Source organism: Glycine soja, chromosome 8 (assembly GCF_004193775.1).
Source record: "Glycine soja cultivar W05 chromosome 8, ASM419377v2, whole genome shotgun sequence".
In the NCBI taxonomy this organism is placed as follows: domain Eukaryota; kingdom Viridiplantae; phylum Streptophyta; class Magnoliopsida; order Fabales; family Fabaceae; genus Glycine; species Glycine soja.
This window is the reverse complement of record NC_041009.1, coordinates 12,335,529-12,407,617: the sequence shown is the minus strand read 5'-3', so window position 1 is coordinate 12,407,617 and position 72,089 is coordinate 12,335,529. Positions and strand designations below refer to the sequence as shown.

Genomic DNA, 72,089 nt, shown 5'->3' with positions numbered 1-72,089 from the left:
AACTGCACCCCCTCATTCAAGATCAGATTTTTTATGAACTTCCGCTTCATCCATTTCCCCAACCCCCTAACATTGTAAGATAGAATCTTCATTTGATAACCATTATGCCCCCCTCTCAAATCTCTTGTCTTCCTTGTCTCTTTCCTCCATAGTTTTCATCCTATCCACCATATGAATTTCGTTCTTCTTATCTGACACTCCAATGTTGATCCTGATGGCACACAAATTTCTAGCTTAGGCCTTTATATCGCGGAACTGAATTACACTACTGTAGGGTATGGAATTGCCTTGGATAGAAATTAGATTTACAACTGGAGATGCTTCACCACCCCTGTTAGAAGGGATCCTATTGATTTCATGTTGTGTTTCCGGAACTATATATCTCCACCATAATCTGCCCATCAACCAAATTACAGCCGATTACCATATTGGGCTCACATTTTCTTTCCCTTCATAACTACACCATACTCATGTACACGATAGGCCTTACTAGGTAGCACTTCAAATACTTCTCGTTGTTGCGCTTCCACAGTTCCTCCATACCCCTCTGATCATCGTGAAAGATCTCCATGCCATCCCCATCTGCTGATACTATCTAGCTGCTTCTCTAAATTCACAGCATTAGCCACTCCTTTGAAGCCAACAAAGCCAAAGCGGTGAGCTCCTCTATCCCTCCTGTTCAAAATGACCAAGGCGCAAACTTTTCCCCCCCTATAGACTAGACATGTTGTGGCTCTCTGGAAATCTTGAGAAAAAATAAGTTACTTCATCTTCCCCGTCGTTCCTTCATGTTTGATATTTTGTCTTACCTGTATCCACCCCTCTCATCTCTAGTTGATGCTTTGTGCTCTACTTTTGTGCATGTCAAGGTCAGGGACGATACGAACATTAGTTTGGTATTTTTTTTTTTTGTAGTGTAATATTTACTTAATGGAATTTGATGCATTAATATAGTCGTTATAAGTTTATTTAAATGATATGATATTTTGAAAGTACATATTAACTTTTCCTTTTATACATATATATAAACATCACTATTTTTTATTTAATTTCTTTAAAAATAATTTGTAGCTGTTTTTAAACTGCTAGAATATAAATAAAAAAATGGCCACCAAACTATACGAGTTAAATGTTTTGACAGTTTAAAATCGTCAAAAATTATTTTTTTAAAATTAAATTAAAAAATAAAAAAAATGACTGTAAAAAACAATCATAATTTTGAAATCATAAATACAATAAATAAAGAGAGACTAAAACTTTTCAAAAAATTGAGAAACTAATAAAAATAATTTTTTAAGGAGTTTAAAAAATAATTATTCAAATTTAAAAGAGTAAAAATATTCTTAAACCATTTTTTTCTTATCAACAGATATGTTCATTGGCTTGGGAAGTTAATATGTATATAATTAGTATATTATATTATGAATATAAGTTTATAATATTTATAGTTAAGCATAAAAAATATATGATTTTCTATTAAAAAATACTTATCATACTTTATATTTTTAGTAGAATAAATATTTTTGATAAAAAAATACTACTTTTAAATGCTAAAAGTTAGTTTAAGCTTAAATACTAGGAAACTTAAAATTAAATTAGTTTTTAACTGTTGATGTTAGTTTATTAATACTTATGTTAGTATATTAATGTTTTTGAAATGAAACTATGTTAACAAAAGTATAATAATTAACACATTTTTATTATATGATTTTTTTATTACTGCAAGTGTATTATGAAATATGTAAAATACATTATTAAAAACATTGATTCTTTGATTAAATTCACAAGGGTATGGTTTCCACCGGGCAAAGCAGCAACCCAAAGAGAATTAATGAGGCTATGGTACTTTAAGCTTACCATGGAGGTCTTTTCCATCATTAGAGGGTAATTTTTTTTTTAATTTATGAAATGAGGATAGTTTTTTTTTTAATTAATTCCAAAATAGTAGTGAGTCATACGAATGTTCAGGACTTTGTAGACAAAAGTCGTGAAACTTTATACAATTTTTTAATTTTTGTATCTTACTTTTTTTAATTTTTTTTCGTGAATTTTAATTAAAGTCGTGAATATTCATCCAAATTATCATTAGATTTCTACATGACTTAGAAGTAGAAGTTTTCTTTTTGACTCAGAAGTTGTAAAGCTTATTACCACTTCTTTAATTTTTTTAAAATATTGTGTTGATTTTTCATATTTTTATTGAAAATCTTATTTTTAAAAATTGATTAATATTTTAAATATTTATGAAGTAAGTAAAATAATAATTTTGTATGAACTAGTAATATTAATTAATTTTATTTAATAAAATTATTTTAATATTAATGACAGAAAACTTGATAGTTTAATACCACAACATGTATTATATGAAGGAGTGCATAAATTTGAAGTCATATAGTTAATCACGATTTTGGATGTGGCTAAATTAGGATTTTGGCTAAAATCGTATGATACTTCACGACTTCTAAGTTGGGTGGATTATTATGACTTTGAAGTTGTGTGAAAATTTATAACTTAGGGTTGTCAAGTAAAAGAAAATGCAAAAATCATATCACTTCTTACGACTTTAGTAAGAATAAGTTAAAAAAAATTCAAAGTCGAATAAAGTTTCACAACTTCTGCAAAATCGTGGAAATCCATGACTTGTCCTCATTTCTAAATTAATTTAAAAACTACCTCCATTTTGGTAAATAAAAAAAAAAAAAAAAAGCCTCCCGTTGGTCAAAAGGCTTACGATGGAAGCTGAAGCAATTTCCTTGTTCGGGAAATGTTAGCCCCCTTGTACTTGTGGAATTACATGCTACAAATTAAATGGTTTTTAAGATCCAAGATTACAAACACGGGCTTTCCAAGAAATAAAAGATTACAAATATTGAGTTAAAAAATATTACAAATATTGATCACTTCACACCAAAAAAAGAACTTTCACGAATTATATATTATAAAAAAATTAATAAAATCTTGTAAATATAATTATTTATAGTCTTGAAACAATGAGTGATAAAATAAAAATACTATTAAAAATGATATTCAAATATTTTGTCTAAAAAATAAAAATATAATTATTTCTATAATATAACTATAAAAGGAAAATAAAATATTTATCTAAAAATGTAAAATAATATCATTATCTTGACAGTAATAACTATGAAAAGAGAATAAGTATTTTATCAGTGAATAAAAGTTAAGTAACTAAAATAACAGTATATAATTTTAAAATACAAATAATCAATTGTAATATTAATATATTATATACTATTTTATATATATATATATATATATATATATATATATATATATATACACACATATATATATATATATTAAAAAATTTAACTTGTAAAAAATGGGGTCCCTACTTGTCACTCTATTGGATCCAACAATAGACACATAATAGAGAGCACAAGCAGCACCTCAAGACAGTTAATTGCCTAATTGTTTGTTTGGAGAAGAAAAAATATGGATATTAATATTTTTTTCAATTTAGTTAAAGAGAAAATAGAAGAAAAAATGCTGACTATTTAAGGAAATCTGTTTTCTGAATTTAAATTAAATAATTCATTTTTTCCTTTCGTCATTTCAAACACAACATAAAATTATGATGGAAGAAAATGGAAAGGAGATTTTTTTTTTTTTAATTTAAAAATATGGGTTAAATGTGATTTTGATTCCTAAACATCTTTTGAATTTTACTTTCAATCTCTAAACAAAAAATTAATTGATCTTAGTCTTTATATTATTCTTTCATTAGTTTTTTTGTCATTATCATTAAATATTATTATTAAATAATGATGTGACAGTTAGACGAGTTGCCACATTATCAATTAGTTTAATGTGATATCCTATGTTAACTTTAGGTACATCATTTTGGTGAGACATGTTAATACGATTTGAGTATATGATAGATTTGCATATAGTTGTTGTTTGTATCAATTTGAGTGGTGTAAAGTTTGGACCATTAATTAGCGTTGTCTCCCTTGTGTGTTCTTACACCATATGGTACCTAAAGTTAACCTTGTCTAAGTCCTTAACCATCTTTAAGCTTAAGAGAAGTTCTCCCTTATAAAATATCTTGTATTAGCATTGAAACTAGTATTGATGAAGTAGCCTAAACTAGTGATCATTTTACACCAAAAGTGAATAAGTGGTTTAAGGTAACAAGACAATTTTAGTATTCTAAGTTGTTTGAGTGAATGCATGACATGAGAGGCATGAGAAGTGAACCCTAAGTGTTTCACATGCTCTATCTTACCTTTTAAGAGCCTAACTTCAGTGTACAAGTGCATGTAAAGTGTAGTGCTCGTGATGGTGTATGTGTGCAATGCTGAAAGGTTATGAATGTAAGTATTTTGTGTTGATTGTGTGAGCTAGAATGCACTCAATGAGAATGAGTTAATTTCCCCTAGTGACCTTAAGGCTTGTTTGTCTAGTACATATGTCTTTATTTTCGTCGTAATTAAAGTCTTGTCTTCTAATCCAATTTAGGTGTCACACCTTACTAAGTACTTTAGTTTTAGTTGTAAACTAAGTCATTCTTCTCCGATTCACCATATTTTAACTGCAATCTTTGTTCTATCATGCAAGGCTTCTTTGTAAACAATATCAAAATTACACTTTCCCATTATGTTTTGTTCACTGAAATTGTTTGTATATACCCTCAAAACTTGAATTAGAATTGACATGTTACAATTGCGACTTAATAAACTAGCAATTCTTACTCACCATCTATTGTTAGATATTGGGACACTCAATGCATGCTTACACTCTTGAGAAAGCAGGGATAGTTACGTATTTTGTAGTGTACCAATGCTCTATTATTGTTGCTTCAAATGCTCCATACACTAATATAGTTTATTCACATTTGAGAATGCAGGGATAATTATGTATTATGTAGGGTAGTTAATGGTGTTGTAATATTTGTTATAATTTTAGATACCACATCTCATATTCGTACAATTTTACATAAGTAAATGTTGTATAAAAAAAATATTCATGTAAAAACAATGTCATTTAGTACAAATTAGAAATGCACGAAAGCACATGAAAGAAAATCAGTTATTAGAGGATGATGTGGTCATTCAAAGAGAATAATTAAATAAAATTACAATAAAATATAAATAGCACACGCCATATTTGTTCAATTTTTTACATTATTTAGTATAAATTAAAGAGATAACAATAAAATCTTAGTATTGGTGAATCAAGGTACAAAGTGATTTGGTTCCTATATATATATATATATATATATCTTGATACTCAAAGCCAAAACAGATATATATGGAAAGTTTGCAGCGTTTAATTTAAGTTTATTATCAGTGTAAAATTTATAATTCTTGTACACTAATTTAATGTGTTGTTAGTTTAGGTTTGGTGATTGTTTACTGTTGTCTGTGAGAACGTGGGGTGGGGATGAAGGGGCCCATATACGCTTGCTAACTACTAAGCATGGGTTGGAGTTTGTATGGGACTTGTTTCTGCAGACCCAATTACATGTGGGTGTTGGACCTTTGAATCGATTGATTCAGAATTTTGATTGAAAATTTGGGAGTGAGGATTATATATATATATATATATATATATATATAGAAAAATCAAAAGAATACATGTTTGATGAAGTAAACACAGTTTTTCAATTGAATTCTATGTAATTTAAAAATGTTTCAATAGAAGTTATTTACAGATCGTTAAGCAACTATTTTGTACACTAGAATTCGTATTTGAACAAATTTTGAATTGATTTCCAATTTTAAACAACAAAGTGCCTTTTATGAGTTACAGAACAAAAAAAAAAGCTTCTTACATATGGTGATTTGATATCTCTACTTTAGTGCCGGGTCTATCAGGGTGGATTTTGATGAAAATATGGGCGTAGAATAGAAAGACTTTCACCATTTTTTTAAAAAAATATTGAGATATGTTGCCTTTAATTTCTTTATTTTTATATCTCTTTTCTGACCCGTTATACTTATATTTTTTTAATATTTATATCACAATGCTGCATTTGGAAATGCATCTTTCTCATTTTTCTTAAGACTATGTCACAATAAAAAAAAATCGTTTTAAGTTAGAAAACCACAAATTATTCTAGATAAAACTTGTGAACTGTTTTTTTAAATGAAAATTTTTGTTTTATCCCTCTCATAATAACATGACACTAACATGTAATTCAGTACTTTGGAGAGAGGAGATTATCATGAATTTCAAATTAGGAAGTACAACCCTATCACACCTTCTTCTAGTACCCTTTTCAGTGACTTAGAAAGGAGGAAAGAAGCATAACTCTTACCTTCATACACAAATAGATTATGTGTCATCTGTTTTTGGCAACTATAGACAGTTAGCTCAAAGGTAACGAACTTAACTATACCTAGCAAAACGCTGACTTTCTACTGAACTACTACAACAAACAAAACACCCAAAGACTTAACCACATGCACACATTAAGCAATGTTCATTTAATGCATTATATATGCAAGACTAGACCTTATTCTAATTCCGGTTTTTACCTGTCCCATCTACTACCTTACCATATGGCCAGGGAAATAGAAAATCATGGGGTGAGGAGCTATGATGGATGTGGATTGAAGGGTCATTAGCTCCCACTTCACCTGAAAGCTGCAAAGCTACCTACTCAGTGTAGATAAAGAGAGGGAAAATAAAGGGGAAAAAAGTTAAAGTACACCAAAATTGGGAAGCATGAGCCGAAGGAAGAAAGAAATGGAGAAATAAAATAAAATAAAGGAAGGGAAATAGATGTGATAAATGATATGATAAAAAAATTAATAAATGTAATATAGTGAAATGAAAGATAAATACTCTCAAAAACCTTTTAAGAAAAATGCTAGTAAGACATTTTTTAATGTATTTCTTCTAACACGTTTTAGAAATTATAATTTATTAAAAATTATAAAATTAGAAGAGTCACATTAAATAAATAGTGAGACCACCAAAAATTATGTTTTTCGATAAATTTTAATCAATAAGACGATGTAAAGTGTAATATGTATTAGCCTTTTTAAACCTTTAGAAGTTATAAGATTGGTTTGACATTGGTGATGGAGAAGGAGAGTTTAAGGCAAAAGGAGGAGAGAAGCTGTGAGTTTAAATCTCTCCAACACTAATATTCTAATAAAAACTAACCACTAATATTGGTGAATAAAAAAAAAATTCTAAACCTCCAAATAAATCAACCGTACGTAAAGAAGTTCCAGACATAGGCCCAAGGAGCATGTATTGGCCCATTATAGTGAATTTTCTAAAGTTTGGTGACACTTCCCCCACTTCATTTTCTTCAGCTTCATTGGCATGTTAATCTTTCAACTTTCACACATGGACAACAAAACAGACATTTCACCTTTTTGAAAGGCCTCTAATTAAACTAACCAAACCAACCCCCTTTGGTTGCTCTTTAAGAAAGTGAACATTTCTCTTCTTGCAAGAGTGATCTTGCTGTCTAAGAGGTGCAGCTATAGCCATGATGGCTTCTTCCCTTTGAGAGATTTCACCACACAAAAATTAGTGAAGAGAGACTTGTTAGAGATTATCATCATAGTAAATTTCCCAGATAGCAAAATTAATGGAGGTTCAATCTCCTGCAGCAAAACGTCACTATGACATCACCATGTCAAGAAGAACAAGGAAACAACAACAACAACAACAACAACAATTTCCAGTGCAAGGCAATGAGAAAACCAAATCAGAAATGGATGATGAAGCAACAACACCAAAGGATGTTCATGTTCATGTCACAGTGGAAACAAAATCTTCTCAAACTAATGTTTCTATTGCTGATGAGGTGAAAGAGGGTGGTGGTGAGAGTGACCACAAAAGCTTGAAGCAACTCATCATAGGAGATGATGATCACAAAGAAGCAAAGAAAAAGGGTAACAATAATAACAATAATAATGATAATAATAGTGATGATCATGAGAGAGGTGGCAAAGGAGGATCAAGGAACTCACTTGGTGAACATTTCACTGAGGAAGAGAAGCAGCATAATCTTCAGCTGGTTAGGATGCAACAGAATAAAGACAACCTCCAAGGCTTGAAGTTCAAGAAGTTGGTGCGTCGCTACGCCAAAGTTTTGGGGCATTTGATGAAGGCTAAGCGTGATCCTCATCTAGGAGGTGATGCTGGGAAAAAACCTGTTTTCAAGTTATCAACTTAGCCAGGGAAAATTTTTGGAGTTTTACTAGCTGGTTATTAATTTGGTTGGTTGATCTATAATTTCTATGTACTATTATTATGTGCTTATGTTTTGGCCAACAAAATACCTTAGCTTTTATTTCTCGATCGATCTCATGTTATTCTTATCATTTGTGTATCCCTTATTCATGCATATGGCTTATTATATTTTATATATGATCAATTGTATCATTCAAATATATGTTTTTAATATGATAGTTTTTCTAATACTAGTATTTTCATTGTCAACAATTTCATGCCCCTTTCTCCATTTTGTGGTATAACAATGGTAATTTGTTAGTTTTGAATTCTTCTGTGGAGTTTCCTTCACACTATATATGCAAGTAGTTTATGCTTTATGTTTTCTGTAATATGTGTTTCTCACCTCAGAATGCAAAACTGTCAGGTTTTACATTAAAAAAGTTTCAACTGTTAGAATGTTAAGGATGATTTTTTTCGGATGTGTTTTTCTGCTGCAAAGCTCAACATTTGAGGTGAGAAAAGAACAATTTAGCAAGACAGAAAAATGGTGAATAGAGATAGACGAAAAATCTCAAGTTTCAAATAAGGATAGACAAGGACCATGATAGCAAAAGCAATCGCCAATTTTTTGGGTATGGAAGGTTTATATATATCAAAATGAAATATAAGTCTCTTTTCATCTTTTATAGCCAATCAAATCCTTGTTATGGATCTATTAAAAGAAAGGCCCTCATTTTTTTTTTCTTTTTAATACTTTTCTTATGGATAGAGGTTCCTAAAATGACCCAGTAGTGCTTCCTTTCCTTGCAAGTTCTTAAGGTGCCAATTGCCACTATAGGTACCTTTACTGTACAAGTATTGTTTTTCAAAGTTTATCAAATTGGACAGCATTTTGTTTACATTTCGTGATTTGTAAGTTTATAGGAATAGTGTGATGATAGGAACACAAGACTAGAGCCACAAGGGTTACAAATATGTACAAAAAATAATTGAGTGGAAAAAAGGAAGTTTAGAAACTAAGACATTTTGATTAATGTTTCCAACCGACACTTCAAAATGGCCATTTGAGCTACCATCAATTTATAGCCTGGGGAAAGCTAATGCACGTATAAGTCATGCAACGAAACTGAGTTTGACAGCTTCGTTGGATTTTACATATTAATAATTAATGTGTTGTGTGATCTTTTTATTTTTCATTTAGATTTAATTATGTGACAACGACGAAAATTAAGCCCTTTATTTGATGATTCCATGATTCATTGCCTTAATCTACTTGACTACATCCGCCTCTCGAATATTAGGTAAAAATTATAGTTCAATTTCTATCATTTTTTCTTCTTTTGTGATAGGATAAAATAATAAAAGCTGGGAGGGAGAGGAAGAAGTATTTTTTTGTTGTTGTTTTCTTCACCTTGCGGCACAGTGATTTAATGGTTGGATGATCTAACTTGGATTTGTAATGGAGTCATTTAATAATGTCTTTTTTTTTAGAGAAATAATAATGTCTTCCTAATTATGTATATCATCAGACTTAACATAAATTTGCACAATTTTTTTGTATGTTATTTAGTAATAGGCATTGATTTACATTTTTAAAAAATAATTCAGATAAAATATAATGATGAAGTATCGATTATTTTTTTTATTTGCATAGAACTTTATAAACTTAATCCATAATTATGAAAACTTTCAATTCTACAATTGATACTTAAGTGTAAAAGCTATTACGTAGTGTAAGTATAAAAGTTTGATACTTAAGTGCCAGTTTAATATCTTAATATATCATTTTTCAAAAAAATTAGTCCATAAAAATATCATTAATATGTTTTTATCAAAAAATATTATTATCACTTATAAAGAAATCTCACTACTTCAAAGTTTACTTTAAGTTTAAGAGTATGTTAGATCGGCCTAGACCTTCTCTAGTAAGAATGAAATACCTTAATAGTTAGACTAAATAGTTTTTTTGTTTACTCGGTTAGACTAAATAGTTAACCAACCATAAAAGATAAATACGTATATATTTAATTAATGTTAACGGGATTAAACTTTTATAAGCCTTTCATAAGCATTGCGGGTTGACTAAGAAGGAAGTTGTTGGTAAAATACGTGAGTTGTTATAAATTTTCTATACTTATTTTTTATTTTTATGGATAAAAAAAATATTACAAGTTGATAACATACTTGTTGCATGCTCGTTTAAAATTGGATTATCATAAACTATATAAGATAATCATAAACTAAATTATGGACCATAATATTCACATTCTTTTTTTCACTCTTCACACTTTCAATTTTTTTTTAATATTTCCAAAATATGTATCCTTCCTCACTTACATACCCTCATTTTTCAGCATATCTAATTTTTGTAATATAATTATATTTTAACACATTGCAAAAAATTATTTTTATAATATTTTAATCTAAAAAAGAGGTATCATCAATTGAAAATAATCATGTTCGATTCAAGTATTATGCATATATCCATTTAAATATTTAACATAACTTCATACCTAAGGCTTGAATTCAAGATCAATAGTTAAACTAGAACAACCAAACATCATTTTATCTATGTACTTGTTGGCACAATTTTTATAATTAATTTGATTTAATAAGTTGTCAAAACTAATTTTCATAATATAATTTTTTATACATTATCAAAACTATTTTTTCATAATGTAACAAATTATCTTACAAAATCCTAACTTTCATAATATATAAAAAAAATTACATTGCGAAAATTTTCCATAAATAGTATTTTATAAAAAATTAAAAGAAATTAAGCAAACGTGAAAAAAAAAAGCAGGTATAAGTAGCATGGGCCTGAACTTAAATCTATATTATTGGTTGAGTCAGCTATAGAACCTTCACTCTTGGGAGCTACTATTCACACCATCAAAATGTTATTCTCACTATCCACGTGGGTAGTTTTTTCACTTATTTTCAAAAATACCCTTTTCACGTAAGCATGATATATAATTTTATAACAGCAGAATCTAGTTTCATTGTATTATCTTATGGGTGAGAAAAAAAATTAAACAACAAAAACATCATTTCTTTGTATATTGTGCAGCCTAAATGTGTTTCTATTGTTCACTAAAGGGGTGACAAAAATTAAATGAAAACATATTTCTGATGTAAAGTAAAATTATATGTCCAATGTATAACAAAATTATGTTTCCTTTGTGTTTTTTTTTCCTGGCATACTAAAATGAAAGTATGCTTTGGTTGATCACAACCACCAACAAATCAGCACACCACCAAAAACCAAACCATCCTGACACCACAAACCCAATGAATGCAAACTCAAACAAAGGACGACCACGATTTCTTCATTGGGGTGACGCGACACAGATCTCAATGGGGTCGAGGTGGCCCGATGGCGAAGGAAGGTGGACGATAGATCTTGTGAGTTTAGGTGGACAACGCAGTAGCGTAGTCATGGGTGACAGTGGAGAACAACACATGGTCAGGGGAGTGGGAAGTCATGGGGTCAGGTTTTGATGGTGTGGGTGGCGTTGGAGATGAGGGACAATGATCATTCAAGGTTGGTGCAATTTGGATGTGGGAAGAAGAATGAGTGAAAGGAGAGGGGGTGAGAACAATTTGGAGAGTGGGCAGAAGAGAAAGTTGGTAGTCTTAACAAATTGGGTAGTGAGAATAGTTATTTCTCCTCACCCTTGTCTTCAACTTGTCATGAGAATAGTTTAAAGTAATTTTACCCCCATAATAATACATTTGGGGCACTTGTTTATTTTTCTAATTTAAATTGAGATTTGAAAATGATAGAATTTTCCAACTTAAATAATGCCGAAAGATGATATTGGTCATATTAATAAAATTATCTATTTGCCTTTAAAAAAATGTTGAAAGAAATCTATCTCCCTACTTATCTGACTGGTCATGCAGAACTTTAGTTGGAAATAAACTTGCAACACATAATTCATAGTAACTATTTTCCATTTCTCAGATCGTCAACGAGAAGTTCACGAAACTGTGAATGTTACATTTTAATAAAATGTGGACACGTTATATACATTTGACATATAATATTTGTAACAATTAATAATTCAATAAATATACAAGATTATACATATATATAAACTATAAAGTGAATATTCTCAGTACTACTTGCTGCTTGAATTTTCCAATGGGTCCGAGCAGCTGAAATTTCTCCAAGTATGATATAACCATTTACCTTTGTATGTTAGAGAAAGGAGAATAATTATGATCAATGACACAGCTAGGCTAATAGTGGTGCCGTCAAAGACTTTGAAGGATTGTGGAAATCCATGGTGCAAGTCACTACCACCCCAACTAGTGCACAAAATGCAGGAACAAGACCCAAACCAATCCTTGTAACAGAAAAGGGGAATTGGGTTGTTGCCTGGAGCTGCGGAGAGAGATCTACATTGATGATTTGAACAATATATGATGATTAGAAAAATGATATGATTAGTAACAATGCTGTTTACGAAACAATAGACATATAATGTTCAATATGAAAGAAATTTAAGAAACTTACTTTGGTTTGACTGAAGAACATATAAAGCAAGCCCACATGAAATTTTGTCCAAAAAACTCAATGATCCAACAACAAATGCACAACCATTAAGGTTCTCTCCAATGAGAAAATTCTGCATGCTTACTCCAGTTACCTATTATAAAAACCAATGGATATGTACGTACATTAAAAACACTAAATCATAATAGCTTGAACTGTGACTGCTGGAGTTTATGAAGGATATATTTATAATACTTTGTTAGATAGGAGGGTTAAAAAACTTAAACCAAGAAACCATCTCACATGTCTCTTATACTAATAACCAATTTAAAATTATTTAGAAATCAACATCAACCTGAAAAGTGCCAACTTCACAGTGCAATTGGTTCAAGGGAAAGGGGAGGAGGGGGGGAAGACAAATTTGAGCACTTGTTTACTCTTATTGACTCATGTTGTTATGTCTAATGAACAAGTAAAATAGTTTTACAACTGTACACTAGTACAACTATGTCCAATATGTCATCAAAGAGAAATGAGCTTCAAAATGTGGAAAACAAGAGAAGTATATTTCTTTTACTTTTGTCAATTTAATGAAGTAAAGATTACATCATACCATCATGAGAGCATTTGCTATGCCAATGAATACCGATACTATGTACATGACATAACTCATATTTGTGGTTAAAAGAAGGATCACTGCACCACAAAAAATCCAAAGAATGCATCCAGCAGAGTAGTAGGCCTTAAGCATTCGGCCAGTCCATGCAATCTCCTACAAAGGTTAGATTAAGTTAACAGTGAAGAATCGGAGATTGGCAAAGGAAATGTAATATACAAAGATATCCATTAAGGATACTTATTTAATGAGGAAACCTGTAATGCTATAGACACAACAAAGCTGCAGATGTATATGAGAGCAGGAACCTATGTAAAACATCATCAGGCAGTGTAATCAGCCATGCCATCATTCAAACTTCAAATTATTTGAAGCTAAATGAACTACAATGAACTTAAAATGGACAAAATTTGTAGATTACCAAAGCTTTGGCTGATTGGGCCATTTGTAGGTCATTGATGACAAAGAAAGCAAGGTATGCCTGAAAAAGAAGTCATTTTGGTATCAAAATGTTCATATACCATAATATTATTGTTATGCTTCATTGGAAATTCAAATGCAGGCATGAAGTTTCAGTTTCTTTTTAATTATGCTCCTGAATGAGTGTCTTCCTCATGCACTATATCTAACATATAGCATAGCCTAAACATATCAAGCCAGTCCTCTTACAAGATAATGAAAATAAATAAGCAAGAAAGAAACTGTGTGCTAACCTGTGAAACGTTGAGAACCAATCTTGTAAGAACATAAACAAGAGCAACCTGATAATATAGAATTCTCTTGAACCAGTAATCCCATGAAATCCTTGCATGAACCATTCCATGTACACCCACCTTCAATCTATGAAGAAAACAGAAGAAAATCACTAAATACTAAAATAGTAGCTAAACTGCTCAAGCAAGCTATTTTACAATAGTTTTGAGAGGGATGTAATTGACTAGCATCAATGATGATAGTGTGCTTTGTTTAGTTGAAGTTATACAATTATAAGCTTGCTCTCATACCAAGTCTACATTTTCTTTCAGAATTTCTTTACAAGGTAAACATCAATATTTTTAATATTTTCATTTAATCTGGCTTCAAAGGGGTTATTCAAGCATTGCTTTTCTTCATATTTACAACTGCCTCATATAGCATCTTGATATTATAAATAGTATGTACAAGAACATCTTTCCAGACATACAGTATGTCTACTATTGTCTGTGAATAGCAATAGGCTTTAATCCATGAATAATAACAGCAGTAAGCCAAGAAGCACACCTGGGCTCTTTGGTTGCAAGATGAAATACGCCCACAAAGCAACATCCAATAAAAATTGACAGATATGCAATCCAGCGGTACTGCTCATTTGGAGGAGTAAAAAGTGATTATGCTTGACAGCAGCTGATTAAAGATGGATCCAAATAATTACAATCTAACATACCTGATTTTCAACATCATCATGTGTTTTTCCATTGATGACACTGAATACTATCAATGCAACTGCATACAGGCTCAGGTTGGCAACCTTCAAAGATAGTTAGTTGTATACATTAGTAATTCATATTAACATATTATTGATTTCTATGGAAATTTCACTAGAACTTACCATGGTAAAAGCATTGCGACAGCTAGCCAGTGCCACTCTGCTTGTAGAGTTCAGCGTGATGCAACTCACCATGGACCTTCAAAAGAGCAATCAAAGAAGACACTGATGAACATAAAGTTAAATTGAAGGGCTAGGAACCTTTTCTTTTTCATTTGATTATTCTTTTATACATGTAAAGTGTCAGATTGCAGAGTTCACTGGTGTTACTTGGACACTTGGTTTATAAATGAATATTGCCTCATATCATTTCAAGACTTGGTTACTGAAGAAGTAATTACCACTAGCAATTAAAGATGAAATAACAAAAATCAGGCATCATTGTTGCATTAAATATTCCACCAACATCACCAAGAAAACCACATACCAGTCATCATCCTTTCATTTGAATGGCTTTTCTCAACAAAATTATGGCTTATCCCAATATAGATATCACATAACTATCAAAAGGTCAATGATGTTTAGATACTTCAAATTTAAAGTTTAAGTTACCAAGAGCACAAGTTGGAATATCATTTTATAAGTAACCAAACCAGCCAACCACTTCTAATTTGGCATTCAAACTTATGGTTTTAATTTTCAGCATCAAATGGAAAAGATGAATCAGAGGAAATTATTACATGTGTGAAACCTGAGTAGCGGCCCAGCCCACATTGAAGATTGCTGCATACATGCTGTAACTCAAAGTTTCAAAAGTACCTGAATTGGAACTAAACAGTTTGCATGGTAAACAACCACCAAAAACAGAAGAAAATGAAATTGCCACCAATAAAGATCCAGCACCATGCCATATCTTGAAGTGTCCAAACCTGTCTATCTATCAAGCAAGACAACGGAAATTAACATGTCAATCAAAAATAAGGTCTGAAAGCACAGAATAAGATCAGGGAAAAGTGTAGCACCAAAGAAAAACACAATTGATTTTGTTCAACTTTCTTGGATTCTTTACTTCATGTTACTTCTAGATAAAATCATTAAATAGGTATTACGATGACATAACTAAAGAATTTAAGTGAACTTAACGGTTTTATGTGACAGTGAAGGTTTATAAGATATATGAGCTATGAAGAAAACCATCAAGTAAACTCAGCTTAGTCTCCAAAACAGAAGATCTGGTTACTCAGTTATTACACAGGCTAAAGCTATACACTCCCCCACCCCCAGGGAGACAACAACACAAGGAGAAAAAATCAACAAAAAAAAAAGGAAGGCCAAGCAAATGTAATGTTTAGTGACAGAAGCATGGGAAATATTTCCCTAGAACGAAGGGGGAAAATAAGGCTTAAATACCAGTTCACCAACAAATATGGTGACAAATCCATCAGCCACTTGACCAGAAAGCATCACAACAGCTGCATTCCTATGAAATGGGAACAAAGAAATGTCAAAAACATGAAATATGGAAGTATCCAACAGATTTTTTTGTAAGCATCATGTGCTTGATAATTGAATGTTTCACATCTTGAAAAATTTTAATTGTATGTGAGCCCAAAAGAAATGCAGGTATTTGTTGGGCCTAAACAAGATGGACCTTCTAATATTGTAGCAGATCCAAATATGACTAAGGGATCATGGCAGTATGCAAGAAGGAAGAAAGAATGTGATCTGTATCCAGGTGCATGTTAGTGAGGATTTGTTACATATGAGTCTTAGGGAATATGGATTTTTTAGGAAGGAAACAGAGGTGTTGAAAGGTCATCAGTTATTTTTCAGGTCTTAGGAATAGTGAATTGACACTCTCCTTGGGGTCTTGTACTTGTATTTTCACTACCCTGCTATGTCAGAGGTGTTTAGTTAACAATCTAAACCAGTGACTCGTTCTTTCTCCTTTTTGTTCGTGCTTCTGTTGGCTGTTGCATAACATTGCACCATTAACCGTCCAAATTGCGTGCAACATATTTTCTATAGAAGGATATATACATATTACTAGAAGCAGACTTGAATGAAGAAAATGATGTAGTAAGGTAGAATTATAAATGTAGAGAATGAAGATAACAAAAATTGATAATGGAAAATATTATTGAATATTAAGCAAAAACAGAGAAATGTCAATTTCTCCTACCAGAGATAGTCTCAGTCACACCACTAGGTTACTTCTAACACAGATCCACCTATTCCCCTACATAATTCAGCCCAAGGTTTCCATCATAGTATGTTTCACAAGTTCACTACTAAACACAACTAAAGCATCTATGCCAACTGAGGCCAGTCTACCGCACCTTGTTATTACCAATTATCTTGTTTATGTAATAACTGCTATTACAATTTATAAAAATAACTTGCTTGTCCACCAACCATTTAAATATTGTAATATAGTTTAAATATGTCAGGTCTTTATTACACAAGAGTAAGACCGAAGAATCTCAGGCTACTTCCACCCAACCTATCAATTGGATTTGTACCTAACCAAATCTTTAGTGACATCCCAACTCTTTCAAATTTTGATCTTTCAGTTACATCAATCAACAAGCTATTATAATACAAAACTTAGCTAAACTAGTTGATGAGCGAAAAAGAATTCATAAAATGCACCTTGGTGAAAGTCCAATATCTGTCAAGAACAATAATAAATATGTGAACCAACAAGCAGCAGTTATGTCATTGAGCATGTGTCCCATGCCATAATAAAAGACTGGCCATCTTCCTAGGATCTTGGTATATGTGTTATCTGCTTCAACGATGGTACCCATTTTTGGGCCTTTGATGGGAGCTATTAGCAAATACAAACCTGAAACAAATAAATGAGAGACTTTAGCTTGCAATCCTTTTAAATTTCCGTCTCATTTCATATTTTTACATCTTATCTCATATAGAACAAGTAAAACCACAAACCTAACAGTTAAAATGAAAGGAAATTGCACATTTTGATTCCTCCTTCATTTAGTGTATAACTTTAAAAAGCATCCCTTTGATAAAACTAAGCCAAAATAACCAACTTTTCAGGCATAAATGAAAATTTTCAACCATTATACGTTACAGGAAGGATGATACTGATAAATCATACTATTTGCAAAAGGAATTTCCCCTACTCATGAAAGGGGGAAATGAATCCTATTCCTGACAAAAAATTTCTTCCGATGTCTCAAATTTAGACAGTTCAAAGAGTTTCTCTACAACAAGGTAAGTTTTCAAACATGAAGCTGCAAATCCCTAAGTCATATGCCATTATAGTCCATAAAGGATGCCTATATTATAAAATATTCTTCAATAGATCAACAATGTGCACTGATCTTGTGGCAAGCAATACAATATATTTGAGTTTTAACAATATAACAAAATTGGGCAAGGAAACAACAAAGGATGGATTGGAATCCCAATCAAGAATAAAAGAAAGCTCAAAGCAACCAATCGTGAAGGGTACTGAAATTTGAGCCACATAGAAGCAATTTTCTTTGTAACCAAGTTATTCATTGAAACTTCAATTTTAATGCCATATTGGTCAACCCTAAGAAAAAAAGTGAAATCACAGGAAAACTTCCCCCCAAATTCACTCCATCGGTTATATTATGTAACCTTATTTGCTATAGGTTGAAACAGATCATAATCGTCATATCAGAAAACTTAATACATGGAAAGCAAACCCCATAACCCAACAATCTCTACTAAGTAGAACAAAATATCCTTAAAAAGATAAAGAAACACAACACAACCAATGGAAAATACTATCAATTTCATTGACACCCCTCTGAATTCAACAAAAAAATTGACTAGTGATCAAGCAAAAACAAAAGCCACGCCCCCGCAACCATCAAACACCACCTTTTTTCGAAAACCCAGAATCACAACAAAATTCAGAAACATGCAAAGAAAAATTTACAAAATTCCACTAGATGAATTTTGATCACGTACACAGGAAGAAGAAAGTGAAGCTAGCAAAAGCACCCCATCATCATCATCATCAAAGACACATCCTTTTCACAGTCACATACACAGACACCAAAGAATCCAATTATCCAACCCAACTTGGCCACAACAGAAAGAAAGAAAACCACAAGATAGTGACTTGGAAAAAAAAAATCAATGGACACTGATAAAAAAGAAGATATGAAGCATATCCAACGATATCCACAACCTATCCTTACCATATAACTGGAAGAATAAGAATAAAGAATAGTATAAAATATTGAATATTGATAGCAATTAGGCTCAACACAACAAGACCAGTTTGTTTTGTTTTGTCCTGTTCAAGGAGCCTTCTTTGCTTGTTCAATTGCTCAAACGTTGTGTTGTGTTGTGTGCGGTTGAACGTTTCGTGTGTATCTAAACCAAAGGTTTGGACTTTGGTGGGAACTCAACTGGGACTTAAAGAATCCTAATGTATTTGAAATGACAATAATGTCCAAATCATGACGTGGCACATACTTCACCGGATCCGAATGACACGTTGTGATGGAAGGAAAGGACATGTGCCCTACTCGGTCAGATGCATACGGCCAATGTAAACTGCAGAATCAATTTTACATTAACGTGAATGAATAACTCGTGTAAGAAGTTTATATTAGTTATAATAGAAATAATGAATAATTTATTTTCATTAATTATTTAGGAATTAGATACTTATTGTGGAAAATAACTTTCATTCACGTGAGAATCTCATATACAACATTTTCAATAAAAAATAAAAAATAAATTAAGACGATACTTGTCTTTTTGATAAAAAAAAAGTAATAATATATATTTATGAATCAATAACTTCTAACAATGTTTTAATAAAATTTATACCAAGCATGTGACACTTCCAAATTTACTTTTCCAATAATCTTCTTTTATTCCTTGAAACAAACACCCTTTAACTTAATAAAAAGAATACTAGATATATTAAAATTACGTATTTATGATAATGTGTGAAAATATTAAATATATATTAAAATTTTGATGAGTTTCATTTTTTATTTATTTAATTTCACTTATAATTTTATAATTTTTATTATATTTTAATTAATAATAGTGTGTTTAAAAGCATATATTAGAGTATATATTGTTAGCATTCTTATGTTATTTACAATAATATTTTTAATCATTAAATATTTGTGTATGTTTATATGTAATAAAAATATTGATCTAATAGTGTATTGAAATGTCATATCAATCACACACAAAAAAAATCTTATGTAATTTTTTATTAAATATGGATATTAAGTTATTAACTTATGAAATACTTCATAGTACAATTTGCTTATAAAGAAAAATATTATTCCAACTTCCAAGAGTGGTAGCGGGCGAAGGCAGGGTATGGGCAAGGATATATGTCTCGGAACTATGAATCACTGATTCACACCACAGGCTGCTGAACCGTTGACATCATTAAGGGCAACTATAATACTAACTAATGGGACCTTGCCTCAGCCTATACCAACACAAAAGCCATGTTTGATGTAATGTAAGATATTTATAAAGTGTACTTTTAATGAATAAAGTGTCATAATAGCAGTTTTATTAAATACTATAATTACTTTTTAAATACAAGTAATTGAATATATTTGCCACCAAAAAAAAGTAATGAAGATGAATGGTCCTTTATGGAAATTTCATTCAATCTCCATGTTTGACACGGACTTCTTATTTTGAGTGAAAGGAAAAGATAGGGCCAGCGGGCTGTCACGTGAATTTTTTTTAATATAATGTTTACTACTAATTTAATTTGAGTTGAATGTTTGTACCAAAATATCCAGTTGAATGAACTATTTGAGAGTAACATTTTGGTATTAGTTGCCGCTCTGTTTTGAAAAACAGAAAAGAAAAGAAAAATCAATGTCGTTTAATATTGAATAAACCTTTCCCTGTCGGGCAAGGGATTCAACTTTGTCCACAGGATAAATACATAATTGGCCACTACTTTGAGCTAATGTTTGACGATTAGGTAGTATACTAAAGAACTCTAATTTAGAAAAGAATAATCTTATTTTGTTATTGATTTTTGGCTTAAATATGTTAATACTTTTTTATATATATTCGAATTTCATTTTTTATTTATGATAAAAAAAAAATTGTTTTTGCTTTCTGATATTTAAGATTTTTTGTTTTTGATTTCCGTCTTTAGGATTTCTTTGTTAGGAGCATTGATCGAGGTCGACGAGATAGATGTGATGTTTTATTATGAAGGGGTGATGCGGGAGGGAGGGTTGAGGTGATGGCTGTCGTTGGAGTCTGACTCCGATGTGGAAGCGAAGCTATCGACTTTCTCCATCACGGGGAGAGTGAAAGTGAGAGAGGAACAAGAGTGTGCGTGTATGGTTTGAGGAACTAATAGGAGTTTCAGGAAATGGAGTTGTTTGGGTGAATCAATACATTTACTTGCATAATTTTTACTTTAGTTGATTTTAACGATTTTTAATCGTCATAAATTGTAGCTTTAATTTTAAAATGACATTTTTGAAACCGTCCCAACTCATATTTTTAAAAAGTTAATGACTATGTCATTAGTTAAGATAGAAATCCTAAGAAATCAAAATCAAAACTTTTCATATGTCAAGGAGAAAAATGAAGAAAAAAATTATTAAGAATCAAAAATAAAATTTGCATGGAGCACTAACATATTTAAGCCTTGATCTTTTCACAAATACATGAATATATGCATGAGTGATATGGCTAAAAATCTCATTAGAAATATGTCCCACAAATCTATCTAATATACAAATTAATTATTTACAATTATATCAAATATCTTATATATGTATATATAGGATGACAATGAATCAAATCAACTCAAAAATAGTTTGAAACTCAATTCGATAATAAGTCACTATTGGCTCTACACAAATCAAAAGATATGTTGCTTAATTGACTCATTAACTAAATCTTAATCGTCTTATTGACGAATATGAAACATAAACACACTTAGTCTTTTCTCTCAAGGTGTTTAAGAAGTTTTGATAGTTTTTCAAACTTTACAAGAATATACATTAAACTTATTTACAAAAAGAATTTGAATGATTGCACGTAGGTTCGTAATCCATTTCTTGAAATCTCCTGATAATTATAAGACTGCATCTTCAAATGTCCGTTGTCTTTAAATAGATAGATTTTTTCTCTTGAGGTCATGTCTAAAATTTGTGGTCATTGAAGCATTTAATGTTTGCATTAAATACACATACTTCTTCATGCTGAAAAGTCACCCTTGTTTGCTTTCGTGTTGAATACTACAACAGAAAATCACTCCCATTGAGTTTGAGCAGGTTTGTCATAATAGAACATGTATTTTGATGTTGTTTGGCAACTCCTCAAAACTTGAATTTCATTTATTCTTTATGGGACTGGATAGATTCTAAGAAGATGTCTTGTAAGACAGTTCCTACAAAATGAATTTCAGATAGATTATTAATGAAGTCTTAAATGTTTTATTTAATGATGTATCATATCATGACTTAAACCTGCTTTTGTGTCTGAAAAATCTGACGAAGAATCATAAAGCATAGTTTGATATCACATAAGACGCAACTTATAGTCTTTATTTTTATTTGCATTTAATCGAAATAATTAAGTGCATTGATCTATCTCAAGACATAAATCTCTTTTGACTTAACAATTCTTTTATCTTCATATTTTTATTTTTATCTTTATCACATACGCACGCACACACAAATAATCAAAGTGTCTCAAAATATCATTAAGGTAGGATCATCTATATCTCAAAATAAATGGATTTTTCTATATCTATTATTACTCATATCCCTACAACTACATTATAGTGGCACCTATACTCTCCATCATACATAATGGGGGCCTACCAAAAAAATGAATAAATTCCTAGATAAATCAACAAATCCTAGGAAGTTAGCTACTCAACCACTTGTGTATCTGAGGAGGGAGGGGGGATGAAAGAAAGGGGTAAGTCATGAAGACTTAGTAAGAACATAAAATACAAAACGGACAAGAAGGAGAAAACAAACATATCATACATTTTTACATCCAAAAAGAATTTAAATGACATAAAATAAAAGTGAAATAAGTGCAACTCACTTTTAGAAATTATTGTTTACTCTCCTAGAAACTTTTAGAAACACATTCAAACCCATATTCAAGAATAACAAATTTTGCAAAAACTTTCATTCTACTATGTGTGCATAAATCACATTATCTCTTTATTATGACGAATGCTGGTTATAGAATTATGACATTTAACTCACAAACTACATTATATCTTCATTGTATGAAAAACAAAAAACATGTATATACTATAAATATTTGACTTATAAATTATATTATCTCTTTATCGTAGCAAATAAAAAATATATATAATGAGTATTCCAAATCCCAGTTGCAAAATCACAAGTAAACAATAGATCGTTATTGGGTTGTTTCCTTCTCCAAGTGACAAAATGAAACAAGAGAAATCATTGTCTTGAATCTGGATATGCCTTCTTCTAAGATTACCATCTGTGTCTCCAAATAAAGTGTCATTCCACCTACCATTTATCCAATTTCCCATCTCACAGATTATATATCTTTTTTGTTGTGAATTCAAGTAGACGGAATTATACTTATTCTTTTGCGTTTCCACATCTCAGCATAGCATTCCTTACCCACATGTCCAGCCAAGTTATTTTCAACCACACTCTCCTTCGGTTACCTTGATGATATATCCTTCCACCAAAATGAAGCTTTTCCCGCCACTCTACATCCACCCCATCCTATAAAATCTCCATACCTCGATTTCAGCACCTTGCAACATAAATTTTGTTGAGAATTCAACATCCTCCACTTTCACTTAGAAAGAAGGGCTACATCGAAAAGCCACAAAAATTTTATGCCAAGCCCGCCAGCCTCTTTAGTTGTACAAATCTTTTCCCATTTGACCCAAGCCAACTTATTTCCCTCCAAGCCACCTCCCCAAAGAAATTGTCTTTGTAAACTCACTATCCTTTGTAAACTTATTTCCACCAAAGATGACATTTTAAAGAAAGATAGATAAAAAAAAAGAAAAAAGGAAGAGAGTCGAAATCACATAATTTATAAGGCACACTCTACCTCCCAAGAAGAGTTGTTTTTGCTTCCAAGTGGATAACCTCTTCTTGATCTTTTGAATGATAGGTTCCCCCAATTGAGACCTTGGATTAGCTCCAACCTGAATTCCAAGGTATTCAAAGGGAAGAGTGGAGATCCTACAATTCAAAAGATTAGCAAACCTCTTCACCAAACCTTCCTCCACTTGCACCCCTATGAGACTACTCTTGTGAAAATTGAGTTTAAACCCGGACATAATTTCAAACCATCTCAAAATGCTTTTAATGCAAATGACAGTCTTCAAATTCGATTTTGCAAAGATCGAAGTATCATGCGTAAACTGAAGCATTGACACTTTTACATCCTTCTTTCCAACCCCTACACAGGAGAAGTCTCCCCTACCAACCGCCTGTCTCAATAAACCTAATAAATTCTCCACCACAACAAAAAAAAGAAAGAGAAAGAGTGTTAATGGATCACCTTTAAAGTACAAAATAGGAATTAATAATTAATATTAATATAATAAATTTCTATCGATTTATCAAATAAATATCTATTTGATCATTTCAAAAATATTATTATTGTAAATTTAAGTAAAGTAACTAATAATAATTAGGAGACTTATGTCTTATTTTTTACAACCAAACCCACCCATATATATGTATTACATTTAGCAATGTTTAATGAATCACACATTAGAATTACATATTAGTCGGAAATGAATATGCATTGCACACTAAAAAGAAAGAAAATAATGAGTAGGAACTAAATTTAATGATAAAAGTTAGTCTTTCTTCCCGAATTTTAGAAATATTACAAGAGTTCGATAAATTGTTAAGATAGTAAAATCATAAAATATAACAGCACCACTGTGAAATTTTTCTCAAAAAATTATAATGAAAGAAAATACAGCAAATAAATAAAATAAAATAAAATTTTCATAGAAATTAAATCAATGTGTTAATGCCAATTTTTATATAATAAGACTTTCATTTTCCAATAAGCGTCGACAAATTATTAGGACTAAGACTTTAATAAAATAAACTATATAAGGACCAATCTTTCATAGAAAATATGGACAATTTATTTTGTGAAAAGAAATTATGTAATAAAATAAAATATTATATTATATTATATTACATACAAATTTATATTTTTTCCCTTCATCTTTTTCTACAACATCAAGACTACATGGACAAGTCAAATCAACTACCATGATATTATTAAGTGATCTAATTAATACAATTGAAACCTGTCAATATATATAGAGGGACTAAATCACACATAATATAATACCTAAAAAATCAAAAGTCCAACTATATAAACAAAAGAATATATCTTATATGACCAAAAACCCAAATTACTACAGCCAACATCGTTGCACTAACGGACGCACAAGAGCTTGTGACAAGTCATAGCACAGCCAACATCGTTGCAAAAAGTTTGGCTAAAAGTTTTTTTATTTTATTTATTGTCTTGTGTTGGATATCACGTTGTCCCCAACTCAATGTATCATAGATTAACTCCTTTGGCAATGTGAGGTTCCCGCTAACCTAAAAATTTGTTTTGTTTACGATCAGAATTCAACATGAATTTTCTCATCAATTAAATACATTATCTCACACATATAAATATAATGAAAATTTACATCACTACATCAATCCTTTAGATTAATTATAGTTAATTATGATTTGTTTATATTTATTCTCAATTTTTTTAGTGAAAATATATAACAGGGATACTTTTATTATTTCCAACGCAAGTCTTTGAAACAAGAAAATAAGATGAAAATAAAGTAATATTTTTATGATTGAAATTAAAAAGAAATTAGTTTCTCAAAACATGCTCTTTTCGTTTTCTTAGATTGATACATATGCCTGGCTTTAGATGAGAAATTCATGCATTCTTGCAAATAATTAAATTTGATGGTCTAATTTTAAAGAGCAAATTAACAGCTTGCGCAACATGTTTTTTTAGCTTTTATCAAATTACACGTAATTTCATCATTTTATTTTTCTACATTAATCTCCCTTTAATGAAAAAGTTCGAAAACATTAATTAAACCAACAATTTCTTATACATTTGAAAGTCACTGACACTTCCTCGAACCTTACACCAGTACAACTTATAAAGGATGTGAAAGTAATGGTTAAAAAAACATAAATTGTCTGTGTAATTACACGAAGCTTCAAAAAATATTGTTATAATTTGCTCTATTTTAAAGTAGAGAAAAATGATTATATACTTACCGTATAATTATTTTTTATATAATTATTCAATCACAGTTTAATTATAATATAAGATAAATTTATTAACTTTTTAAATAATCATCCTAAAATAATTTAAATAATGTAAATAAGAAGGTCTGCATTAAATTCTTTGAAGTATTGTAACAATTAGATAATTCATATTTAATTTATGCCGTTATGTATATGTTATTTTTATGTACTATTGGATTAGAATATTACAAGGATGTGAAAACATATTCAGACAATTAATTAATGTTGTAATTTTTCCTTCTCTTTGACCAGAAGAGCATGTGATGTGTCATTTCTGCAAACTAGCTACTTGAAAAGGAAAAAAAAAATTAAGGGCAAGATTCCCTTTCAGATTCTTGATTTGATAACCTACGTCCCAGTTTGGTGAATTGATTTGATGAAGAATATTCTTTGTTGGCCTTACAATGAACTATATATGCGTAACCTTCCCTCAAACAACATGGCTTAACTTTACCCGTTATTTGAAATAATAACTTCTGAAAAAAAGAAAAAAAAAAAGCGAATCCCCTTACAGAAAGGACATTTGAAACATGCTATAAAGTGTAAATTACACAAGTCTGATATGGATTGAGCAAATGATACAACTCTAATTTCATGTTGCATGTACAACTACAAGTTGTGTGGATGCATCATAATTATCATATATAATTAATTAAACTAGACCATATTTATATAGTTAGAACTTAGAATCTATAAACTTAAATGCAATGTGAGTAACAGACGAGATAATATAAACAAAAAAAAAAAACACTTCAGAGGTCTTTTGTATACTCTTATTTTGTAAATCAGGATGACTGATTAACGTTAACACAAATATAAATTCCAGGGAAATAATCTATGGACACACTCATATACCAGTTGGCACTCAAAAGAAAAAAAGAAAGAAGAGAATGTAAATATAATAATAGATAATGTGATATTCTAAGAAGATAGAGAAAAAAAAATTAACGAGTGTTAAGTAAGTGTATGAACTAATGATGAAATGATAAAACTATTCTAAATTCTAAATATACTTGACTTTATTAAGGTACTTGTACGTATAAGTTGCAAGCGAGCATCTAAATTCCAAGAGTACGATATATTTACATTTATTGGCCTATTATAAGTAAAAGCAGTTAACAAGTTTACCAAAGTTAGTTCCTTTTAAGGAATTTAAAATATTAAATGACAGTTGACAGTTAAATTTTTGGAATTATAATTAATAATAGATTAAATCTAATTCTGATTATCTTCCACTTACTTATCATTTTTTTTTATTTCTTAACAAGTGATTGAAGGCAACTATTAACAACACCTTGTTAAATCAATAGAATTCCATCTTTTAAAGTAGGATCCTCTTCTTTAGGGGTGGGAATAGGTCAGGCTGTCCTACAGAGGCCTACGATCTGACCTACATAAAATCTGATCTGAACTGATCTATTTAATTAAAAGGTTAGACTCAAACTTTTTTAAAAGCCTATTAAATTAAATAGACCAAGCTTAGACTTATTAAAAAGCCTTATAAGTCTGATAGGTCAGCCTATATATATATATATTAATATTATTTTTTGGGTATCAATATATAATATTATTTTTTGGATATAATTAATTTTTTTTTAAAACTATCAGACTTTGATTACACCTTACTGCTACATAACTTCTATTCCTATAATCAAGGACTTTAATTACAATTTAGGTGTGAGTCATATGCCCTTTTATATTCCTCATTATTTTGATTGACTTTCCTTTTTTTTTAACTTTCCGGTTACATTCTTACTCCATAAAATATTAAATATTTATTGTGAAGAAGGTTTTTAAAAATACTATCAGGCCAGACCAGACTTTTAAAAAGGTTAGGCCGAGTCAAAATAAAAGTCTTTGATAGGCTATAGGCCAGACTCAGGCCTCAAAGATTCATCGTAGGTTAGGCTCAGACCTTTTAAAATCTAGTCTGACCTGACCTATTATTACCCCTACTCTTCTTTGATTGAACCTGACTTACTAATTATCTTTCTTGATGGGCTGAAGTATAACTAATGTTTATAAACTAATCTTAATTAAAAATTCAAGCTATGTGACTGTATAAACATCATAATTCAGAAGGAACTCGATCATATATAGTCACAGATTAGTGGTTAGTTGTACAAAAGGTCTCTATGCCAAAAAACTGAAAATCACAGTTTCATATATTGCAAGAACAGTACACCATATATATATATATATATATATATCCCTTTAATTTCAACAAAAACAAATAAATACAAAAAAAATGAAATCTGAAAAACCCTGAGAACTCACTAAATTACACTAATTACAAACAAAGTTCCATGCCATGCCATGTTACCATATAACTAAGAACCCCAATCAAGAATCTAACTCAATTGTTGTCTTTAAACTTTACGGATAAAAAAACTAAGAACCCAAAACTTTTCACCTTGTGAGCAGAGGAAACCAACGCTCCTGGAAAGAAGACTGGTAAGACACCATGAAGAGAAGAAGAACAAGAACCAAGCCAACACCCCAAGGAGTTCCACCTGCTCTGTGCAGTGACTCTCTCTCTGGAAGAGGAATCAGTGAAGACAAAACCCCTCCACTTCCATAGTTGCAAAGGAAGTGCACAACTAGCAGAAGCAGAAGGGGAGAAACCATTAGAACCAACTTCACTTGGTCCATGAAACTCTCCATTATTGGCTCGTAGCTTGAGTAAAATGAGAAACTAAGGAACATGAACAAGGTGAGCAAGAAGAAACATAGGTGCATAGGGAGAGCAGGTTGGGAATTTTGAGAAGAGTGGTAGGCCATTTCTGTTTTACCAAAAAAAACTATGAACTTGAATCTGTTGTTGTTTGAAGAAGTAGTTGTTCTGTTGTTGATTGTTTGTGGGAGAATATTGTGCAGCCAACAAGGTTTTATATAGAGTTATTGGCATGCTAAATGCTGAGTCTAAAATAAGTAAAGTCTTAAATGTTTTTTGACTTCGGGTTAGCTTTGTTTTGATTTCTTTTTTATAATTAATTAATAATACTTTTAGAAGAAAAAAAAAGTTAAAATAAATTGGTCTTCTTTTATAAACTAAAATTAATTTATATACTTAATTTTATTAAAAAATCTAATTTAATTTTTTCTAAATATAAAATATAATGTAGTATAAATTAATTTTAGTACGTAGAAAAAGTTCAATTCATTTTATGTTTCCATTTTTTTAATATATTTATAGAGGAATTTATTCCAATAAAACCTACATCAATAATGTCTAATGTATTAGACTTTAATTAACATGGACACAATTTCTTTAAGGTGCTTTATTTAATTGGTTAAGAAAATATAAGGTCCTTATTATTTTGTATATGACTTTTTTTAAGCTTGTTTTATCGCCAAAGGTTCTGCTTTCTCAAAACCCAACACCTTTGGCAGAAATATTCTGGGAGTCGGTGTGTTATTTTATGGTAGTGGTTTATTGATAACACAAGCTAGCAAATGAGAAGCTGCCACGTACAACCGACCAAGGACCAAATTGAGAGATGACCTTCCTTTCCTTTCTTTATGTGAAAATGATGACTCAGTTTTTATAATGACTAGCAGAAAGGGAAAAAGTATGACTCAGACCAGATTTTAGCCCTACCTAACAATAACTTAATTGATGTTTATATATATATATATATATGGGGATTCTACCTACGTAACCCATGTCAACCATTATTCGTGAAAAGAAAAAAGTTCATAATTTCAATAAACTTATGTACAGATTTTTAAGTACTACTTTTAAGTGTTATTCTTTCATCAGACTTAAAATTTCCCTTTCATAATATCCAGTATTATCTCCTTTTCATATTTTGAAGATCTCTTAACTAGTTTATCCCAAAACGATTAAAATTTTAAAATTTTAAAGCTTAATCAATATTTTTTTTTCAAATATACTCTAATTTTATACATCATTGCTAATGGGTAAGTATAAGAATTAAGTTATTTAATAAGGATAAATTCCTTAAATTATCAAAGTAAAGTTTTAATTTTAATTAAAAAACAGTATAAAAAATTATCTAATAACTACATCTAAATTTTGTTCATTATATGTGGAGTGTTTTCATAGGGCCGTGGATCCTCCAAAGCAAATTAGGCATCAGCCTAAGACCCCTAAATTTTTTTTATGACTAACTGATCAAAATAAAATAATTTAAAATCTCTCTCTTCCCTAAAAATTAGTCAATCCATATCATTTTTTTAAAAATTAACCAATATCACAATTAATGTCATTTAAAGTATTTTATTTATCTCAAAAAAGTAAATCTCTATTAACTTTCCTTTAACTCATCCCAATTTCTTAACTAACTTATCTCACTCTCCATACTTCATTCTTCATGTTTTTTCATCTCATCATCTTCTGTTCATAAAAAAAAAAAATTATTCTTCTCCTTCCCTTGAATGAAACATATTGTATATTGATCAAACTTTGTCTCCGCGACTCAACCTCTCTGGATTTGATATCGTCTGAATTCTGAACGCCTATAAATCGCATACATCCCAGCATCCCGCGTACGGAGCCTTTCATCTCCATCCCGATGGATTGGTGGAACGATTCGTTTCACGGGCATGACTCTGGATACGCAGCAATACAACACGTATCACGTAGCACCTTTGCGCCTGACACAACATCTAAACAACAAAATCTTTGTCTGTTTCCAATTTCAGGTTCTATCGTTCTGTTCATCGATCATCATTTTCTATATTGTATTCTCTTTGGTTTTTTATTTGATTCCAAAAAAATTAAAGCTTTAGATGAGGATGAATTGAAAAAATATTGTATTAATCTTGAAAAGTTTTTAAGGTTTAATGAATACTTTGATATTGATGGTCTTGATTTATTTTTAGAATTGAAAGTACTAAGAGAAGTGTTAAGAGAAGAAATTAGCACACCAATAGAAGTATTGAGTTATATTAAAATTTTAGATTTTTTCCAAATGTTTACATTGCATATAGAATTTTATCGACAATTCCTATAATAGTTGCTACTGTTGAAAGAAGTTTTTCAAAATTAAAATTGCTTAAATCATATCTAAAATCAACATTGTTACAAGATAGATTGAATGTGTTAATTATTTTATCTATTGAAAGTTAAGTATTAGAATTACTTAATTATAAAACTCTGATAAATGATTTTACAGCTAAAAAAATTAAAAGATTAAAATAAAAATTAATATTTTATATAATATATTAAATCTCTTTAAAATTCTTATAAAAAAAAAATCTCTTTAACATTTTTGTCTTGATTTTCAAAATATCTGTACACGACCCTCTGTTTTCAACATCTAGTTTAGATTTATCATGGGTCACTGTCAATTGAACGTTGATACTGTTCCCCTTTGATTTAATTAACTGCGATCAATCAACTAGTGAGGCAATATAAATTGTTTTTATGGATAGTTGGAAAGGGTGGTTATTAAGAGCAATGACACTTGTTTTGGCTGGTATGATTTTTGAATTCCGATATGAACCGGTGATGAAAGATTACAACCATTGCTAAAAAAGATGATAAGAACCACCACTTAATTAGTCTTTCACACTCATGAAATGGAACTTTTGCTTCTTTTAATCGCCTGGCAAAACAAAAGACAAGGGGGTTCCTCCAAGGAGAGTGGGCTCCCCACAAATTATGTACACACTTATATATATATATATATATATATATATATATATATATATATATATATATATATATATATATATATCTCTGCAGTCCACTAGTTATTATATAATATTATATCTCTTCTTAATCAATCTATCACTCATACATACACATAGTAATCACTGCAGGTGTTATTGGATGCTGGCATGCTGCTACTTTTTCTACAATTATTAAATGGTACCCTGCATGTGGCAGCATAGAGCTTCCTTGTTGGAATCATCTACCTTTTTCTAGACACGCCGAAGGGGGATTCAATAACTCAAGTAAGAGAAGATACACATATTCATGCAGTGTCTTAAGGTTTAAGTAATTCTTCTCATGCATATACCAGGAGGATTTGTAAAGCTAGCACTTCTATATTTCATCAATAAATAAATTAAAAGGAACAAGAGACCCCAATGAAATAAAAAGATCGATCTTCACATACAAATGGAAAATCTTAACGGTGCATCTGCTTCTTCTTTTTTAATTGCGAATAATTATAACTACATCTTTAGTTAAACGAGTTTTTTAATTAATAAAATAAGTTTAATTAATTGAAGAGTGAAGTCATATTTACTCTTAATATATTATGCCAAATATTTGTAAACACATAGTTATTCTCTGATAAAACTTTAAAAAACAGATAACTTAACATAGTTTTCACAAATAAATATGATCAACATATCATAAGATTTTATAAAAATTCTTTAAAAAACAAAATGAAATTTAAATCCTTTCTCAATTAAAACAAGAGAGAAAAATAGATAAGACATAGGATTTTATACTAGTCGTCTTTTTCATTGAGAGATTATGTTTACTTTTTAGTAACTAATTAAGTTCCATTAACTTTAATAAAATTAAAAGTTTTCTTTCTTGATATTTCTGATCTTACCACAAATCTTATCTCTAAGCTTAAAATATTTCAAATATTATTTGATCAACCAAGTTACTTCTGACTCTAAACAAATCAAAAGAATTGTTTAAAAGGTTTGTTCACTGAATAGTTTTAATGTGTTAAAAACGAGTATACAAATGAAATACTTAGTTTTTTTTTTCTCTCAAGATATGTAAAATGTTTTGAGAGTTTTATAAATTATAAATTTATAGAGAAAAAGCTTGAAGAAGAGGGAAAAATATATTTCAATTTTTTTTGCGTGAGTTTGTAACTTCTTCTCTTCAAAGCTTCTCATATTTATAGTCAATCTTTAGAAAGTATTTTTTGTCTCTAAATAGTCTTCTTCTCTTCTATGTGAGCTTGTGTCAGAAGATGTAGTCGTTGGTGCATTAGATACACGTCCAATCCATGTTGAAACACCACTTTTTTTCATCTTTCTTAAGTTACACTTCAGCAGAGGTCAAAGCACTTTTGCTCTGAAAAGGTACTGTCCACAAGCAGGTATAGCAGAAAGGACCTTTAAAAGGAAGAGAGATGTTGTTCTTTGAGTTTTTGATTATTCTCTTACTTTATTGGCTTTCAACAGATATTAGGAAGAATGTTTCAAGATATTCTTTGCAAAATAAATCTCAGATATAGAACACTAATGAAGTCTTAAATGCTTATTAGACCTTAGCATCTATTTGCTTTCGTCTAAACTAGGGGACACAGATACACTACATATGTTTGATGGTATATAAGACCTAACTTTCAAACTTTGTAATTATTTACATCAATTCAAAATATTTGAGGGTCCTAATTTATCTTATGACTCAACAATATTCTAATAAAAAAAAATAGATCAAAAAATTTAAGATCTTCCACTGTAAAAAAAAAAAAAAAACTAAGATCTTCATTATAACTTTTTGTTCTTTTAATATGGCCAAAATATTTTTGACCCTCTAATACATTTTGGCTAAATTTTAATCTCTATTTTTTAAGGTTTAATTTCATATTTTACCACCCAATTTTTATTATTTTGTGAATTTTTATCACCCAAGTTTTCAATTATTATGCATTTTACCGATAATGATTTGTCACTAAAAAAAGTTACCAATTTTTGAAAATTTGTATAAAAGGTAGCCATCACAATCAATATCATAATTAAAGTAGGCACACACATGATTGTCAATCATTGTATTGCATAAACAGTTCAACAAGGGAAGCAACTTTTACTTTAGTTTTTATTAAATTACACATATTATATCAACTGTCCACTTGGTATTTGTTAAGATTCTTGACAAGTGTACTAAGTCGCGCAAATAGTATAAAACAGAAAGTTTGACAATCGTATCCATAGGTACTCACGTAATACTTGAAAAAAGAGCAATGTTCACTAATTATGCCTTTTGGAAACAACAATTATAATTTGATTGTAACAATATAAATAGCAAGAAATCAAACAAACATAAAGTTCAAGAGCAAAAGAACAAGAAACATTTTTTTGGGTAATTTTTACAAACACTTGGAATGCAATAAACATTGGCAAAACAACAAAGAACAAAAGTGTTTGGATTGATTTCACTAAATCGCACCCTTAGGCAAACAAAGGTTATCCTCTAGTTCAAAGTCCAACTATTATCATCAACTCACAAAAATACTCAAATCCCGATCCCTCGGATGGAAAGAATCTAAGTCCCTTGACCAAACTATTAATCCCTTGATTAGTCTAACCAAATGACTTTCTTTGAGAATAAGAGTTAAAAGACAGCTAACAATCTTTGCTCCATCCCTAAACACAAAACTCATTAGGTGTTCCTCTCTATTTCTAAGTTCAAAAGCATTTCTCATTGACAATTCAAACCACAACATCAAGCAAAGGGTGATCAAGCAAAAACAAGCATTAATGCATAGAAGAGAATACTTAATAATGAAAAATAAAGACAGATTAATAACTAAAATGTCTACATAAAGATGAGTTCAATTACATCAATCCCCAAAATGGATAAACCTAACTACAAGAAGAAGAAGAAGAAGAAATGGTAGGGAAGCCATGGAGGACAAGGGAGAGCTTCCTAGCTACAACCTAAAACCCTATATGGTTCCCCCAATAGTTCCCCTAACCAAATATGTTGTTTTTGCATAATTGCATGCACGTTTAGCCCAGCATGTCACACTAAGTCTACATGTAAAACAAAATTATTGTAAGTGATTGTGAGCTAAGCTTGAGGTTCACACAGCTCAAATCTTTAACACTAGGAACAATTCGCTCAGCCTAAAGTGTGTTAAGCCTAACATGTATGACCTCTTCAACCTCAATCCTTTAAAAGGGCCTTGAATTGGGTCCCAACACCAGCTATCTTCTTTCTTCATTTACTTTTACACAAAATAAAAATTAAATGAAAAATCAAACATTTAAACTACTTTAAAGCTATTCTAATTTATTTACAAAATAACTATTAAAAAGGACAAATTAGGTTTAGAAGCCTTGAAATACTAAGTAATTGCCTCAAAATTGTCATTCAAATAAGGTTCACAAGACAATTATTAGTATTGTGATTGGAATGATATTTCTTAAGTTTTGGGTATTAATCTACCATTTCCTATTCATGTGTCTATGACCTCAGTAGAGTATATTTGTAATATCTAGAGTTGTACTTATCTTATAAAGTTCATTATTATCTTGTTTTAAACCTAAGATAACAATCTACAACCTTGTGTTTACCTTGAAAGCTAGTTCAGTTGTATATTCAACCTAAAATTAAGAAAAACACAAACTGATTGCACAATCTTGATAGCTTCACCTTTACTTACTAAAATTACCTTTGTTTTGTCTACCTCTGTCAAATTTAACCTTATAGAAATTGTTTCTAATATCCAATATGTTAAAACCTGTTGCCAATTTTTAGGTTCTCATGAGCATGTCCTTCATCACATTAAACCTAAGGTTATTGACAAGAAGTTTCACCGCCAATGCATCTTGCCATGGTGCACATAGCCTATCAAGCACTTAATCCGCTATGTGAGCCATAGGCTTCAAAGGATTGTCGTCTAGAAACACAATCATTGCTAGCTTCTGCTCGATCAAATCCACTTTTGAATGTGGAGCCAAAGGAGTCTTGTTAGCCATCATCGTATCCTTGAAGGAGACACGTTGTTTATCACCACCTCCACCATTTGGAGGCTCTTTGTTGGAATCACCATTGCACATTCCATTTGCCGCAAAAGCAAAACCCTAAGTCTCACTCATTCTCTCTAATTTTTTTTACACTATATTAAAAAAAGGCCAAAAAATCACATCACAAATTAATATAACATTTTATTATTACTGGTAACATCATTTGTATGGTATATATATTAAATTTTCGCAATTATGTTCTAAGAAGTTGTTGTAGCACAAATGGTAATACGTTTTGCAAAGTAGCCAAAGGTCCAGTCTTTTATTCTGGGTCGCACCGCTTCGGTGTGCAGTTTTTTTTTTCCTTAAAGGTAAAGGCAGTTGTGCGCTTGAACCAATCAAGGGGTGAAAAAACATATATAACAAAAACATGATTAGAATCATATTTTCGTTGAAAGAGTACTATTGGAATTTTAAATAATAACCACGTCATAGTGAGAATGACAATACTTGAGATGGGGATAGGTATTAGCCTAACCGAAAAGCCCAAGCCTAGTAATTGCTATATATACCCTTTTTTACTAGTACACCCCTTTTCTCCAAATTTATATATATATTTTTTCAAAACTATCCTCCCTCTGGAACTTGTTAGGAATTTATTGATTACACTTTTCGAAAACAATTTTTAGCTTCTAAAAAATTAAAAATCAAAAACTTTTTTGTTTAGTAAATTTTATAAAATTGTCTTCTAAAACTGTTCTCAAATTTTAATTTTAAAACTAAAAAAAGGGGGGAAAGGTTTTAAATGCTCTCGTTTTTAGTTTCTCTTTTTATCTTTTGAAAAGAGATTAAAACACGAAAATAGGGTGTTTCCATTTATGACATCACAATAATATTTCTCAAATCATATTAACGTTGAAATGCAATCGCACTAAAATGCGCCTCATTGTTCACCAGAAGTGCCAAGTTCTTGTCTCTTCTCAAGTTTTGTTCATTTTTATTCTTTGTTCTTTTCATTTATTTTTTGAATTGTTCATGTCATTTATGTAACCCCATTTTTCTTCATTTTTGTTCTTTGTTCTTCAAGTTGTTGGTTATGGATCTGTGGCTTTTGTGGGTTTTTAATTAAATTCCAAGTTCTTAGATGAATCAACACGCTTTCGTTTCAGTTTCTTTTTCTGGAATTTTGTGTAATTTATAGTGTGAATGATGTTAGTAGAGACTCTGGAGTGGAAATTCTTGGTTGATATTAAGCTTAGGTGGACTATACAACATGAACAAATGAGCTTCTCATATTAAAGATTAGGGATTTCTGTGACAGTAGTCTTTGATTAGGGTTATACACCATGAATCTTTGACTTGGTATCTAAGTGGACTCTTTCATCAAACGGTTAGAGCTTTATCCATGCTTCCTCTAATCTTGAGAATGCGCTTGCTTTGTCCATGCTTCAAGTTTGAAGAGTTGTTGTAGAAAGACCAAAGTGTCATATGCTAGTTACATAAAAGTATCCCATTTGATGTGCCTCTATTTTATGTTGGTTCTTGGGTTTTTTTTTTTAAAAAAAAGATTTTATTGTTTATTTGGAAACATAGCAGTAAAAGTATAAATTTTTCTTTTTCTTTTTTGCATATACATAAACAAATAAAGACATTCTCCCTCTTATAGGAAGCTTAGCACTACTTGAAGAACATAATATATTTATGAAGGTAATATGCTACAGAACAAAAACAAGACAACACTTAAGTTAATGAACTTATCATTTCCTCATTTGGTTTAGTCTTCTTCGGCATATATTAGTTATGTTTATTGCATTATAGTTCGCATCCTGTGTAACTTGTAACCAACAATATGCCAGAATGAACCATAACTCAAAGGAATCAAAAGATATAAAGCATTAGCTTGATTCATTTATTACTTTGGTCTAAGTTGTTATGGTTTATAACTACAAAACAAAGATGAAATAATGTAATTGAAAATGACACAAATGTAAAACATGACCTCCTATAAAGCTCACAAGATTTGTTAATAAAAGCATACAAAGTTTTGATGTTGACAAATTCAATGAACTGAGCAAAGAATGAAAACCAAGAGTCAATATTTATATAAATTTGTGTAATCACTCTTATTTCAATCAAGTCTAACTCAATTTATCTATCTAGATGTTAAAATACTTAAATTATTTTTCTAAAAAGATCACTAATCCAATTATTTACGAAAGAAAAGCATTAGAAAATTAAAATTCTCATTTAAGGGCTAAATTGTATGAAGGTCTCAAATCTCTTAAAGAAAATCCGAGTCTTTTGAGACATAATCGAGTTTTCACATTAAAAATTTACAAAAATCTAAGTCTTTCAATAAAGACTTGATTTCATTTGCGAAAGAATTGAGTCTCCTAAGAAAAATTTAGTCTCATGTTCAAAAACTAAAGTGGATTAATTGGTTGGTAGAAGAAAGGTTGAATAGTGACACATGAACTGACTAGGCTTGTGTCTGATTTTTTTCCTCTCAAGCTACTAGCTTGGAAATCAGAAGTCATGTAAGAGAAATATTTGTCCTTCTTAAGTACTTGGATAAAATGATAACATAAAATAGAGTTTTCATGTAAAACATAATACCACTGCTTTAGAAGTTATACATTTTAAAATCACATATTCTCTTGTCACACAAATTTTACTTTTTTGATGCAAGGTAGATGCTATTTTTGAGTTATGAAGTTGCTTTGTAAAAACCTTTTGATAAAATGTCTAACAAGACTTTTCCAAAACTAAAGATAAATATGCAGCAACAAAAAGTAAATGAGAAATAGTAAAGAAGGATACAACATACAAATGAATTTATATAGATTTATCCTAACTTGAGTTACTTCTATAGATTTATCCTAACTTGAGTTACTTCTAGTACCTGCACTTGTAGACTTTTTTCGCTAAGACCAAACACACAATTGTGTTATTCTTTCTTCTAAAGTCTTTCAATTGACGATACACGTTAAATTTGTGAGGAAGGATCTAGGTTCGATTCTTACATAATATACTATTGGGAAGATGCTATGAGTTTTAAGTGTGATTAAACTCCTACTAAAGATTAGTCTCATATTCGGTCTAAAAGATTAAAACTTATGGAAATACCTTAAGATACCACTAAGGAGCCTAAGATTTTAATTAAGATGATATCAAATAAAAAAAATAAAAAACTGACTTATATTTTTATAAAATCACTACTTAGTAAAACTTTTGAGTATTGATGCACAAGATTAACCTTTTTCGTCTTAAATATTTAATAAGTGATTGTCCATATTCATTATGAATATTTATATTTTAATCTTAATACTATTGAATCATTTATAATCCTTGAGTTACGGTCTGTATATCCTATTTAAACTTTGTTCTCTACTATCCTATTCAAACTTTAACTTATCTAAAGATTTGATATTAATCATATTTGGAGTGGCCTGCATCTGTCACCCTGGGAAAGAAAACAGAGATATTGTAAATTTACATTTCTTTAGTTGTTTCTTTCCAATATAGTCCTTAATCATTAATCGGTTTTCTTTGTTGACTAAAGCTAAAAGCGCCATATTTTATTAATATTTGTTTAGAATATATGCTTTATTTACTCAGTCACACCAAACTTCTGCTTTAAAATATCAAATATTTTCCACACATTAATTAATAAATGATTGAAAATAATGGACAGTTTAGATGGTTAATAGATTATCATGAAAAACCAAAGCTTAAACCAAAGGGGTGAAGTGCAATCTTTCATTTTTAGTATTTCGTTAACTAATTGCAAGATAACACTACCAAGCTCCAGATAGTACTGAGTACTGACTCATTTTCTTGAAGAATCCATCTTGTAAAAAAGAGATATACATAATGGAATGTGATCCACTTGATCATTTGACATTTCAGGGAGAATCCACTTCGGCTTTATTCTTCTGATATCCCAATTTAGACAGTGCTTTCTCTCAAGGCTGACCCAAACTAATAGACGGTGACAACAGTAAACTTAGGCAGGGTTTCTCTCATATGTTTAAATAAACCTTTTTCATAATTTAAGAAAAGTTAAGAAAATAAAAGTCACAAAAGCAAAATTTAACATATTTTTATTTTGTATAGCAACCTTTTTCATTTAACTTGCCCAAAACACATAGGTGCATAAGTTTATTTTAACTTGCAGAGAAGTTCAATATTTTTTTTTCTCCTATACATAGTTAATGGAGAAAATTTACCCAAATGAACTTAGATTTCGAATTTTTGCTAAGAATTACAGTCATAACACTGCTCTACTTAATAGTTTTATCTATTTTCTTGATGAGTCAACATTGCTATGCTTCTTGCATAGATGGAATATGATACATTTGATCATTGACATTCCATGGAGAACCTCTTTGTGGCTTTATTCTTGATACCCCCATTTACGCAGGGCTTTCTCTCAAGGCTGACCTACACTGAAATTTTTGCCCCATCTCCATATTCGTGGCTTTTAATGTGCCATACACATGCCTCTTTTTCTTTTCCTCCTTCTTTTATTTTCTCTTTCCGTGTTCCCTTTCTCAAAATTTCAACCATTTTATAAGCAGATACCTAAAACCATTGAAGGGGCAACAAAGATTAGATAAGAACGACAGCCAAACACCACAGGATCTTGATCTGATGGTGCAAATTGCGTTGCTTTAGTAAAGGAGATTTAGACAAATTTCTGTAAAGAAGCATAAATGAAACTTTGTTTCAAAAGCATATATGCATGTAAAGATATAAAAGAAATGTAATGCACAAGAAAGAATACCACCACCATCTGCATGACTTTAAGATCTATATGCATCACAAATAGACCCTTTCACCACCTCAACAAGTAAAAGCCTAAAATAATGTAATGAAAAGTTCCATGCATATACAGAAGTGCCCAACCAAATAAGCAACTAAGTAACAAATTGGCATTTTCAGTCACAATCTATAGCTGGGTACATATTTTTCATATTTGTACTATTGGATTGAAATCTAACCTCAACATCAATTGCAATGGTCTATACGACCCATAAGTACAAAGGTGAAAAATAAGAAAAACATGAAGAGCTAATGAATAAAAAAATTATTCAATGGGTCCATGCCAAAAGATACAGTGAATATAAATTTAATCTAGTGGGTTCCTCCGTACCAATTTCAACCGACATAGTGCAGCGGTAAAACATGAAAATCATCAGTAGCACATAATAATCATCATCCCCTCATTATCATCTGCTACTTGGCACTCATCATGAGTGACTGATGAGTTATAATAATTCACAAGAACATTCTCTGACCTCTGAAGGCACAAATTACAAGAACAATAGGAAAAAAAAAGATAAAGTGTGATTTGTCAAGAAAGAACCAAAAGCAGCTTCAACTCAACGAGATCCACTACATACCATTCCCTAAGAAACCCCGAGTGTTTGCATGCGCCGTGATTCATTGCTGCTGGAGGATTATCTCTTCAAGACCTTTACTAAAGCTAGTTGGCGCGTGTGCATTGTACAATTATGGGGCATCAGATGCTACTTAAAAAACAAGATGCTTGTACAAATTGATTGAATTTTGACGAATATACCTAAAGTTTAATGCAACCTTGAACAAGAAAATTAAACTGCTATATCAGCAATTGTTGTTGCTGAGAGTAAATTGTCTATATTCCAATAATTCTGGTTAATTTGTCATTTTGTTCTAAGACCAAGGGTATTTCTTATAAGAGGTGATTGGAGTTGAGAACATTTTATATTAGGCTCTAACGCTCTTAATGATTTTTTTTTCTTTGAATTTACTAAATTGAGGCCTTATTTAGAGAATATTTATAGCCTATTTTGTAAACTTTTCCAGGATCTCATAGGCAATTCGAGCCCAAAACACTTATTGGCTCTAACTCTTTCAATGAGTTTTTTTCATATACAAATCTCAATCTCATACTTTATCTAAGAAAAATCAGATATATATTAATAAACAATTTATTAATCTATTCATTGGAATTTAAAATTTATTTCACAATTTATCTGAATAAATTTATTTCAGAGATATATATTATCTGAATAAACAATTTATATTATAGGATAAAGATGTATAGACCCTCCATGTTATTTCACACTTTGAGAAAGAAAAATGAGATAAAAGAGAGAAGTAGATTATAAGGTCCTCACATCAATAACTAGATTTGAGCTCACTTTCTTGTGGGAGATGAACCCCTGTTTTTATCAATGGGGCCAACCTTTGTTCTCAAGAGTAGATATATCATATAAGCCCAATTTGTTAAAACTCAAAAAAAAAAATACACTTTTTATATAAGTGCCTTTTTAAAAAGGAGATATGATTTTTTTCTTAAAAAAATTGCTTATTTTAACTAAAAACAGTTTAAACAAATACATCAGAAAACTATAAAACTACTTATTTTATTTTTAAAAAGTACTTATTTTAAAAATAAGCTTAAACAAACTATCCCATAACTTAATAAAAAAGTGAGAGATTGGAAAAAACAAGAGTGTACGTATACCATTTCTCATGGAAGGAGCATGCAAGACAGCTTTTTTTTTTAAAAAAAAAGTTGATGGATAGATAATTGATATGTCTTATATTCTTAATGACAGCTTTTTATTTTGAAAAAAAAAAAAGAAGTAATCGCAGCACATATCAAAGGAAGGAGTGTATATATATATATATATATATATAAAAGAGGAAGAAGTATGTAAGACAATTTTTACCACAATTATATGAAGAACAAAATTGCAACCATGAAAGCTACATTTCCCTGTATTTTTTCTTTAATTTCGAGAATCACAACGAAAACTCCGATTTAAATCCATGCTCTCACTACATACAATAAATAGAAACCAATGCAACAAAAAGAAAAAATAAATAACAACTGAGTTTTTCTTTTGGTCCATAATAACAATTAAAAAGGTTGAAGCTGAAACGTAGGCAATTTTCAAAACCTGCATTTTTTTGTGTGATTTTGATTTTGTTCAACAATTCCAAAGCAGAAAATTAACAAGCAACAAAAACAAAAGACCTGACCTTTGGCAAACAAAAATCTGCATTTATCTGAGATTCTATACGCATGGCAATTTATGTATAACCTCAAAGGCTATGTCCATAAAACCCTAACAACCCAATTATCAGTTTATCACACAATTCACACATCTTCTTCAAACGAACAAAGCAAAAAGCATAAAGCAAAGTGGTCGGCTTCATCATCATCTTTACCTTTAACTTTTGCCTACTCTACCATATGCCCAACCCAATGTTTTTTTTTTTTTTTATCATAGCCATGTTCCTCCTTTTACGCACCGTATAAGAACCCTAAAAACCCAAACCCTTCAATTCCAATTTCCACAAACAAATTCTCAATCAAACCAAAACACTAAAACACACAGAAATGGAGATATTATCACAAATGTGGTCTCTGTTAGGGTTACTTACCGTTCTCCAGAACGTTCTTCCATCGCAGCTTCTCTCCTTGCTTCATTCTCTATACGAATCTCTGCAAGATCTACTTTCTCCGTATTCGTATTTCGAGATTCCTGAATTCAACGGCTACTGCGGCGTCGAACTCAACGACCTCTACCGCCATGTGCACCTCTACCTCAACGCCGCGAACCACGCCCCCGCCGCCGCGTGCCGCCGATTAACTCTCTCCTGCTCGCCGTCGTCGAACCGTATCTCCTTCGCCGTTGCGCCGAACCACACCGTCCACGACGCCTTCCGCGGCCACCGCGTCGGGTGGACGCACCACGTGGAGACTGCGCAGGACTCGCTCGAGGAGAGGCGCAGCTTCACGCTCCGTCTCCCGAAGCGCCACCGCCACGCGCTCCTCTCGCCATACCTCGCGCACGTGACCTCACGCGCCGAGGAGTTCGAGCGCGTCTCGAGAGAGCGGAGGCTCTTCACGAACAACACCACCGCTTCGGGCTCCTTCGAATCGGGTTGGGTCTCCGTCCCCTTCCGTCACCCGTCCACCTTCGAAACCCTAGCCCTCGAGCCAGAACTCAAGAAACAGATAAAAAACGACTTAACGGCGTTTGCTGACGGTAAAGAGTTTTATAAGCGAGTGGGCCGGGCCTGGAAGCGTGGGTATTTACTCCACGGCCCACCGGGCTCGGGTAAATCAAGCTTAATCGCGGCAATGGCGAATTTTCTCTGTTACGACGTTTACGACTTGGAATTAACAAAAGTCTCTGATAACTCCGAGTTGCGGTCGTTACTAATACAAACGACGAACCGTTCTATAATAGTAATTGAAGACATTGACTGTTCCGTTGACATAACGGCGGATAGAACGGTGAAGGTTAAGAAAAGTCAGGGCGCGAAGCTGTCGTTGAGGAGTAGTAATAAGAAGGGCCAAACGGGGTGTGAAGAGAGTGGGCGAGTCACGCTTTCAGGGCTTTTGAATTTCACCGATGGGTTGTGGAGCTGTTGCGGTGAAGAGAGGATTGTGGTCTTTACAACCAACCACAGGGATAGTGTGGACCCCGCGCTCCTCAGGTGCGGCCGCATGGACGTCCATGTCAGCCTCGGCACGTGTGGGACACACGCATTCCGTGAGCTCGCGCGCAACTACCTCGGAGTGGACTCGCATGTGTTGTTCGAGGCAGTGGAGGGATGCATCCGCAGCGGTGGCTCCCTCACGCCTGCGCACGTGGGAGAGATACTGCTCAGGAACAGAGGGGATGTTGACGTGGCCATGAGGGAGGTCTTGGCAGCGATGCAGGGGAGGATGCTAGTCGCCACAGCTGCCGCTGATCAGCCGGAAAATGAGGAGGCGTCGACGGCTGCCGGAGTTAGGTCGCCAGAGAGCGTGCTGATGATGGGGTCGCCGGAGAATTGGGATGTGAAGAGGAAGGAACAACATGGGTGTAATAATTTGGATAAGAAAGTCAAGTTTTTCGTTAGGTTAAGGTCGTTGACCAGATCTGATCCTGGTAGATAAATTTGTTTTTTTTAGAAAACAAAATTTGGATGAATGCAGCTCTATTATTTATGTGTTTTGTGATTAGTGTTTATTGTGAAGCAAATTTTATTTTCTGGTGTTGATCAAGGATGGCAATCTAAGGGACACAGGGGGCGTAGGTGTGTCGAATATGGCAGATAATTGCTACTTACTGAGACAACGAGGCTTTATTGCTTTAACCCTAAGCTATGGCAGTGATGGCACACTAGATTTAACCGTTAAATATAATTAATTTTAATTTCAATTACAATTTTTATATTGAAATATATGTTATGATAAGAGAAACTAATTCCATAACCAAATTCAAATTAGAGAAGCTTCCTTAAAACTTTTAGATAAAGACATCTCCATTTCATCATTTGCCTTACATCCCATAATTATGACGAGTCAGTATATTTTTTTTTTTTTTGTTTAAATAAAACATAATGTGTTTATTAAGAAGCAATTAATTCTTAAAAAAAAATGAATTATTTGATACTTTTCTCTTTGCATATTTAAGAATTTATACTATTTTATTGAAACCTTTAATATTATGTTTATGTATTATTGTCACTTCTTCTCATGACTTTGTGGTTTGCATATATCATCTCAAAAACATTAGAGTGTGAGTTCGAATATGATATCAAATAAATAAATAAAACTCACTGGCTACCATTGTTTATTCAGTGTATCATACCCTAAAACATTAATTAAAAATATGTAACTTATCCTAAAGTGACAGTACAATTTTTTTCCCTTCCTAACCGAAAGTATTATGAAGTGGGAATTTAAATAAAATGACTTTCAAAAAAGTCTCCGCTTTCAGTCATATTATTAAATCATGTATTAGTTTGAATCATAGTTTAATTTAATTTATCTTATAAACTAATCAAAACATACTAACTGTTTACATCAGAACTTGTGCAAGTCTAGATCAAAATAATACATCAATTGAAATATGAGATTACAAATCCATGCAGAACAGAAGCACAAATTCATTAATAAAATGACCAAAAGATTATACTTACATATAAAAAAAAAGGACCTACCCCAAAATAAGAGTTTAAAAAATATACATCCTCAGCTTAATAAAGATATATTGCAAGTCTCAAAGTTTATACACAGTCAACTAATTTAAAATATTTTTTTAAGCAACAAAATTTTATAAATGAAAACTTGTACTTACATTAAATTGCAATTAAAAGAGCTTTAGATTTTTGCTACATGTATTATTTATTCAAAAAGTAAAACAAGAACAATAATTTTTTTTTAAAAAAAAAGGTTCCCGTAGAACGTATCCCTTTCTCTAAAAATTTAAAACTTAACTGTTAAAAAGTAAGAAAAAAGAAAGTTATCATTAGTGACAATTAGTAATTGTTTTAAATTATAATCTAAGAGTTTTACATTTTCAGTCGATGTAGTGTATTTTTTCTTAATGCAAAGTACATGCGTTATTATTTATTCAAAAAGTAAATAAGAAAGAAAAAAAACAAAAGTTCTTGTAGAATATATCCCTTTCTCTAAAGAAAACTTATTTCCTGAAAAGCTATAGTAAAAAGAAAATTTAACGTCGCCTGAGAGATTCGAACTCTCGCGGGGAAACCCCATGTACTTAGCAGGCACACGCCTTAACCACTCGGCCAAAGCGACATTGTGGATAGAGAAATATTTTATAATATCAAGTTCTTATGCTTTATAGTTGAAAGGTTGCATTCAAGAAGCTACCAAATGAAAGGAAAAAGCGATAGAGAAACAAACAATTGAAGTCGGGGCGGGCCCCACACACACTCTCTCTTAATCCCCATTCCTCACACCCAACACAAGTACACCACACCTCACCTCACACACTAGTTAGAGCTTCTTCCCACTTCCTCCGCCGCCACCGCCACCGCCACCACCACCGATGGCGGATCCGAAAGCCTACTGGTGCCACGAGTGCGACATGAGCGTGTCCCTGACGCTCCCACCCTCCCCTCTCCTCTGCCCGCACTGCCACACCCACTTCCTCGAGCTCATGGACTCCCCAACCCTCTCCCAAAACGACACCGAATCCTCCCTCTTCGACGTCGTTTTCCAAGACGCTCTCTTACTCCTCAACCCCCCTTCCTCAAAACCCCGCCCCCTCCCCTCCCTCCACGTCACCCCCTCCCTCCTCTCCTCCCTCGACCCCAACGGCGTCGTTCGCTGCGCCGTCTGCAAAGACCAAATTACCCCCCACGCCGAAGCCAAACAATTACCCTGCAAACACTTATACCACTCCGATTGCATCACGCCGTGGCTCGAACTCCACGCCTCGTGTCCGCTATGCAGGTTTCGGTTGGAAGAAGAGGATGAAGAAGGCGGTGACGGCGTTATGACGAAGATCAGGAGGGAGATTATTGCCAGGCTGACGGTGCTGACGGAAGAGGATTTCTACGGGCTGAGGACCACGCTCAACCACATTGCCTCGCGCCACGCGCTCATCCAAGAGAACGAGAATCGCGGCGCCCAGATTGGGGAAACTCAAGGTGGCGATTCGGCTTGCTGATCATATTGGTTCATAAGGTGCTCTGCTCTGTCTTCTCTTTTCATGTCTTTTAATGCTCTAATTTTATGCAAATTTTTATTTCGATGATCATGGAAGTGAAACTCGAAATTTGGTTGGAGAACTAGATCAATTGAGATTTGAGAGTGTGGAATTTTGGTTAGGTTAATCTGTGTATTATGTTCTAAGCCTTGGAGAGTGTTGTTGATAACTAACCCTAATTGTTTTTAAACCCAGATTTTTGAGATTTGAATGTTGATTTTCTGCATTTCATTTGAGGAAAACTTGTGGACTCTTGTGATGTTGCATTTTTGCCTTTAAAGTTGTTATAGATTTGGTGTTTATTGTTAACATTGAAATTGTTTTGTTTTTCCCCTATTGGGTTGGGGAAGGGGAGGAGAGTCAAGACTCAAGAGACCATAAGCAGTTCTATGAGATTTAAGGAATAAGTGTTTATTGTGTAAGTTATTTTTGTACTTGAAGAGCAAGAGTTGTGTTTGGATAAATTTTTTCATGAGCATTTATAGGAAAAGAAAAAAGGAAGATAAAATGCATTGAGCTTCTCCATATGTTAAAATCAACTTATTGCATGTTTGGATTGGCGTTCGATGGCCTTAGATGCGCGTCATTCTTGAAGCTAACATTAGTTGCTGCTATGTCATTTCTAAATTTGACTTGAATTTTTGCAAAGATGTGACCTGCAAAGATTCAACCAAATACAGGCTTATGCCCTTAGCTTTTGGAGAAATTAAATGGAAATATATTCTATATAAGTTTAAAATTAAGTTTTATGTGGATTTGTAGTGTTTATGGAGAAATTTATCCAAATTGGACCTGAATATGATTAAACTGTTCTCACATATACTACCAGTTGCTTTTGTAAGCTATCTCGGAAAGCTTGCAGAAACAAGCTTAAAACGGCATATCAAGAAATTATAAGTTATTTTCATAAGTTCTCCCAGATGCTTACACAAAAGCTTATAGTACAAGATAAGTTTAAATAAAGCTGTAAGTTAGTTTTTTTTTTCAAGCGCACTCAAATTCTGTCTCTTTTAACTTTTAAATATGTCAAATGCTATTTGGTCTAGCAACTTTAACCATTTTCTACTACTATCACTCACTTTTATTGGCCATCTATCTTCTATTTTGAAAGAGTCTCAAATTCTATTGTTGCTTATGAACTAACGTTATTGCTGTTCTGAAATGTGATTGCAGGTATATAGTGTATTAAAATAATGTTGAAGTTGTATCACCATAGATCGTCTTTTCAAGTGTAAATCTGCACCGACGATTATGCTGCTGTTCTTTTCCCTCCTTTTTTGGGAATCTCCAACTAGCTAGGTCTAGTGCTATAGCTAAAAAATACAATAAATTGATGGAGTGCACGGGTAATGTGCACTTCTCTACCCATCTTCCACTCTCTCTATGTTGGTCCTTGTAACTGGATTTCCTTAGCCAAATTTCTTGTGTAAAACTTAGCTTTCTTTTATGTTGTGTCTGAATTGCCCAAGTGGATGATGGATCCTTCCCACTGAATCATTTCGTTCCCAATTTTTTTGCTTTGGCTTTACAGTAGATGCTATTTTTTCCTGCCAATGTTGCTGTAGTTACGGTATGAGATATTGAGATTGTTGAGAGATTGAATCATTTGAGTGTTGTTGTGTACCATGGAAGAGCCTTAAAATGCATACTTTGTTGTGGTGTGTAAGTTTTGTTCTGATCTTTACTTAAGGAATCAACGCAGCTGGTTAACTATATCGTCACTACTTTAACTAAACATCGACTTTTCTCCCAAATGATTATGATTGACTTTGATGCTTCAAGGAGTGGGTTAATGATTGTTTCCTTGCGAAACCGTAAATATAGAAAATAAGCAGTTTTTAAGGTTAATTTTCCTATCAAAAGAAGGAAAAATGAATAATATCCTTAATTTTCTAACTTCGTTGGCCTTGACCTCTCACGTTCAAGGGTGTCTATGAGACGATTTGGGTAAAGATGTATCTTTATTTTTATTTCACTTAAAATTTTTTAGAGTTATTTACTTAAACTCATTTAATTCAATTGAGACATGATAATAGATTTACCTAAACACGACATGATAAGAGATAGGATAAGATTGAATTAGTTGGTTTATAAATTGACGTAATATCATGTATTATATATAGATAAATCATAAAATGAAAAAAATATAAAATTAATTTATATCTTATTAATGTATTTAAGATAAATAATATTAATGTTAATATAATATGAATTTAATGTTTTTATACTATGTAAGCAATTGTCTATCGTCATCTAATCACAAATTATAATTTAAATTATTTTAAAATAATTATTATTCAAGTTAATAAATTTATTATATATTATGACAAATTATAATTGAATGATTATGCAAAAAAATTTACATTGTAAATACATTATCTTTTTACTCATATAATATTATATTACACAAATTACTATTTAGGAAGTTAAGAATTTTTATTAATAATTTTTTTAAAACAATTGAACCGAGGATAATGTTGAAATAATATTGAATATCATCCCCAAAATATATTAAATCTAATTTTTTAGATTTAAATTTATCAAAATTAACTTCAGTTGAATGAAGGTTAGAGGGTAAGAAGAATCATTAATACCTTAACTAGGAAAGGTACTTGTGGTCCGAAGAATCCTTAGATAAATCTTTGGGTGTTGTTAGGTGTATCCGGTAGTATTGCTGGTGCACCTAGCATTTTCTCTTTTTTTCAATTCTGCCCTTCGTGCTTTTCTCGTAAGATCTTACGGAAAAGACTTCTTTCGTAAGATCCTACGGAAGAGGGTTTTTCGTAAGAGTTTTTATAAGATCTTACAGAATATATTGATTTTTTAGAAAAAAAACTTTATATTGGTTTTTTATTTTTTTTAATTTCTTAAAGTTTTATTTTTCTAATTATTAATATGTTAAATTACTCATTTGTGTATTAATTTTTTTTATTATTACAAAATTTAATGTATATTAAATTTTGTAATAGAAAATATTTTTTATTTTTAAAAACATATACGGATTAAATAATTTGTATGATTTATATCAAAATTAATTGTAACAAAATTTATTATTTAAATTTACATGCGCATTAAATATACATTAGAAAGTTTATTGTTATGTTTAGCAATATTATTTATTTTGTAACATAATTGGCTCATTAACTCAGTTAGTTAGATCATTGTGCTAAGGTGTTGTTAGATGCACTCAGCATTTTTTAAAAATGTCAAAACTGCCCCTTTCTTCGCATTTGTGATGAGTGTGCGTGAGGGAGGTCCGTAAATCGTACGAATCAAGTTGATCTATAAGGTTGATACGGATCAAGTTGATCCGTATGTTGATATTAAGCATACGGATCAAGTAGATCCGTAAAAAATCTTACGGATCAACTTGATTCGTAAAAGGCTTATGGATCAACTTGATCTGTAAAAAGTTTATGGATCAACTTGATCCATAAAAAGCTTACAGATAAGTTGATTTGTAAGCCTTTTACGGATCAACTTGATTCATAAAAGGTTTATGGATGCTAACGAATCAAGTTGATCCATAAAAGGTTTACAAATGCTTACGGATTAAGTTGATCCGTAAAAGACTTACGGATCAAATAAAAAAGGCTTTTATTTTTTAAAATGATAACTCAATTTTTTTTATATCATAATTACCATTTATAACGTACTCTGTCATGCCATAGTATGTCAAATGGAATGCAAGGTCGCTATAACCCCTAAATGAGCAAGAGATACAACTCTATGTCCCAAAGACAAAAAATAAATCTATGTATTAGATTTTTTTTGTTTTAAAGTTAACTTATGTATTAGTTTGAGCATTATTGTATTTTTTTATTTAAATTTATTTGGGTTTTTTATTTGTTAGTAACTATTTTCATTTCATCCATATTATGTATAATAAGTGTTGTCTTGAATGGAAGCATGTAACGTTTATCCAAGAGATTCTTTCATATTTGAGGTGTGTATATATATATATATATATATATATATATATATATATAATATTGATTAAGAAAAAAACTTATAATTTCACTTTAACTTCATCTAGTTTAAATTTTGTGAGATTTGTTTTTTTTTTTAAATAGTTGATTAAATTCTTTTTTTAAAATAAATAATTTTGGTCCGTGGACGGTTGTGTTTTATTTTTTGTCAAAATTCTTGATATATTATTTTCAATCTAAATATGAGGTATAAGATAAAGTTTTTTTTAACAACAAAGATTAAGGTTTGACAAGAAAATCAAAATAATAAAAATATATATTAAAAGGAAATTTAAAAAATATATTGCATAAGTATTAAACGAATAAGAATAATAAATTATAAACACATAATAATAATAATTAGTCACAATGTATTATTAACGTCTCAATATATTTGTTGCACTTTTTATATTTCAGGGACTAAATTTTGCATTTTGTCGGCGGAATGATAGAACGGAAAGTCAAAAAAATATTAAAACAAATATGCTCCTATACCGACAATTCACGTTGACAATTAATGGTAACGGAAGCAAGTTAACGACAGATATATTTTGTCGTATTTTTCATGGAAACTAAATTTTGTATTTTTATCTTTTAGAGAATATTTGTTAACGAATTACATATCGATGAACAAAAATTACTATTTAGCCTTTATTTTTCTACTTAAAAGTCAATTGATACAAGTGCCATATGGTCGACCCAACTTTGGATTAGGAATATAAATTCTCAAGTCCTGCATTTTAATTTTGGGGACTTAGATTACCTTTATAAACTTTGGAGTCAAATACTAATTTCCTTTTCCAAAGAGTAATGTTATGATTTTACTTTCTTAAAAAGAGAGAATAAAATACTTCAACAATATTCTATAAAAGCTTCTTGTAAAGGTTTTATTAACAAGTTATGCGTTTTTTTATAATATATTATATTCTGACATACCAACTGGTTGTAGGCTTTTTAGCCTGTAATTTCTTTCAACGAGATAAAATAATACGTGAATGACAATGTAATCAATCAAACTGCTTTTTACATTTTTTATGTAATCCATATTAATTGCATATCAATATGAATGTTCCACATGGTTGGAACTTGGAAAAAACAAACATTTCACACATGACCTTTCATCCGCAAAAGATTCTTCAACATGATTATTCTTTTACGATATGATTAGTAATTTTAAACATGTTGAACGAAGGTGATGCATAATAGACTGAAATAAAACACACCACAACTACAAAAATTTGTGGTTTTTGGTGGCAAGAGGACCCACCTCGCCATTACGCTCACACCTAAATTATTTCCAAAGATTAACAAGTTGTCATTCAATTCTGTCTCTACTTCACTTGCCTACTCCAAAACAATCCACTTCATGGTTTAGTGCTAAAAATCACCCAAGGTTTCAGAAATTCAAAACCAGATAAAAAATCGTCAAGTTCTATCAATTATTTCACAACGCACAAAACATTGTCTAACAGAATTGGTAGCTCAAGCAAATGAGCATCCTGCGTTCAAATAATTGCATAAACTTTCTATCTCAAAAGTTGCAACACAACAAGGTATAGACAAATCAAAATCAAACATAGGCCACAGGATTTTGAAAGGCCAGAGTGTATGCTAAACAATGTCTCTCCATCTTTCCAGAATTTATTCCAGATTTAATTGAAGGATTGCAATCAATGGTGATCATCATCAGCATGCCCATCGGGTGATCCACCAGGTCCTACCACTTCAAGCTGTTTTTGTAAAAAAAAATGGATAGAATAATTAGCATCAATGTGTAAACAGTCATTTGATTACTATTGTTCTAAATAGTTGAAAAGAATTTGATTCAAGTTCACTCTCAGAAGTTGACACACGACGGCAGTTTAAACAAACCTATGCACTGCACTACTTAAGGTTAGATTCTCCAACAATTCCCTTGCAGCCACATACACTAAAAAGTGTTTCCTAGCTTGCTACCAACTACAGATACATTAAAGCTTATTGATAGCATCGACAAAAAGATAACAAAAGTCAAAGCCCTATGGAATTTTGAACTATTTTCTAGAATGTTAATCGATAATTCAAGGATTTGTTGAGCAGTTAGGAAATAAATTGATTTGTTAAAGATGACCAGCAGCCATGGTCGTTAAACTTGAGTGTTTAACTCGTGAACTTGCATGAGTTTACGTGTTCACCCGCTCAAAATTGTGAGTTTACGGCCAATTCAGAGTTTGGTTCAGTTTCCTAAAACAGCCCCAACAAAAATCTGCCTTTTTCATTAGGATTTTGTCCTTCTTTATTGGCTACCATGCATTTTCAGCTGGTTTCTCCTTTGAACACTTCTTCTCCAATGACAGATGTTGATGAAAACAAAGATGCTGAAGATCATTAACTCTTTTACTTATATTTTGTGTTTTCACTTTATGAATTTTTAAGTTTAAATTTGGTCATTTATGCATAATTTGATCACTGCCATACATTGACACTGTAGTGTGCTTTGTTACCAAGTTTGATGCTGGTTTTTTTATTGTTTTATGGTTTTCATTTGTCATTTGATTTTAATACTATAATTATATATTATATTATTAAACTTGGTTTGGATACTACAACTATTTTTTATAATTATTATTTTGGTATAAGGTAAACTCTTTTGAGTTTACAAGTCCTTCACGAATTTACACAAAATCAAATTTAATAACCTTGCCTGAAGCTGATAAAATTTTGATTCTAACAAAAAGTTCTGTTGTTTGACTTGTCATTTGCTTTTGTAAGGTAAAAAACAGGTCAACCAGAACTCAAGGGGCGATTCCAAGTGCTTCTATTGAATTTATTTGGGTTATCTCATTATAATAAAAGTAGTTAAGCTGAAAATTGAAGGAGTTTGGTTAAGCATATAAAAGTGATTTACAACCCTCCTATAAACTCTTTTTAGCTTTTTCAGTAAGTTTCACTTTCACATAAAATTTACCAAAATAAGATTATTAAATTGAGCACTTATGACAAGACCTCTCATAAACCAAGGTAACCAACCAAGCACACAAGATTTTCATCAAACAACATGAATATGAACTAATAAATAAATTCACAATCAGTATGGGAGGAAATTACCTTTTCAATAGGACAAAATATCATCTACCTTGTCAAGTAGAAACAGGCTCTCAGCGTAATAAGCAGGGTATAGAGTCCATAAACCCCCCTCTGCAATTGGAAGTTGTATAAGGATCTGTGTCTCAAGGTCTAAGGAATAGACTAATTGCCCCTGAACAATTATCAGCAGTGACCCTCTTCTGTTTCTAATCATGACGCCGCCCACGCTGTAAAAGAAGTGTGGATAGATGCCTAATTCATCGATTGAAAAATCATAGATGTTGCTCCAAAATTGCACTCTATCAAACTTTGTCAACTCCCAAATTTGACAAGAGGATGGCCTCCCATTCATCCGAGGGAAGTGGCAGACTATAAGAAAAGGGCTCACAGCAGGGCGGTGGCTACCACCTTTGACGACACAAAGCAAGACGCAATCAGAGGAGGAACGAGCCAAACACTCGGGAAGCATTACCTCATCAAACTTCTCTCAGAAAAAATCAAAGGAGAGCACAAAATAGTAGTACCAAGAACCGCAAATGTCGTCCACTTTGCGTCGGGCACAACAAAAAACAATCCCGCCAAGCATGTCCCTACCATCAAATTTATCACTATCACACAAGCTATATAGGTCAGTAGAAGCCGAGATAATCCTCCAAACCCGGTGGCTAAATGTGAGCCACGTGAGAGTCATGAGGGGTACGAGACAAAGCGAGTCTGACCAGCGTGTGGTCACCGGTTTGGGAATCAAAGCCCAAGAACAAGGATACCTAAATCAAGGCACAAGAAGGTAGAGGATGATGGAGCCTGATGTAACGGCGTAGAGATGGATTGCAGAAGAGGATGATAATGGACAAGAAACCGTCCGAGAGGCAGACCAGACCGCCGAAGATAACTTTGATTTCTAAGTCGATTTTAAGATCAGGGTGAGGTGGGAGGGAAAACACAAACCAGAGTCAGAGAGGACATCGTTTTCACGGCAGAGGAAGTTCCTCCTCTGATCCGCAACTTACTCCGCCGTGAAAACGCTATCCTCTCTAACTCTGGTTTGTGCTTTCCCTCCCACCTCACCCTGATCTTAAAATCGACTTAGAAATCAAAGCCATCTTCGACGGTCTGGTCTGCCTCTCAGACTGTTTCTTGTCCGTTATCATCCTCTGCAATCCATCTCTACGCCGTTACATCAGGCTCCATCGTCCTCTACCTTCTTGTGCCTCGATTCAGGTATCCTTTTCTTGGGCTTTGATTCCCAAATCAGTGACCACAAGCTGGTCAAACTCACTTTGTCTCGTATCCTCATGACTCTCACGTGGCTCACATTTAATCTGTTGACACCGGGGTTTGGATGGTTATCCCGGCTCCTACTGACATATATAGCTTGTGTGATAGTGATAAATTTGGTGGTAGGGACATGCTTGGCGGGATTGTTTTTTGTTGTGCCCGACGCAAAGTGGACGACATTTGCGGTTCTTGGTACTATTTTGTGCTCTCCTTTGATTTTTCCTAAGAGAAGTTTGATGAGGTAATGCTTCCCGAGTGTTTGGCTCGTTCCTCCTCTGATTACGTCTTGTCGAAGGTGGTAGTCACCGCCCTGTGAACCCTCTTCTTACCGTCTGCCACTCCCCTCAGATGAATGGGAGGCCATCCTCTTGTCAAATTTGGGAGTTGACAAAGTTTGATAGAGTGCAATCTTGGAGCAACATCTATGATTTTCCAATAGATGAATTAGGCATCAATCCACAATTCTTTTACAGCGTAGGCGACGTCATGATCAGAAACAGAAGAGGGTCACTGCTGATAATTGTTCAGGGGCAATTAGTTTATCCCTTAGACCTGGAGACACAATCCTTGTACAACTTCCAATTGCAGAGGGGGGTTTATGGACTCTATACCCTGCTTATTACGCTGAGAGCCTGTTTCTACTTGATAAGGTAGATGATATTTTGTCCTATTGAAAAGGTAATTTCCTCCTATACTGATTGTGAATTTATTTATTAGTTCCTATTCATGTTGTTTGATGAAAATCTTGTGTGCTTGGTTGGTTACCTTGGTTTATGAGAGGTCTTGTCAAACCACAATAAGATTTGACTTGGATATCCGATTGAGTCTCATAATATATCAAGATGTTTGAAATTAAAAACAGAAACTCTGAGAAAATTCTTCTTACTAAATTTTAAGAGAAAATAAAAAGAGACGCATCGACACTGTTTGTAGTTTGGAGGGATGTGGTCTGGACTTTGACTTAATGAAAAAGTAAAGGAGGAGGGATAGGGATTAAATATTACTACCACATAGCATTATTAGCACGCGGATGTTGCTAGGTGCACCCAACACTTAAAGTGAAAAGGTGAAAATACTCTTGTGTATTTTTAAAAATGTTTTTGTGCACCCAGTTCATTCAAGTTGATCCGCATATGCAATAAGTTGATTCGCATAGGTTTTAGTTGATCCGCAGTTGATATAGATGATCTGCAAGCTTCTTACGGATCAAATTGATACGTAAGTTAATTTTTAAGACTTACGGATCAAGTTGATCCGTAAGTCTTTTACGGATCAAGCTGATCCATAAATTTTTTACGGATCAAGCTGATCCGCAAGCTTCTTATGGATCAAGTTGATCCGCAAGTTGTTTTTTAAGACTTACGAATCAAGTTGATCCGTAAAAGACTTACGGATCAAATTGATCCGCAAGCTTCTTACTGGTCAAGTTGATCTGCAAGTTGATTTTTAAAACTTACGGATCAACTTGATCCGTAAGAGACTTACGGATCAACTTGATCCATAAGTCTTAAAAATTAACTTGCGGATCAACTTGATCCGTAAAGGAAGAAAGATGACAGGAGTACGTAATTTGGTCATTTTCAAAGAATACTGAATGCTACAGCAATAATGCTGAGTGCACCTAATAACACTCATTGCATTTTCTGAACTACCTTTGGGCCATGATGTCCCACATGTATCATAAATCCCAAGAAGCATTTGAATCACCCAAAACGGTTCATTAAGGGGTATCTTTAAAGGGATGCCAACTTCATCGTAAGACACGTATAAGTTTTATGTATGTTGTTTGAATTGAAAAGCAATCAGGTGGCACCCGTGTGGTGCAAGTCAAGTTACATCCCTTCAATCAAATATTCAATACTTCGCGGCAAACATTTGCTCTTGATCTATACTTCATGCATCGTCATGGCAAACATTTGCTCATGTTTAATTTGACGCTATTATTTTGTCAACAGTCTATCAATTCACATTTTTTTCTTAAAAAATACATTTTTTTCATGTAACGTTGATGCAATTTTTACACTTATTTGCATTTATCTTTAATGATTAAAAAAGGGGAGGGAGAAAGACAAGTGTACAAATAAGTGACTACTGAACGCGTGCATAGTGTTGTTAGGTAGTTTCAACTTGACAAATAATATAAGTTAAAGTTTTGAGTATAGAACTGTCTTAAAGTTTTGGAATGAGAGTTTGAGGTCCATAGTTTACGATATTTGAGCAAATAGAAGAAAAAAAATTAAATGAAAGAATAACATCACACCATGTCCCACAAGGGCACGGGTTAAAATATCTCTGTTGTCATCGGATGGCTAAGCAAGGTAACGACGAGTTTCGTTTGCTTATAAGACAAACCAATTAAATAACTATTAGCATAGCAACGAGACTATAGTAGATAGACCCGATGAATCAGCACCTTCCATTGAGAGGCCACAAATTGACCAAATTTATTTTTCTTCACGAAATGTCTGCCCAACATAACTTATCCTAATGGGTCATCATCAAAAACCAATTCTCCTCTTTCATTGGCTTACCCTTTGATATAATATTGGTACTTTAATGGACCAATACACTCTTCACGCGTATTCACACACGTTAATCTCTGGATAACAGCGAAATTTCCACCTCAACTCCTACGTTTTCAACGTGAAACACTAGGTCAAAAATCCAAATCGCATGCTATTCTATATACTTTACTTTTCCAATGACTGGTCCTACATATCCTTTCACGCGTTAAAAACTATAAAAAGGACGTGTGCATGCCACTTTTCTCTTCACAATTCATTCATCAATCCATTGTTCACTTTCAAATCAACTCAAGAGATTCAACCAAGAAATATAGAAGCTAGGGTTTTGTTACATTTGTGTTAGCACGCAAAACTTTGCAAATATGGAGAGCAGCTTAGGAGACATGTTGGTTAAGGTTGTGGTGTTCATTCTAGTTCAAGCCTTGGTTTACCTTATCCTCTCCAATTCATCAAACGTGTTCAACAAGAACATGAAGAAATCTAACAGCTTCAGGCCGGCACGTTCGGTGAGCATTCGCCGGATGCTCGCTTTGATCTCTGATTTTCCTCCAGAAGAAGAACCCTCTCCTTCACCGAAGGGTGCTAAAACAACATCACTTCATCAAAGTGATCAATAATTGTAAGGATTTAATTAAATTGTGGCTGCAATTACAAATTGGAGACAATTTCAGCTTATCGGGTGGCCATATTAAGGCTCAGAAACCTCCAAATGTTGCGGCTGCTGTGGTGGTTACAAACTGCAATTTAGACTAGACCCATGCCAAGTAGAATGTAATTAAATTATTTCTCTCTCTGTTTCCTTGTGTAGAGGCTATGGTATTGCAAAATTTGTTAAAAGAGTCCAAAATTATTGGTATGTAGGTATTGAATTCTTTTGTTCATTTATTCTTTTATGATGAATATTGTAATATATTTATGAGTGGAATATTAATGTTGACATTAATTTACTTTTACCTCTGCTTTTAATTAGTTAAGAACTCAATGATTGTGGTACATGCTTGCTTGTTAGAATATGTAATTGCAATGTTGCAGGTAAAAAAGATGTACGTCCTCGGTCTCGATTACAAAACCTTTTTTACTTTTTTTCTCAAATATAAATAAATTTTATTTATTTATGTCTTATTTAATGAGATTTTCTTTAAAATATCTTTTATTTAATAAGGTTAAGAATTTTTTATGTTTCCTATCAAATTTTAATATATGATAATTTAAGAAAAATATTTATTTTTTAATTAAAATGACACAATTTAATAAAATTAACTAATTAATCTTTTTAATAAGTGTAAAATATGTTTCTTTTTACTTATAACCGAGACTACAGGAAGGAGTCTCTAACTTCTTTTGTATGTTCCATTTGTATTTAATTATAAGACTCTCTTAATTAATTCACATTCTTTAAGAAAAATAATTAATTTAATTAATTATGTTAATTATTTCTACTATTATTTCAAAATTATTTTTTTATTATTTTCTTATTCACCTAATTGCTTCTTATTAATGTTTGAAGACAAAATAATTAAGTAATAATTTGTAGAGAAAAACATAATTAATGCATCTACAATTTAAAAAATAATCTTACAAAAAAGAATAAATAAATTTTCTTATAATTAGAATCAAAATTTTATCAGAAAATCATAATTATAACATTGTGTGCTTCGGTCCCAAACTAGATGCAAAGTAAGATTTTAATTATTGGAAACTTTTGATGTATATACATTTGAGAGCTCATAATATTTGGAGTTTTTTTAATCAGGATTAGCAAAAAGAGATCATGATACTCCTAGGAGGAGATACAGTTGGCCTTGTTACAAATTCACCAAGGAGTTGACTATTCAATTTTTGGTAAAATTGCAAAAGCCAAAATTGTCAAAGAAGCATGTGATATTTTGAAGATGTCTTACAAATGAGTGGAGAAATCCTAGAAATCCAAGCTGCAATATCTGTAAAGGAAACACAAAAGGTACAAAATGTCTAATTTTGAATCTCTGAAACAATATTTTTCATGTGTTACATGTCTTGTAACGAGATGAGGTGTATGGAGAAGACATCCCAAACAACAAGGTGGTGGACAAAATTTTACGCACTATACCGAAAAAGTTTGATCATGTGGTAACTATAATAATTGAATCCCATGACACAAATGTCATGTATGGTAGCAGAGTTGAAGAATCAAAAGTCGTGCAAAAGATAGAGGTCAAGAAAATTTCAACAATTGAGGAAGAGAAAACTACAAAGGCAGTGGTCGTGGAAATTACAAAGGAAGAGGATGGGGAAATTTCAACCAAGGAAGAAACAACAATTTCAGGTCATTTGGCCAAGGAAGAGGTGAAAATACTTTTGGTGTCCCTAATCAGGAAGGGATAGAGGTAACTACCCAGACCAGATGAATTTTAATTGCTTCTACAGTGGAAAGTTCTGCACAAAAAGTTGTAGAGTATAGATTCAAACAATAGACAAATGTTGTAGAAATTCAAATTACAGGTGAGAATTCTAATAACCAACAATAGACAAATGTTGTGAGAAATTCAAAAAGTTTTTGGCAAGCAATTCATGTTCTGGGGATGAAAATATTTGAGATAGGAAGATGAGTTATCTTTTGCTTTAGATGAAATTTTATGTCTAATGTTTTTCTATGCTCCTGGTTTTCATCACAATTTATTGAATATGAGACAACCGTGAGAGAAAGGATACATTCATCATGGCTTTTGCATGTTGATAGACAGAAATGGAAGAATTCATAGGTAAAGACGACTCCCTACCACCCATTCCCTTTAAAAATTCATCATGAAAAACTTTCTCGTTTGAGTTCTATAATTCCAAATGATGATGGCATATGTGCTTTGAACACTTTCATTTTTTTGGTTAAATTATTTGTCAAGAAGATAATTCGTTTCTGGTTTGCCTTGTGAATGTTTCTAATGGCGTCTGTGACACATGTAAGATTGGAAAGAAGCACAGAATCTTTTTCAATTGGAAAGTCTTGAGAGTGAAAAAGTTGTTAGAGATAGTTCATTCATATCTATGCATGGTTGAGATACCAACAATAATGGTAGCAACTATTCTGATTTTAGCATAAAGACATGGGTTTATTTTCAGAAGTAGAAATCAAAAGTCTGTAATGTTTTCAAGATGTTCAAGGCTTTTGTAGGAAAGTAGAGTGCATACAGAATCAAAGCACTTAGAATAGATGGAGGCCAAGAATACCTCACATGTACAAATTTCTTGGAACAACATGGAATTCCAAATACACGCCTCTCGTGAATTGTGAAAAACTGGATGTAATTTTAGTGATAAAGATAAATTAATATAAAATTCTTCTTATCTATATGTTTATCTCTCTTTTCGTATTAATTGACTAAGGCTTTGAATTTCTTGATTCTTGAAATTTCTTTTTTTTTACAAAATCAGTTGGATATGGTTTGGCTGAGGCTGCTTGTGAAAATCTTATTGTTGGTTTGTAAACTTTATCATACGATCCTTTTGTTTATTAAAAAGGATTATGGAAATTTTAAAAATGATTATGAAAATTTTAAAAATCACAACTCAATCTTTTTCTTATAATATTTATCTTCATGGTAATTGTATTAATTAATATTAATCTTGTAGAAAGAGGCTCTTAATGTGGGATTTATAGGTCAACTATGTTGAATTTGATGATATTGAACAAACACATTGACTTAATTCATAATCATAGCATACGCCCCGAATCTTTTAGGGAGAGGTTTACAGCACAACACACTCAATTTTCCTCTTATCATTGTTGCTACGGATACATTCTGTAGTCTAAAAGAAAATTTTAGAAGAGTATAAGATTAGTGCCAAAATAGCATATCTCAACTAAATTGATTTTTTGTGGGATTGGTATAGTACCTTGATTTTTTTGGGATATATTGGTATGATATCCTACCGTACATCCTTAACTCTATGATGTGTACTATATATGGTATGTTCTTCCTTTGCCTTAAAAAACTCTAAACATTGCGAACTGGTTTAATTAATTAAACTGTGGTTATGTATGATGATTTCATTTGTTTTATTTTATTATAATTTTTGTGAAAGGGTAATTCGCTCAAGTATGGTCATAAATTAACCCTTTGGCTTGAGAACTTTTTCAACAAAAGTTCTCTCAATAATTACCTTATCCAAAATTTGGAAGTGTTGCCATCCAAGATATTTTGATCAAGAAGTTAGTTAGTGGAATGAACAAGGTTGGAATCATAGCCAAATGAGGTTGGTTAATATTTCGGATAAATAATTAGATATGGGTGTTGGATAGATAATTCGGCCAATCAATTTAAAAATTCAAAAAATTGATTAAATATCTTGAGACAGTTCCGCAAAATGAGAGACGATAAAGCAGTTAGTTAAAAAAAAAACATGAGTGTAAATGAAGCTCATGATCTAAAAGCAGTTCCTAAAAAATAGGAACGTGGAGTATGCATTGATCTCTTAGCTTAGTCCAAACAAGCATAAAGTACAGTTGAGGACAGGTCAACAGTGGCCAAACGTACTAAAAACATGATCTAGTATGGTTAGTTTAGATTTTATAGTATAAAGTAGATAATATCTGTGCTAAGCAGGCATAAATTCAGTAACTTGTTACATAAGTTCTAGAAGCAGATTTTTTCTCTTGAAAATCAAATTGTTTGATTCAAACATTTAAACTTTAGAATTGTGTTGGAGTTATGTTAGTCGAATTCTGTTTGCCTAAGTTTCAATAATTCACACGACAACATCCAGCTATGATTGTTATATTTGAATATTTCATATTGATACGTACAAAACATGAAAAGATCTATAAAATTTTTTTTTAAAAAAAAGACATGAAAAGATGATTAAGTCTGAACTAATATCTGTACAAAAAAACTCTAAACTAATATGAAATAGACGATGATTATTCCATTTTGAACCACACTTTGCACAGACACCAACACGTTTATTTAATTATTGAAATTACGAAAATTCATTTTAATCTTAATTTAAATTAGTACCTAAAAACCCATAAAAAATTAGTACAAAAATTACAACAATAAAAAATAAAATGATTAATGTTTTGTAATTTTAGGAATTAAAATAACTTATCAATGATTTATTTAAAAATATATTAAAAATCAACTTTTTTTTTTATAAAAAAATGTAGTTCAATATAAAATTTAATCAATTAAATTAATTAAACCATGACTCTAATATCTTCACACGGTTCAATTTCTGATTCAATTTTTTAAATATTGATTGAACATAAAGCCTGAAGAATCTTCAAATATAAAACCCCCAATAGGAGGGTTTTTTTTTTTCTTTTTAAATACGGAACTAGGACAAAAAAACCCCTCAAATTAAAAATCACAATTTATGGGTATAAACTATAAACATGTTAAATCACCATCAAACATACAATGTCCAGTGCCTTCCAAGTGCAAATTGTAAGCATCATCAAGTTGTTAGGTGCTCAAATCAATTTGAGCATTGTTCTACACTATATTTGAAAGCAAAACTGCAACAACCTACACAGATGAATTCGTATACAAGAAGAGATCTGCGCATCAATGTAATAATAATGATAATAATAATAATAATAATAATAAAAAAACTAATAATAGTGCTCGGCAATTAGCTAGCCCAAGCAGGATAATTAAAAAATTAAAAAGTCATAATCTATCACTTTTAAATTTGATTTGTCTAAGCACTCCTTTTGAAGTTATCTGATTAGTTGAATCCGATATTGTTTGAGAGAAAATATAACTAAAAATAAAGTGGTTTAGACAACGCAATCAACAAGCATTGTGCATTTTTCAAACACTCCTTAAGACAACTTGTTACATACTTTCTGAAAATACTACAAGTCGCAGACTTTATTACTAGAAAGATTTTGATCTTGTTTATGAAAAGTCTTGATAGTTAGAATGGTTAAATAATATATGTTAAAAATGCCTCACATTAAATAAAATATTTCTTTTATAAAATTAATCGTCTTAAGTTGTGAGATTGGATTAAACTTAATCCATTTATATTTATAGTATAATAAAAAAATATTATTTAGATTAATAAAAACTCAACATTTGTTATTGTGTTTGGTTCATTGCTAAAAAAATCATGGTAACACACATGTAAAATCATGGTGAGTTCATCATAAAAACAACTATATTTATTACTTTTATAAATTAATTCATTACATTTTTAGCAAAAGATTAATAAAAGAAAAATCAATTTACACAATTATAAATTTGCATAATTAAAATTAAAGAACCAAAATTACATTTAATCCTAAAATAAAAGTCTAGTCAAGTATTATTATACCATATACTATATAAATTTTACATTCACGTTAGAATGTGGGTTTGACTTAAGAAAGAAAGGCAGAGTTTTAATGTAAATGGAAAAATAAAATAAATAAACAAACCACCGCCATTTAACCTTTTAATAACAGGCCTATGTATCGTAACATTATTGGTTTGTTTCCCCCAATCGAAAATGAAGCACGCAAGCCTTTTACACCACACTATTAACCCATAAATTAAAGTTCAACGGAGGAGAAAGACACAATACTAGAATTTTGTCTTACCTGTGGAATTTCCAGCAATTTTTGCTTAAAACTTCACATAAAACAAGTTTTCATGCGATTATTTTCCGTAGGTAAATCATTCATAAGTTGATTTTGTCACAACCTTATTTTCCACCATGATACTGGAACCCACAACAACCTTGAGTCTTTCGCTTTCCCACTAGAAAATTTTAGTAACTAGAGAGGATTATTTTATTTAAATAAAGTGCATATATAGCACATCGATAACATTGTTTCTCAAAATAATGCTATTAGATAAACATATTTATGCGGGCTAAATTCTGCTTTTATTCTTTTATCTAATTTATACCTTGAGTGTTTCACTTTCTCACTGGTTGTTAAATATATATGTAACCATCGTTTCCATAACCATTTCGTCATAATCCCTTTCTTTAAGTGTCTGTCCCTATTGTGAAGCTTCTTTGGCAGTCATCGTGCCTTTTCTCCGGCATGATCACTAGATCGGAACCGTCATCCTCCGGTGAACCACACATCATTGTCTACCGCCACCAAACACGTTGCCACGCACCACCCTTCTTTGGTTTTTTTTTCCAACACATGCACCATTTTTTCGGCAACACTCTTATTTTTGAAGAAATTTATATTAGTGATTTAACATTTAAATTTAAGTTAATATTATCCTTCCACTAGTGTGAAAGTAATCAATGCCATTAATATTAAAAATAAGATAGCAATAATTTTTAACAAAGTAGCATTTTTAACCTTCACTGTAAATGTTTATTTCATTAAATTTTATAAATAAGACCTTCTTTCACCCTTTTCTCTTTCTCTTGCTCTCTCATACAACAAATACAAGTTACAATCCTCACCTCAAATCAAATTAACCATCTCCCACCACCACCGCCAAACAAAGGAAATCAATCGATTTATCAGTGTCACACTCAGATGTCTGTTTCACTTCTCAGTTTTTAAAGGTTTCTTTTTTCATTCTCTCACAACTCTTTGCATTTTTAATAACATAATCTCTTGATTCTTCAATTTTTCGCCCATTCATTAATTTTTTGCATTTCTTCATAATTACTTTTACTTTCTTAGTGGTTGTTGAATATATGCTACATTCATCTCCATAACCATTTTGTCATAATCCTTTTCTGCAAGTGTTTATCTCTACTAGGAAACATCTTTGGTTGTCGTCGTGGACCCTTTTCTCCAACATGTCCACTAGATTGGAACTGTCATCCTCTGACGAACCACACACCACTTGGCCCAAGGCCTACCGCCTTGCGCCACCCTTCTCAGCTTGACATGCCACCACGTGCCACCTTTCTCTGGTGCATGCACCATTTTTTTTATGAGCCACATATCTTCCACTAAATTTATTTTAGTGATTTAACTTTTAAATTTAAGTTAGTATTATCCTTCCCCTAGTGTGAAAGTAATTAATGTCATTAATAATAAAAATAAGATAGTGATATTTTTTAACAAAGTAACGCTTTTAACCGTCACTGTAATAATTTATTTCATTAAATTTTACTTCACCCTTCTTTCTTTATCTTCCTCTCTCACACAATAAATACACATTACAAGCCTCACTTTAAATTAGACTGTTCATGGGTCTGAGTCAACTGGTGGCCCAACCCAATTATATTGGATTTGATTTTTAAATGTTCAAGTCGAACCCGATTAATCCAATTACATACAAATTGAATAACAGATTCTATTTTTTTAACCCAACCCAACACTCATCTCATATCATATAACTAAATTTATTATTATATATAAATTATCTATTAAATACAAAACACATTAATTTTTAGCTCTCATAGTTTATTAGATTATTAAATTAAATCACCCATATTTTTTTCTTTTTGAGTTGTTTTCAAGTCTTGATTTTGTTTATGTTTTCTCATCTAATATAATACTTTATTTATATATAGAAACAAAAAAATATTGTATTAACATTGAAATCATTAATTTTTTAGTCAAATATTATCATAATTTGATCTATTTTGAGTGTATTTAGTCATTATATACTTACAAAGTTTTAGACAAAAACAAATTATTATTCTAAAAAAGTTTAATTTTTTTAAAAAAAAAAAAAAATTTAAATATTGAGACTCAATTAATCCAATTTGTTTATGATCGAGTTGGATTGAGTCAAGTATGTAAAAAATTTACTTAAATCCAACCGAAAAATTTTGATCGGATTAGGTAACGGGTTTAGCCAAACTTGAACCAACCCAACCCCATGAACACCCTTTCCTCAAATCAAATTATCCATCTCCTACCACTGCCCCCAAATGAAGAAAACAATCGATTTGTCAATGTGACACTCACATGTTTCCTTTAGTTCTCAGTTTTCGTAGGTTTTTTTCATTCTCCCACAACTCTTTGCATTTTTAGTAACATCATTTCTTGATTTTTCAATTTTCATCCATTCATTACTTTCTTGCATTTCTTCATAATCACTTTCACTTTCGTGGTGGTTGTTGAATATATGTTATATTCATCTCCATAACCATTTCATGATAATCCTTTTATGCGAGTTCTTGTCCCTACTGCGAAGCATCTTTGGCTATTGTCGTGCCTCCTATTCTCTGGAGCAACAACTATATCGAAACCTCCATCCTCTAATGAACCACTGCCTACTACCATTGAATGCACAACCATGTAAGACTATCAAACTCAAGAGTCTACATAGACTCGTGGAAGCTCCATAGACTCAATTTGTAGACTTGTAAGAGTTTATTTCATATAAAAATAATAACAAAATATCAATAAATAACATACCAATTAAAAAATTTAATAACATAATAAAGAAAAATAGTAAATCATAAATTCCACAATATTTAAATAATTAAGTTCAATAATGCATCACTGCTAGATAATAACTTGCATATGTGATATTAGTGGTATAATATTCCCATCAAGGATTTGATGTCGTTACAGGGGAAGGGTCCTTCATTTCAGGAACAACATACCAAATAGATGTATGTTAGACCCTAAATGCACAGAAAACAATCCAAAATGATTTACGTTTTGGTCTAATTTTTTTAATTTGTTAATTTTGTGGTAAACTCAAGAGTCTACCAAGTTGCACCAAGCCTACCTTGTGTCTACTAATAAGAGAGTTTGCACATGAGTCAACTCGCAGAGAACAAGTGGACTCGTAAAATTGTAAGAGTTGACTAGTTAACTCAAGAATTTGATAATCATGAACTATTTTGGCGGAGACCCACTTATCTTTTAAGAAATTTATTTTAGTGATTTTAACTTTTGAATTCAAGTTAATATTATCCTTCGATTCGTGTGAAAGCAATTAATGTCATTAATAATAAAAATAAGATATTGACAAATTTTCATAAAAGTAACGTTTTTAACTATCACTATAATAATTTATTTCATTAGTTTATAAATAATACCTTCTTTCACTCTTCTTTCATTCTTTCACTTGCTCTTTCACACAATAAATATTCATTACAAGTCTCACCCCAAATCAAATGATTCATCTCCCACCACCATCACTAAACAAAGAAAGCCAATCAATTTGTCAGTGTCACACTCATCTGCTTGCTTCAATTATCAATTTTTGAAGGTTTTTTCATTCTCTCTCAACTTTTTTATTGTTTTAATAACATCATTTCTTGATTCTTCAATTTTCACCCATCCATTCTTGTTGGATATATGCTACCTTTGTCTCCATAGCCATTTAGTTCTCACTCATCATGCAATTCAATTTTAATTAATTCCATTGCTTGCTTTATTTTACAATGCTTTGGTTGGGTCATTGTGTAGTTATTATTATTGATTTCTTATTTTTGTTTTTAACATGTGAAATGCAAATTTGATTTTGGTACAATTGTTGTTTGAGATTGGTGATTTTTTTTTTTTATCTAACTTTGTGTGGATTGAAAGGCTTTGATGTTAAGATAAACTGAGGTGAGTTTTTTTTATGTGAGGATTTTAACAACAACCATTATAATCATTTTGGACCACTTCTAGCATGGACCAATTGATCATGTGATCTACCGCACACCATTATTTATAGACATTAGATGAAACAAGGTACATAGTGTTATCATAAATCCTCCCTCACTAAAGCATTTCCTTTCTCCCCTCCAACTTTTCCTCCTTCCTCACCTAGTCATTGTTGTCGCCACCTCACATCCATCACCATCGCCATTTGTCAATCACTGTTGAACTAGTGCCTCAATAGGCACCATGACCTCAGCGTGAACACCTTGTTCATGTGATGATCGTGACCTCTTTCAAGATTTGTGTCACCCCTTTCGTTGTTCATGATCAAATAAAAAACAATTGAACAAGGTCCAACTCAATTTAGATCTAGGACAACAAACCCGCAAGAAGTCACCTTGATTTGGTGCGAATCTGTTGTCATAGATCTAGTAGATGAGGAACAAAATCCCCTTAATTTGGTGCAAATCTATTATCGGCACCCACTCGTGGTGGTTCTTCAAATCACAAAGTCAGTGCTCCAGTTAATGCAGTTTTACTGTCATGAATTTGGTGCATCTTTGGTGAAGTCAATGACATCATGGATCTATTGTGGTGTTGTGAGTCGTTGATCTGTTTGATAAAGAAAGAGAAAAAGGAAGGGAAGCAAGGGTTGCTAGTAAAGGCATCATGACCAAAAATCACCTCCGACAGCGGTGAGCGATGGTCGGAGAACAAAGGAGAGGGAGATGGACAAAGAGAAATTAAAAATTTGATACTAAGGGTTCACCATATTAGTGTAGGAAAGAGATTAATCTCATGGTAAATATAAGTGGTCCATAATAAACCACATGATCAAGTGGTACATGCTAGAAGTTGTCATCATTTAGTTTTATTAAAATTACCAACAATATAAGCTTCCTGGTCTAGTTTTATAAAACAAGTTTCTCTAATATGGAAACTTGACCTAATTTATTATCTTCCATTCTCGATCATACTTAAAAATATTTTTTTGGTATGTTCCTCGCACGCATGAGAGAGGTGACCTAAACCCCTCAATGAATTGCAGAAAACATAGATGGAAAAGAAGATATAAAAAAAAAAAAACTGGATTTTGTAAAATTTGCGAGATAAAAATGTTCAATTCTCACACACATGCTTCAACGAATCATCTTATTTTCCACTATGTGGATAAAAACACATACGGCAATGAAATCTCTCAATCAATTTGATAAATTGATGAATCAAGAAAGTTCCTTTATTCGATCATAAACAACACAAAAAATGGATTTCTCATCCTCTTCTTATTTATTTTTGAGATCCCTGCACAAAGGAAGGGGGATTGATCTGAGAACCCAATTGTATTCTATTCTCTCCTTTTTGTTAGCAACAACAATCATAGATTTTTCTTCACTTACTCCCTTTCATATAAGGGGGACAAAGAGACTCTCATGCACACACTTTGCTTTCCTTTTCTTTTAATTTTTGAAACTTTAAATATTATAATAACAGTTAAAAATTGTCACTATATTAAAATTAATTATTATATAAAACACTAACAATGCTAGTTTCAGATTGACGAAAATGCAATATTGACCCAAATTTTAAAGATAAAATACCAAAATAAATCTTTAAAAGATAAAGATCAAAACAAATTTTAATAATAAAATAAAACATCAAAAATATATTTCATCCTAATTATGAACATTAACTATCTTACAAATTCTTCACAAATCATATCATAATTATCCATTTTTACTTTTCCTGTTTAGAAAATGCTAACCACCTATGGAGACTGGTTAAAGAATCAAAAGTGATTTTTTTTACTATTTATTGAGAAAAGTGTAATAGTATACTATTTTCTTCTGTAATTTTTAATGCAATCTCAACATAAAAAATTTATGTTTAATTCCTTAACCAATATTTTTAGTATATTACTTAGGAGTGCGTATTTTCTTCACTGAAAATTTACTACGGAAATAGGATATACACAGAGAGCTTGACTGTATAAATTTTTTGTACTTTTTCTTTTTCCCCTGAAAATCCTATTATCTCTGCTTCCTCTTGTTTCAGGGAGCTCAATGATTTCATTTTCAAGAGTGAAAAACCTGTTGTTGCATTGTACTTATTAACTGTCACTGACAAAATCCTTAATTAGGACTCACGTGCATGGGCAGGAGGGACCACAACCCGCCCCCACGTGGGGTAGTCTTATCAGACTAGAAAAAAAATCCTTATGCTGCAAGAATATTTACTAATCCATTAGGACACAACACTCTGGTGTGCTTCGCTGATCTTCACAAACCCAACAGATGTGCTATGTAGGCTAATCTTTGCGTACATCTTTTGCACTGATCTCACGAGCTATCACATTCGTGATCTTCACTTTTGTCAGATAAAGATCATAGAGGATGAATCCCCTTTCAATATTATCTTAAAGTTGGAATTTGAGCATAACTTAATTTCATAAAATTAACTTATAAAAGTGAAGATTATCTCATTTATATACATTACTATGATTATATATACCTTTTTCTTGTCATAATCTGATATTATCTTAGAATTTAAATTTGAGTTTAATTCAATTCCTAATACTTTCTCAGAATGTGATGGTAAGAGTTACCCTATTTATATATAATTTTATTTTATTTTGTATTATCTCTAGTCAATTTGATTTTGGATTTTTCTTAATATTTGTGTTCAAGTCCCAATATACTTATCAATTTGAATGAACATAAGAATAAAATTTGGTTTCTTTTTTAGATAATCCCTATGTTAAATTGGTATCTTCATCGACACAGAAATAGAAATGTAGTACATGATGCTTAAATTGCTCATTTAGGCCTTGTTGAAAAATTACCTTAATTGTTGTCACCCATAGTCCCCTTTAGTTGTGGCAAGTAGTCGTGGGCAAACAAGAGTATGTTGAAGTCTCACATTATCGTAGATAGTTGTAGGTTAAAGGGGATGTGTCGAAGTTTCACATTGATTAAAGAAAGTGTTGAGATAAAGTATATAAGTGGGGAACAATCCTCACCTTACAAATCAGTTTTCTAAGGTTGAGTTAAGCTCAAACCCACGTTGTAACATGGTATCAGAGTCTATCTTAGATTCATTGATGGATCATCAATGTTTATTCCGCTCTAGGCGGGTAGCCTTGAGCGTGCAGGAGATATTGGAAAGTCACCTTAATTTTGGTTCACCTTAGTCTACCTTAGTTATGGCGGGTAGTCGTGGACAAAGAGGAATGTGTTGATGTCCCACATTGAGGCAGGTAACCATTGGCAAAAGAGAGTATGTTGAAGTCTCTCATTCGTTAAAGATAATGTCGAGATAGGATGCATGAGTGAGGAATGAGAAGCAATCCTCACTATATAAGTCGATTTTGCATATGCAGCGGTAAAGTTGTGCCTTGGTGACTTGTTGGTCATGGGTTCGAATCCGGAAACAGTCTCTTTGCATATGCAAGGGTAAGGCTGCGTACAATATCCCTCCCCCATACCTTCGCATAGCGAAGAGCCTCTGAGCAATGGGGTACG

General features: G+C 31.7%; 7 protein-coding genes, 2 long non-coding RNA genes and 1 other non-coding gene across 14 annotated transcripts in view; 6 read left to right on the top strand and 4 right to left on the bottom strand.

The window, feature by feature from the left end:
- Nucleotides 1–7,330: 7,330 nt before the first annotated feature.
- Nucleotides 7,331–8,431, top strand: LOC114423861 (nuA4 complex subunit EAF3 homolog). Its single transcript, XM_028390764.1, has one exon. The coding sequence runs from the start codon at nucleotides 7,574–7,576 to the stop codon at nucleotides 8,162–8,164; it is 591 nt and encodes a 196-aa protein (XP_028246565.1). The 5' UTR covers nucleotides 7,331–7,573; the 3' UTR covers nucleotides 8,165–8,431.
- A 3,674-nt stretch (nucleotides 8,432–12,105) lies between these two features.
- LOC114422025 (major facilitator superfamily domain-containing protein 12-like) lies at nucleotides 12,106–19,144 on the bottom strand. Of its 4 annotated transcripts, none has more exons than XM_028388196.1 (13): nucleotides 18,951–19,144; nucleotides 17,401–17,596; nucleotides 16,159–16,228; nucleotides 15,489–15,685; nucleotides 14,872–14,947; nucleotides 14,707–14,790; nucleotides 14,544–14,623; nucleotides 13,997–14,123; nucleotides 13,705–13,764; nucleotides 13,541–13,591; nucleotides 13,281–13,439; nucleotides 12,689–12,821; nucleotides 12,106–12,570 (listed from the first exon to the last, which is right to left on the bottom strand). In XM_028388196.1, exons 2-13 carry the CDS (start codon nucleotides 17,556–17,558, stop codon nucleotides 12,407–12,409), a joined length of 1,359 nt encoding a protein of 452 aa, XP_028243997.1. In that variant the 5' UTR covers nucleotides 17,559–17,596; nucleotides 18,951–19,144; the 3' UTR covers nucleotides 12,106–12,406. The 4 variants fall into 4 exon arrangements, with proteins under 4 accessions (XP_028243997.1, XP_028243998.1, XP_028243999.1 ...); XM_028388197.1 differs by lacking the exon at nucleotides 18,951–19,144 and adding an exon at nucleotides 18,718–18,942; XM_028388198.1 differs by lacking the exon at nucleotides 18,951–19,144 and adding an exon at nucleotides 17,701–18,711.
- A 9,082-nt stretch (nucleotides 19,145–28,226) lies between these two features.
- LOC114422711 lies at nucleotides 28,227–28,996 on the bottom strand. The gene has a single exon (XM_028389199.1). It carries the CDS (start codon nucleotides 28,869–28,871, stop codon nucleotides 28,500–28,502), a length of 372 nt encoding a protein of 123 aa, XP_028245000.1. The 5' UTR covers nucleotides 28,872–28,996; the 3' UTR covers nucleotides 28,227–28,499.
- A 13,713-nt stretch (nucleotides 28,997–42,709) lies between these two features.
- Nucleotides 42,710–44,775, top strand: LOC114422023 (AAA-ATPase At4g25835-like). Its single transcript, XM_028388195.1, has one exon. The coding sequence runs from the start codon at nucleotides 43,123–43,125 to the stop codon at nucleotides 44,671–44,673; it is 1,551 nt and encodes a 516-aa protein (XP_028243996.1). The 5' UTR covers nucleotides 42,710–43,122; the 3' UTR covers nucleotides 44,674–44,775.
- Nucleotides 44,776–46,241: 1,466 nt separating this feature from the next.
- On the bottom strand, nucleotides 46,242–46,323 carry TRNAS-GCU. The gene has a single exon. It is a non-coding gene; the product is annotated as a tRNA-Ser (tRNA).
- LOC114422022 (E3 ubiquitin-protein ligase RNF181 homolog) lies at nucleotides 46,323–48,905 on the top strand. Its single transcript, XM_028388194.1, has 2 exons — nucleotides 46,323–47,217; nucleotides 48,413–48,905. Exon 1 carries the CDS (start codon nucleotides 46,577–46,579, stop codon nucleotides 47,198–47,200), a length of 624 nt encoding a protein of 207 aa, XP_028243995.1. The 5' UTR covers nucleotides 46,323–46,576; the 3' UTR covers nucleotides 47,201–47,217; nucleotides 48,413–48,905.
- A 3,717-nt stretch (nucleotides 48,906–52,622) lies between these two features.
- LOC114424565 lies at nucleotides 52,623–55,121 on the bottom strand. Its single transcript, XR_003669021.1, has 2 exons — nucleotides 54,295–55,121; nucleotides 52,623–52,937 (listed from the first exon to the last, which is right to left on the bottom strand). It is a non-coding gene; the product is annotated as an uncharacterized LOC114424565 (long non-coding RNA).
- A 3,188-nt stretch (nucleotides 55,122–58,309) lies between these two features.
- LOC114422940 lies at nucleotides 58,310–59,023 on the top strand. The gene has a single exon (XM_028389509.1). The coding sequence runs from the start codon at nucleotides 58,439–58,441 to the stop codon at nucleotides 58,691–58,693; it is 255 nt and encodes an 84-aa protein (XP_028245310.1). The 5' UTR covers nucleotides 58,310–58,438; the 3' UTR covers nucleotides 58,694–59,023.
- Nucleotides 59,024–59,712: 689 nt separating this feature from the next.
- LOC114424540 lies at nucleotides 59,713–61,403 on the top strand. Its single transcript, XR_003669007.1, has 2 exons — nucleotides 59,713–59,753; nucleotides 59,830–61,403. It is a non-coding gene; the product is annotated as an uncharacterized LOC114424540 (long non-coding RNA).
- Nucleotides 61,404–65,439: 4,036 nt separating this feature from the next.
- LOC114424447 (VQ motif-containing protein 17-like) overlaps nucleotides 65,440–72,089 on the top strand; it is an 8,330-nt gene continuing 1,680 nt past the window's right edge. The window contains exon 1 of one of the 2 annotated variants that reach the window (XM_028391298.1): nucleotides 65,440–65,570. The gene's annotated coding sequence lies outside the window, so the exon portion shown is untranslated. Of the gene's footprint in view, nucleotides 65,571–68,054; nucleotides 68,192–72,089 lie in introns of those variants that run through there. The other variant, XM_028391297.1, reaches the window with a different exon arrangement.

Bases quoted from the DNA above. Each gene is read 5' to 3' on its own strand.
- LOC114422022 (XM_028388194.1), top strand. From the start codon at position 46,577: ATGGCGGATCCGAAAGCCTACTGGTGCCACGAGTGCGACATGAGCGTG.
- LOC114423861 (XM_028390764.1), top strand. From the start codon at position 7,574: ATGGAGGTTCAATCTCCTGCAGCAAAACGTCACTATGACATCACCATG.
- LOC114422711 (XM_028389199.1), bottom strand. From the start codon at position 28,871: ATGGCCTACCACTCTTCTCAAAATTCCCAACCTGCTCTCCCTATGCAC.
- LOC114422023 (XM_028388195.1), top strand. From the start codon at position 43,123: ATGGAGATATTATCACAAATGTGGTCTCTGTTAGGGTTACTTACCGTT.
- LOC114422940 (XM_028389509.1), top strand. From the start codon at position 58,439: ATGGAGAGCAGCTTAGGAGACATGTTGGTTAAGGTTGTGGTGTTCATT.
- LOC114422025 (XM_028388196.1), bottom strand. From the start codon at position 17,558: ATGGGTACCATCGTTGAAGCAGATAACACATATACCAAGATCCTAGGA. The intron at 14,791-14,871 runs GTAAGTTCTAGT...CTATCTTTGAAG, and splicing joins GTCGCAATGCTTTTACCATG to GTTGCCAACCTGAGCCTGTA. The intron at 12,571-12,688 runs GTAAGTTTCTTA...TCATCAATGTAG, and splicing joins TGTTCTTCAGTCAAACCAAA to ATCTCTCTCCGCAGCTCCAG.